The 72,089-nt window shown below is 35.5% G+C and overlaps 3 protein-coding genes across 4 annotated transcripts; 2 read left to right on the plus strand and 1 right to left on the minus strand.

Annotated features, from left to right (window-relative positions):
- Positions 1-1,938: 1,938 nt before the first annotated feature.
- Positions 1,939-15,798, plus strand: LOC121423212 (UDP-D-xylose:L-fucose alpha-1,3-D-xylosyltransferase MGP4-like). Its single transcript, XM_041618532.1, has 4 exons — positions 1,939-2,403; positions 3,773-4,044; positions 13,516-13,569; positions 13,953-15,798. The coding sequence occupies exons 2-4, from the start codon at positions 3,813-3,815 to the stop codon at positions 14,927-14,929; spliced, it is 1,263 nt and encodes a 420-aa protein (XP_041474466.1). The 5' UTR covers positions 1,939-2,403; positions 3,773-3,812; the 3' UTR covers positions 14,930-15,798.
- Positions 15,799-17,017: 1,219 nt separating this feature from the next.
- On the plus strand, positions 17,018-32,333 carry LOC121422931. Its single transcript, XM_041618171.1, has 3 exons — positions 17,018-17,614; positions 26,830-27,076; positions 31,476-32,333. Exons 2-3 carry the CDS (start codon positions 26,887-26,889, stop codon positions 32,246-32,248), a joined length of 963 nt encoding a protein of 320 aa, XP_041474105.1. The 5' UTR covers positions 17,018-17,614; positions 26,830-26,886; the 3' UTR covers positions 32,249-32,333.
- Positions 32,334-37,410: 5,077 nt separating this feature from the next.
- On the minus strand, positions 37,411-63,954 carry LOC121422932 (SUMO-conjugating enzyme UBC9-B-like). 2 transcript variants are annotated; one of them, XM_041618172.1, is made up of 8 exons: positions 63,701-63,954; positions 57,432-57,546; positions 56,268-56,331; positions 55,606-55,625; positions 52,250-52,322; positions 49,636-49,745; positions 46,727-46,806; positions 37,411-42,871 (listed from the first exon to the last, which is right to left on the minus strand). In XM_041618172.1, exons 2-8 carry the CDS (start codon positions 57,495-57,497, stop codon positions 42,718-42,720), a joined length of 567 nt encoding a protein of 188 aa, XP_041474106.1. In that variant the 5' UTR covers positions 57,498-57,546; positions 63,701-63,954; the 3' UTR covers positions 37,411-42,717. The 2 variants fall into 2 exon arrangements, with proteins under 2 accessions (XP_041474106.1, XP_041474107.1); XM_041618173.1 differs by having other exon boundaries at positions 57,432-57,563.
- Between the last annotated feature and the right edge of the window lie 8,135 nt (positions 63,955-72,089).

Genomic DNA, 72,089 nt, shown 5'->3' on the forward strand with positions numbered 1-72,089 from the left:
TTTCCTCTCTCTCTTTTTCCCTCTTCTTCCTTCCCCCTCTTCTTTTCCTCCTCTCCCTTCTCTCTTTTCCTTTTTCTTTTCCCCCTTTTTCCTCTCATTTCTTCCTTTCTTCTTTTCTTTTCTTTCCCCTCTTCCCCTCTTTTTCTCTTCTTTCCCTCTCTCTTTTTTTTAGCCGAAGGGGGGGCCAAGGCCCCCTCGGCCCCCCATGGATCCGTTCCAAAACGGTACTTTGTGTACACAGGAAGTATGCAGTTCATCATTTTCATATAGGCTATTGTTTGTGATATAGATTTGTGAAATTAAAAGCTTTCAAACAAAATGTTGTAAGTTAACACTTTATATCCAATTTTGAGTAAATTTAATCAGTAAACAGTGCGTCCCAGAAAAAACGAAACCGAGATTTATCGATGATTTATCATAACTTAACCATAAATACAATAGACAATGTCCTATCAATGTAAAACCTAGAATCTCTTGAAAAAGGGATACCAATAACTCATTTGGCGTGGGGTATCTGAATTTCAAAAAGGAAATCACATTCCTATAAAGTTCAATATCTGCTCTTTCATTTGATACTTTGATCACAGAAAATGGTCAAGAAGTAAAAAGTTCTGTTCCCTCGAAACAATGCTCGTATTTCCATAATTTCATTAAATAAGCGTGTTTTCACCGGTTTCCCACAGAAGCTATCGCACGGTTAACAAAAGACTTCATGAATGGCTGATCGTCAACAAAACGGAGTGTCGAGTGACTCGGAACGCTAGCCTGTAAAACCTCTTTATTTATGAAATTATTGAAATTCAAGCTTTATTTCAAATAAGCAGAACTTTCTTATTTCTTGACCATTTTCTGTAATTGAGGTATCAAATTAAAGAGCAGATATTTAATTTTTTAAATGTTGTTTTCATTTTTGAAACTCAGATACAGCCCGCCATGACTTTTTGGTATCCCCTCTTTAAATTGTTTTTGCTCACTCATGCGTGCATGAGAAATAATCTAAGTAATACCAGATGAAAGAGGAGATTCTAAGCATTAAATTGGTAGGTCATTTGTTTATTCTTATTATGATTAAGTTATGATAAATCTCGGTTTCGTTTTTTCTTGGACGCACTGTATAAACTTGTATACTAGTATATGCCTACATACTTTCTGATGTTTGTCTATTTATCAATATCAACTTGTAGCCCTACTTGAGGTCCATGCAGGGGCGCTCGTACATGGAAAGGATAGGGATGTACGGCCCCAAATTCTGTTGTGAAATGAGGGGGCTCGAAAATACTGATTTCCCTCTGAAAATTGGGTGCTTGCATGGGAGCTGGAATTTAACAAGAAATAAGGGTCTTCATGAGCTGACACTTGAAATATGAGGGGCTTAGGAACAGAGAGAACGGGTCTGTAAATAATTACGGAAAAAATCAAAATAATGTGCTTGGGAACTGGCAAGGCGTGGAAGCGGGGGATGTCATAAGGACTGCACTTACCCGTATTGCCATTATACCTAAGCCCCCCCCCCCCCGGACGCGCTTGAGGTTTACTTGCCCCTAAATATGCCAATTTTTAGAATAAAAAACTTTTCAAGAACCTTATATACATATGTTTGGCCACCCTATTGGTCTCAGAATGACTTTCAAACTTCGCCAACCCGAATCTTAAATAGTGACCCTTTGTCTAAGTATGTACTCCGTTGCGTAATACTTGCACTCTCCCTTCGGAAACTCATTGAGGACATAAAGACCACTCCCTTTCCAAAGTGCATGAGTGAAGGAAGTTGTATCACAAGTGCAAACATTCCCTTTTTTATCAATTAGGTCTATAAACGTTAGGATACTATGTTCCAATACAATCATGAAAGCATCGCATGTCTCAAAATTCCTCTTTAGGCTGGCATCTCCAAAGTAACAACAGGTAGAATTGTTTCATCTGATCTTTTTCTTCCAGTAAAATTAATGCTGTTTGATCTAAGCAACCCCCTATATAATCCTGAACACGTACGAGAGCAAGATAATTTTGTAACTTTCTACGACGCAAGAATGATAGTTATCATGGACTAGATTCTGGATATAGACACAAATTCTGATGCCATGGAATGAACTTCATTTTTCGCCTTCTTGTCTTTCACGATTTTTTAATGTCACGGTGAGAATTGGCCCCAGGTTGCATGGACATCTGGACATGGCATGAAAGATGACTCTGGTTGAAAGTTGACAGCAATATCAAGGTGAAATTTTTGGACAGTGTCTTCGATAAAAATGGAAAGCAAGAGTATTTATTAACTTATTATGTTAATGACACAGAAGTTTAGTCTGCTGCAGAGGTTGACGACGTGTTCGCTGTTTTAATCGGATTGCCTTAAATGCTTTCTACCGGTCACTGTACATTACCTTTTGTTATCCTATAATATTTGTGAGTATTTATATATTTCTGAAGTAGTTTTTTTATGGTTAAATACCGTTTTAATGTATGATTTACATGATTTAAATACTGCTAAGCCAATATTCAAAGCAATTTATTGCAAATGATGTGTTTATTTTTACTGAAATTCTTCAGGACATGAAACTATTAAGGCATGAAAAGATTGAAGGTTAAATAGGCATGATAGGAGGAAGATGTGTGGTGTGATAGGCCAACAGATAGTTGTGGACACACCATATACGACACTACTTTCTACCTTGCTTATACCTAACATTAAAATCAGTTTATTTGGTGTAGCAGAGGCAGGGATTTCTTAAATTTTTGGTCCTTCATCAGGGAGGGGGAGGGGGGCAGACCACCATCTCCCATAGGATGCTAAAAACCAAAATACATTCCTATTTCAATTAGTTAGATCATAATAGAAACAAAATCATTTGTATATGTGTTTGAAAAAAAAAATTAAAATTCACATACTGAGATGTCTTATCATACCGTTTATGGCATTGAGGTTCAGAGGGTAAAAAATATAAATTGTTTTTAATTGCTTGGTCGCCTTTGCAACCTCGCTCGCACACTGCATTTTTATTAATAAATGGTGTTGCATATAGTGTGCAGTTTAATTACTGAAAACGTGTATATATTCTTCCAGTTCAGTATTAACTGTTTATCATGGGCTTAAAATACACTTTCACTTGTATAATTCGCAATTTTTTCACCAGTCCACTGCAATGATTATACTGTATAGCTATAGAAATACTCAGCTTCACGCATGTGAAGGTATAAAGTGATCGCTAATTAGTCCTCGCATATTTTCGAGGATACAGTCTTTGACCAACATTGTCGCCCTAGCTTTAACGTTGCATTTACAATTTACAGAAAATCCAATATTTCATTTACAATATGTTTTTATCATATTAACCAAAGACAAACAGTGATCTTCTCCCATGCATGCCAGTCCCATAGACGGTAGACTCGCTCCCTCGCATCCCCCTCCTCCGGATAATAATATGACTTCACCTGTGCTATCGGTTAACTTTCATCACCGTGGCCGAGTTGTCTAAGGCACCGACTAGACATTTGGAAGTCCGGGTTCAATCCCCGCCCACGGCACCTGCCGATGAATTAGGCATGCTATGGACAGTGCTTTTTTATCATGCATTCAAATAAAATAAAATAATGAAAATGCTACATTCTTGGTAACTAGGTGAGCACTTGTTTGAAAAAAAAGATGAATAAAATGATATCAAATAAAAAAATATGAAATAAAATGTTAGGCATATGGCAAAACTGGTATTACAAATTAAGGCAATTCCCCTGTCAATTCAAATAAGTAATTGTTTTTATATTGTTTTTTAATCAGACAGAATTGGAAGCCGAGTTTGGAGGTTCACTAAACCGTCATGGTTTCATCGGGTAAACGAGGGGTGAGACGAAACCTCTTCTCAACTCGGAATTCTTCTTTAACATCCCCCTGGTCTACGAACAAGACACATACTGCCCTCTTTACAATGCTTGCTGCTTTTATTGGTGGTCAAATCCTTCTCACTGGAGTATTTCTTATGAGAGCAGCGCCCCCTTGTGACTGCCGATGCCAGTGGCGCCCGGACCTGGAGATGACGAAAGCTAAAGCAGGTTAGTTGAAATGATTACACTCGTAAAGAAATCAAGAAAGGGTAGGGGACAGTAGCGTAACTAGGATTTTACACAGGGGGGGGGGGGCAAAATCGTCCGCCAGAAAAAAAATTGACAAGCAAAAAAAAGGTCCTCAACAGGATATACAGGACATTTCACAGGGGGGGGGGGGGGCAAGGATAGGTCCCTTGCATGGGTTATAACTCGTCAGGGGGGGGGGGCAGTCTGCCCCCTACCCCCCCCCCCAGTAGGTACGCTAGTGGTAGGGGACTACTGCGTGCGGTCACTTTACTAATCCTTTATGCTACAAAATATACTACTTTGAATCTGTGTTTTTATAAAATAGGGTTAATTCATAACGTAAGTCAACTATCATTTAAAAGAGGGCACAGTATCATTGTTTGTATAGACCAACAGTGATGTGAAAGTTAACTGGTTTTTCACTCTAATAGTTGTTGCGAGAAACTTGCGATCAATTGCAAGTCTATTCTGGTCCCTAAATCAATCACAACACAGTAAAAACTGTGGTGTTAACCGGTGTACATAGAGGACCACACCAGTTATTTGACACCGGTGTTAAATATTGGTGGTGTTGGTTTTACACCTATAGGTGTTATTACAACACCTTTGGTTGTTACATTTACACTCTTTGGTGTTATGTTCAATCTTTAGGGTGTAATTTTAACACTCAGGGTGTGGTCCTCTATTAACACCAATTGGTGTCAGTTTTAACACCACAGTTTCTACAGTATAGTTAATTGCAAAATAGTGATTGATTGCTAATCTGCTCCTTGAACAAGTTCAATCTGATTTGCTACAGCTAACGCTGATCTATAGTTGTACAATTCCAACATTTTGCAATTGATTGCAATATTTTCTTGCAACACCCCTAACTGTTACTAGTAGAGTGGATAAGCTCCAAAAAACACAAGAATTGTGCAAAATTTGACTAAAGCATGAAACTTTCACAAGTATTAGTATATGCCGTAAGATTTATTTTAAAGATGGGAGGTAAATTTTAAAATGCCATTTTCGGCCGTTGCCATGGCAACGGAATAATTTCTAAAAAATGACATACATTCCCATGTAAATGGTAAATAAACATGATATAGATGAATAAAATGATAACTTTCAAGCTTCCAATTGAATATATATAAAATTTAGAAACATTCAAAATCAACAAGATAGTTCCAATTGGTCCGTTGCCATGGCAACGGCTTGTTTTTCCCCAGAAAAATAAAAATTTTGATTAAAAAAACGTTGTAGAATATGATTTATCTTTAATTTTCCCTAATTTTACAGTGTTAAACAAAGATATTTTGGTTGCTAGATGTATAAATCATATCTCAAGCCATTGCCATGGCAACCAAATAACAACTGATTTACAAAAATAACATGGTTGACAAGACAATGGGCAGGTGGAAAAATCAACTGGAATTGACTTTATATGTATGCTTTAGTTTTGACCCTCTCATTTGAACCAAAATACAGAAAGTGTTCTGCAGGAGTTCTTTATGAAGATAAAACTTTATGTTGCATTGGTAATGCTTGAATTAAATAAAAAGAAACAATGTTGCAAAGAACCCGTTGCCATGGCAACAGCTTATTTCTCTCTAGAAAGGTAAAAATATTGATAAAAATGTAAAATACATGTATGATCATCAGTCCATTTTCAATCATTTTTGAGGTACTAATCGGGATATGCTTTTGACTAAATTTATAAATATATAACATCTTAAGTCATTGCCATGGCAACCAGATAACATCTAATTAAAAAACAACAACAACAGGGATGACAAGGTTATGGAAAGGTGAAAAGTACAATGAAAATTAACTTATATGTACATGCATAAGGTTTGACCTACTCAATTAATTTAGGGGAAATAATACAGTGAGTGTTCTGCATGAACTAATTGGAATGATACAGATTGATGTTGCCTTGGTAATACTTGAATTAAATAAAAAGAAACAATGTTGCAAAGAACCCGTTGCCATGGCAACAGCTTATTTCCCTCTAGAAAGGTAAAAATATTGATAAAAATGTAGAATACATGTATGATCATCATTCCATTTTCAATAATTTTAAGGTACTAATCGAGATATGTTTGTGACTAAATTTATACATATATAAAACATCTTAAGTCATTGCCATGGCAACCAGATAACATTCAATTTAAAAAACAACAAAACAGGGATGACAAGGTTATGGATAGGTGAATAATACAATGGAAATAACTTTTATGCATAAGGTTTGACCTACTCAATTAATTTAGGGGAAATAATAAAGTGAGTGTTTTCCATGAACTAATTAGAATGTCCAACATTGATGTTGCCTTAGCAATACTTGAATTCCACGATAAATATCAATGTTGCAAATGACCTGTTGCCATAGAAACGGCTCATTTACACAAGAAAAGTACCAGTTTTGATTAGAAAAATGACTATAGACTCTGATTTTTCTTTCATTTCTCCTAATTTTGTGATAAGAATTGATATGTTTGCTGTTAACATACAAATAATATCTGAAGCCATTGTCATGGCTACCAAATTACATCTAATTTGAAAAAAAAAAACATGGCTGACAACACAATGGACAGGTGGAAAATACAATTAGAATTAGAATTATTCTGTATATGCTTAAGTTTTGAACCCCTCATTTGAACATAAAGTATAGAATGAGTTCTGCAGGAGTTCTTTAGAAAGATAAAAAAATCATGTTGCCTTGGTTACGCTTGAATTAAATTCTTTTTAAAATGTTGCAAAGGGCTCGTTGCCATGGCAACAGCTTATTTCCCTGTAGAAAGGTAAATATATTGATAAAAATGTAGAATACAGACATGTATGATCATCTTTCCATTTTCAATTATTTTAAGGTACTGATCAAGATATGTTTGTGACTAGATTTATAAATATAACATCTTAAGCCATTGCCATGGCAACCCGATAACATCTATTTTTTCAAAAACAACATGGATGACAAGGGTATGGAGACTATGGACAGGTGAAAAATTCACTTAATGTGCATGCATAAGGTTTGACCTCAATCTAGGGGAAACAATACAATGAGTGTTCTGCATGAACTAATTAGAATGATAAACATTGATGATGCCTTGGTAATACTTGAATTCAATGATAAATATCAACGTTGCAAATGATCTGTTGTCATAGCAACTGCTCATTTTCCCAAGAAAAGTACCAGTTTTGATTAGAAAAACTGTAGTGGTCTGATGTGTCCAAGACCTTGAGACGGCTTCCAAAAATGGAGTTTAAAACGGCTGTTGATATATAAATGGACATAGCTCACTTCATATCCGTCTGGGATAATTATATGATTTCGTGTCTAGACCATGGTTTCAATGGTCAAGTAATACATTATGACAAGTTACACGGACAGTCAGTTGTCCTGTATTAAAAGAAATCCAAGATGGCTTTGAAAATGAAGTCTAAAATTGCTGTTGCTGCATTAAAAAAACGTAGTTTCTTTAATATCCTGGAATAAGTTTATGCCATAGTGAAATGTGTCAAATTATACATAAGGACAAGTTACAAGAACAGTTTTCAAGTATGTCCAAAAATCTAAGGTGGCTTCCAAAAATGGAATATAGAATAGCCCCTGTGACTAACAAATGGACGTATTTTGTGTAATATCTGCCAAGTGCATATTATTTTGATATCTAAAGCATGGTTTTAAAAGTCAGTAAATACATCATGTACATTGGAACAAGTTACAAGGACACAAGGACAGTTAGTAATCCAGTATGTTCCAACATCCAAGATGGCTTCAAACAATCGAGAGTCTATTGAATTGGAGCCTGTTGCTTAAAAATTGACATAGTTCATTTAATCCACCAAGAAGGAAAATGATTTTGGTATTCACACTTTGGTTTCAAGTTTTAAAAGATACGTTTAGACTTGTTACAATGATATCCAGTTGTCCATTTTGCCTAAAAATCCAAGAGGGTTTTCCGAAATGGCATCCAAAATGACTTCTATCACTCAAAAATTATCAGAGTTCATAAAACCTGTAAGAAACAATTTTGGTGTCTACACTGTGGTATGAAGGGTCCATTATTACATTAGGACAAGTAACAAGGATGGTTAGTTTTCAATTTTGTCCAAAATCCAAGGTAGATTCTCACAAGTGGATATCATATCCACTTCAAAGTAACAGTCGCCATTTTAGAATCTATTTATGGAAGCCATCTTGGATTTTCAGGCAAATTGGACAATTATACATCATTGTAACCAGTCCCAACGTATCATTTGATCCTTGAAATCCTAGTGTAGACACCAAAACAACATCCCAATATGTATTTAATGTACTATGTCCACTTTTAAGTAACATTTAAAACCCCATTTTCAAACAATCTTTGAATTTTTGGACACAATATTGACGCCTGACCAGTCTGTTCAACTGGACACAATGTACAGTATTAGTTGACCCTTCAAACACTTCTGTAGACACCAAATCATATCCCCAATGTGTATTAGTAATGAACTATATGTCCATTTTGAAGTAACAACAGTCAATTTAGACCCCATTTTTGAGGCCATCTTGGATTTTTAACATATCAATCCATTGATTGTCCTTGTAACTTGTTCTAATGCATTAAAAAATGGTTTTATGATAATGGTTGAGACATCAAGATCATATTCCCCAGACAGATATTGAACAAACTATGTCCTAATTTATTATTTAACTCTTGTAACTATGGTTTAGACACCAGAATCACATTTCACAGGCGGATATAGAATGATCTACGTCAGATTTGATTAAAAACAGTCAATTTTAGACCCCATTTTTGTAAGTCACCTTGCGTTTTTTAACATACCAGACCAATGACTGTCCTTGTAACTTGTCTTAATGCATTACACGACCCTTTAAACTATGGTTTAGACAGCAACATAATATTCCCCAGACAGATATTGAACAACCAATGTTTATTTGTAAGTAACATTAGATATGGTTTTACAAAACTTTTTTTGTAAGCCATCTTGGAAATGTGGACATACTAGACCACTGACTGTCCATGTAGCTTGTCCTTATGTATTGACCCTTGAAATAACATATTCCCCAGACAGATATTGAGCAAACTATATCCTAATTTATTATTTGACTCTTGAAGCTATGGTTTCAACACCAAAATCATATCTCACAAGTGAATATAAAAGGAGCTATTCCATTTTCAAGTATCAGCAACCGTTTTAGAATAGTTTTTGGAAGCCATATTGGATTTTCGAACACACCTGACATTGTGTAACTTGTCCTAATATTGTTAGACTCTTGAAACCAATGATTTAAACACCAATATCATCATCTAGGCCAATATGAAATGGGCTATGTACGCTTTAGGTATCAGCAACCATTCTAGATTCAATTTTTCGAAGCCATCTTGGATTTTTGGACATTCCAAACCACTGGCTGTCCCTGTATTTGGCCAAATGTACTACTTGATCCTTATAAACAATGAATAGAAACCAAATTTAAGCCATTTTATCAAGTAATGGATAAATTGTGGATTTTTAGCTCACGGCAGCCAGTGAGGGCATCATCTTGGAACACCCTTGAGTGCTTAAATTATTTTTAACCTTTCAACCAGTAAGGGTATTTTTATCGTATTTGACCAGTCTACTTTTCATGTAAAATAACCAGTGAATAGATTAAACTTCGTGTTGAATAGATTCAAACGTTACTTTAAAAATTATTACAGTATTACAAAATTTTCTTCGTCAAAATCAGCAGTGTAATTTTGAGGGGGCCAGATATGACGTATCGAGCAAAATTTACTTTAAAATGTTCTCACCGAGCCAGCGACAGAGCAAAAAATTTCATTTTTATTTTTCATTTTGGGTACATTATTCGTAAAATAATATTTCATCCATCTCTCTTTCACTTTCTCTTTATTTTTTTAGTAATGATTTTTTGGGGGGAGAAGGGGTGCTAAATTACTGGGAATTTTCTTGATGGAAACTTTCCATGGGAATAATAAATTTGACTTTTGTGGGAAATTTTTAAATTTTTGGCAAATTTTCAGGAATTAAAAAAAAAATGATGGGTATTTTCAAAAAGTAACAATTTTCTGATATTTATATGCAGGAAATAGGCATATCCTGGCAGATGATGCTTAATAGTGCTTTGCTATCATATTTCAAGCCAAGTATGCTAAAACAGTCAGACAAGGCATGATTTTCAATGATCTCCATGTAAAAGATGATTTACTGTATTTACCTTGATTTGGAAATCAAGACCATGTCGACTCCTTACATAGACCTAAGATTTTGAGTTATCAACCCCTATAATCCCCTTATATGTTGATATGTTGAACAGCTTTAAAACACATATCACCCCAAGACGCTTTCTTCAAAATGGCCGCCTGCGAATACTTTGAACGAAATTGTCCAGCATCAAGTTTCGGGCATTTATTTGAGCCCACAAAACTCTGATACGAGTTTTGTTGGTCTTATTTCGATGCCATGTATAATGAAACAAGACTGTGCTTATCATTTAGCATTTTTATGTTCAGCACCCCCCTAAAAGGGGAAAAAATAAATAAATAAACATATTTTTATCGAAATTTGTACTTTTCTGGAGCCATTTGCAACATTGATATTCATCTTTATGTTCAGCATTACCAAAACATAAGTATTTTTGTCAACCTAATGGAACAATGCATAACACTTAATGTAACTCTTGTTCAAAATTTCTTGTAAAAGAGCAGGTCCAATCTTGTGCATATTAAGTTAATTTTATTGTATTTTCCGTCTGTCCATTATTTTGTCAGCTATAGTTTTTTTTTTGGTAAATTAAATGTTATGTTATTGCAATATTAATGCCTCAATATGTTATTCATAAACAACAAAAATGTACGCGTATCTTTGGCACCCTAACTTTAGTAAAAATAAAAATGAAATATAAGATTCTACTAGGTATTTTTTTAATCAAAGATGGTCTTTTCTGGAGGAAAAATGATCCGTTGCCATGGCAACCGAACACACATTTGCAAACATTGATATCATTAAGTTCAACCGTTACCAAGGCAGCATCAGTTTTATCATGCTATTGTACTCATGCAGAACACTCACTGTAATTTTTTTTCAAAACTTAATGACTGTTCAAACATTATGTAGATTAAGTAAAATTTTATTTTACCACCTGACCATTATCATTTCAACAGTGTAATTTTTTTGTATTTATAAATTACATCTTAATCCCAATGGCTGAAGATGTTATCTACATATTAACAACAAGCATATGCTTAGCACCCTAAAATTAGGTGAAATGAAAGAAAAATCAAATTTTACCATGTTTTTGTTTATCAAAGTTGCTTATACTTTTCAGCTCAGGGAGGAGGGGGAACATTTGAATTACTAATATTTATCATTAAATTCAAGTATTACCAAGGCGACATCAATTTATTATTCAAATGAACTCATGCAGAATGCTTAATAAGTTTTTTGTCCAAAATTAAATGACTGGCCAAACCTTTCACACATTGAGTTATATTATATTTTCCACCTGTCCATGATATTGTCGTCCAAATTAATATTTTTGTAAATTAGATATTATTTGGTTGTCATGTCAATAGCTTTAGATGTTATTTAAACATTTTACACCAAACATATCGATGTTTAACACACTAAGATTAGGGGAAATGCAAGAAAAATAAGATTCTATAGTCCTTTTTTAATAAAAATTGGTACTAAATGATCCGTTGCTATGGCAACAGGCCATTTGCAACATTGATTTTTATCCTTGAATTCAAGTATTACCAAGGCAACATCAATCTGAATCAATCCAATTACTTCATGCAGAACACTCACTGTATCATTTCCCCTAAATTATTGAGTATGGTCAAACCTTATGCATAAAAGTTATTTTCATTGTATTATTCACCTATCCATAACCTTGTCATCCCTGTTTTGTTGTTTTTTAAATTGAATGTTATCTGGTTGCCATGGCAATGACTTAAGATGTTTTATATATATATATAAATTTAGTCACAAACATATCTCGATTAGTACCTTAAAATTATTGAAAATGGAATGATGATCATACATGTATTCTACATTTTTATCATTTTTTCCTTTCTAGAGGGAAATAAGCTGTTGCCATGGCAACGGGTTCTTTGCAACATTGTTTCTTTTTATTTAATTCAAGTATTACCAAGGCAACATCAATCTGTATCATTCCAATTAGTTCATGCAGAACACTCACTGTAATATTTCCCCTAAATTAATTGAGTAGGTCAAACCTTATGCATGTACATATAAGTTAATTTTTATTGTACTTTTCACCTTTCCATAACCTTGTCATCACTGTTGTTGTTTTTAATTAGATGTTATCTGGTTGCCATGGCAATGACTTAAGATGTTATATTTATAAATCTAGTCACAAGCATATCCCGATTAGTACCTCAAAAATGATTGAAAATGGACTGATGATCATACATGTATTCTACATTTTTATCAATATTTTTACTTTTCTAGAGGGAAATAAGCTGTTGCCATGGCAACGGGATCTTTGCAACATTGTTTGTTTTAGTTTAATTCAAGCATTACCAATGCAACATAAATTTTTATCTTTATAAAGAACTCCTGCAGAACACTTTCTGTAGTTGTGGTTCAAATGAGGGGGTCAAAACTAAAGCATACAGATTAAGTCAATTCCAGTTGATTTTTCCACCTGCCCATTGTCTTGTCAACCATGTTATTTTTGTAAATCAGTTGTTATTTGGTTGCCATGGCAATGGCTTGAGATATGATTTATACATCTAGCAACCAAAATATCTTTGTTTAACACTGTAATATTAGGGGAAATTAAAGATAAATCATATTCTACAACGTTTTTTTAATCAAAATTTTATTTTTCTGGGGAAAAACAAGCCGTTGCCATGGCAACGTACCAAATGGAACTATCTTGTTGATTTTGAATGTTTCTAAATTTTATATATATTTAATTAGAAGCTTGAAAATTATCATTTTATTCATCTATATCATGTTTATTTACCATTTACATGGGAATGTATGTCATTTTTGAGAAATTATTCCGTTGCTATGGCAACGGCCGAAAATGGTATTTTTAAATTTACCTCCCATCTTTAAAATAAATCTTACGGCATATACTAATACTTGTGAAAGTTTCATGCTTTAGTCAAATTTTGCACAATTGTTCGGCTAATCCGCTCTACTATACTGTTATGACGAATCTTGAGCAAATAGTTTTATAAGAATAATGCTATGGTCAAACTATGTATTCATCAAGGCGATCAGTGTTCTGTGACGTCTTACTTAGGGTATAAAGTAATCAAAATCAAGACTCGCTCATGAGCAGGGGAAGCCAAAGTGTTTAAAATTTATGGCTCAGTTAAAAAAATATCAATAAGTCTTATTAGTAATAAATAGCATAAGTACTCTTTGTAACACCATGCACTTTTGTAAATAAAAAAATTCTCTGATTCTCCTCCATTCAAGCCCGAAGCATCGTTAGTGTTTCAACAGAAACATCAGGTCATCATATAGCTGCAGGTATGAATTTTTTTTATTTATACATAGCGTGACATTTTAGAAACGTGATTTTATCGACTAAATGAATTCAATGTTTGCTCGCATTAATATGTACCAATAATTTCCCTTCGGTATATCAGTGTTCGTTTACAATGTTGCAAGCTTCTTCCTTCGTCGCAGATGGCGTAGTTGCTGATGAAAGCTTCACCAGGGAAAGTTCTCACTCCGTCTTTGAATCAAATTCACAAGACATATAGTACATTGACATATCTAGCACCTACTTCGTTAATTTTTTGTATTTTGCTATAAGTTAATGTTGGGATGATAGCAAGGCGTTCCCAAATGATTGAGTTTTATTTCATAATGTATACTTTTCTATCTCCTTCATTTTAATCAATTATCAGGGATCTCGCGGCCAAACGACGCCATCAAACTTGGCGAAGAATCTATTCCCAATCAAAGGAAAGTGAAGATACCTACTGACCATGCAGTTATTCATGTTGATTCTGATCTTACGAACAAGACTAGTCATGTAGAAAAGCAAGATACCATGGATATGGAACCACTACAGGGATTCGGGATTCCTGATCCCTTTACCATCTTGACAACAACTAACACGGCCTTCAGCGACTTGACTGAGAATTGGTTGGAGAGCTTGCGACGGTTGGAACGTCCCTACAACATTACCCTAATCGCAGAGGACTATGGGGCTTACCAGTACCTCAATGGCCACAAGGACGTCATGGAGTCTTCAAAGCTACGGATCAACCTGAAATTCACGGACCAGAACGTGAGCCATTCTAAAGCTCTTGGGTTCTACACCAAGGAATACATCCAACTCGTCGGGAAACGTCCACATTACATCCTTGACATACTGCGTACGGGAGCTGGTGTCCTCTTTGCTGATGCTGATGCAGTATGGCTGAAAGACCCTGTTCCTCTCATCACCGATACCTACTCAAAGTATGATATATGGGTGGCACTTGGTGAAGGAGGACAAATTCCTTGCCCTTGTTTCATGTACATCAAGCCAAGTCCTAGATCCACAGCAATGGTCAAAGCTTGGCAAGCCAGGATAGAAGATCAACTCAATACAACATCTCCTGAAAATGACCAGGGAGCATTGGACTGGGTTATGCGTAATCATATCCGATATAAGAAGTTACGGGTTAAGAAACTAGACATGACTGCATTTCCGACTGGGCAGTCTATGTTCTTGAAAAAGGGCTGGTACGCAGCTCATAAGAATGAAATATATGTTGTGCACGCAAATAAGGTCGGCGGATATGCCAAGAAGAAATTCGTATTGAGATGGAAAAAGCTTTGGTTTCTTGGAAAAGATAAAAAGGAAAATGATACTCAACCAAAAATAGATATGTGATTAATTATTATTCAAATTATAGGTCTAGGTCTTAATTCAAATTATAGCTCTAGGTCTTAAAATTAAATATTAAGTCTAATTCATGCAAGTAGAAATAAGCCGTTCATGAAGGCACATTGATATTCTTTGAATTCAATTAGAACTGCTCATTCATGACGTCATAAACAGGCCTAGCTATCAAGAATCATATTCGGTATATTTCATAGTCTTCCTAGTCTTGTACGATTTCGTTTTTCTGCTTTCGCACAAAGGATACTTTGGAGACATTCCAAGGAATGGTGGATATAAACATGATAAATAGAGTTGCCATGGATAATGACACAAATTATTCAACTTGATAGGGTCCCTGACACATTAATGAGGCATTGCCAGAAACTCATGTTTAATTGCAAATCAAGCGTGAGTCAAAAATCAAATGTAATAGAGTGTTACTTGCAATAACGTCAAGATGTATTAGAAAAAAAAATGTATTTTCTAACAGGACCTGTGCTTCATTTGTTTTTTTCTTACTTTGTTCTTGAATGAATTGAAATTTTCTTATAATGCCTCCTGCAATCTGATCAGATAATATCCTACAGAAATTTCATGTAGGCTTATCTTCTAGCGATATGTTATATGCTACATTTTCCAGAACAATTACAGAATTTTAAAGAAAGATATTGGAGAGTTGAGTAGAGGCAATATTTAGGAGGGAAAGAAAAATGAATGTCGTTATGAAGAAATGGGGATGAAAACTTATTATGTTGCAATGAGAAAACACGGACAATGCTAAGATTAACAAATATACTCAACGAATATTGCATTCATGATAATTGGTACCATGTACACGGTAATTAGCAGCCAAAGAAACAGTGGCGTAGCTACGGGGGGGGGGGCACGTACCCCCCCGAGATTTGGTGTGCCCCCCAGGTGCCCCCCCCCCCCCCCAGAAAAAAATTGGCAGAGCCCAAAAAAGGGGAAAAAAGGAAAAGAAGAAGAGAGAAGAAAAAAAAGAAAGAGGAAAATAAGAGAAGGAAGACGAATGAATAAATTAATGCGAGGGGAAAACTAGTAAAAAAAATTATTTCATGTTGCTATATAAACTTGCCTGTTCAATGAGATTCATATCTTGCTCAATAGGCTGATATGGAGCAAGTTTTGAAGTCAATATACAAAACATATTTTAGCTCGGACATCGAGCTTTCATTATTTTTTACATTAACTAATTTAAGTGCTCTGTAAAATGTTCGTTTTATGGTCTACATATCAGCATTTTAAGCTCACGCTGCGTGATCACATTGTTTGATTTGCCAAGTTAATATTGTCTACGTGTATTCCATAATGTTCCATAAACAAATATATTCAGCCATGCCCAGATTCTAGGTCTAAATCTAAAACATCCGGGATAGCCTGCATGCATGTTCTTTAAATTATCCTGTGTTACATCAGAATATCAATAATTGCTTGCTCACGCTTCACGATCGCATTATTAATAATACCCAATTAACTATATATTTTTTAGGTCAAATATATCAATTTTCTTCCTCTCGCGCTTCGCGCTCGCATCAGTTGTTTAGTAACATACCTATCCCATTTATTAATACAAAAAGTGCTTAGAATGACCTTTTTTGGTCGGAATGTCAAAAAAGATTTGCTCGCGCTTCGCACTCGCTTTATTGAAATATATACCATCTTTGTGGGTAATTGTAAGCAGTCTTTAACCGGGTCCCTTTTCAATAATGCTAGAACAGAATTTCTGCTCGTGCTTGGCGTTCGCAGTAACCATCTAGTTACATACAAATCTTGTTCAGGATCACATATAACATTGCCCAGAATATTAAATTTTCAGGACAAAATACATGAAAGTAAAAAAAAATTCGCTCGCTCTTCGCGCTCACGCTTTTTATAAGGCTTATAAGATTATTTCATGTTTATGTTGTTTTATAAGAAAAAAATTAAGAAGTGACTGATCGGGGAATATAGGTAAAGATAATTTTGGGCCCCGTCCCCTATTGGCGAAAGTCGGATTCGCCCTTGTGACACATACACACACACTGGAAAAAATGGCCGGTTCCCCCCCCCCCCCCGGAAAAAAATCCTAGCTACGCCACTGCAAAGAAAGTGGTCGCAAATCAAAATGATTTTTAGTGCCTGTCCGAAAAAAAATTAGCTTTGAATTTTTTGTATGAACACAAAGCCTTGAACATTCTAGAAAGCGAAAACATACAATTAAACTCTTTTTAAAAGCTGATTGTACTGTTTCTATTATAATTTCTAGCTCGAAGAATGGTTGTTGTATGGCTGCACGTTGCACGCTGAGAATGATGTCTATCAGTGAGAATATGTGCATGCATGTGGTCCATGGATGCCCAATGAATCTATTGTGTGATATATTATAATAACCATTTCCCGTTTTCAGCTGCTGCTCTCTTATGCTCTCTCTAGCTTTCTCTCTCCTTTCAAAATAAAATCTCTCTCGTGAGCTAGGGAAGTGTTTAATGCCATATTCCAACTATGTTATTCCTGCAACTGCACACGCTTGATACGTGCAGGCTTGCATGAGTAAGGGCTCTCATAATTACCTATACTCATTAGCTTTGACGAGTATTTCAACTACGCGATATCGAGGCATCCAAAACAATTCGATGAGCACCTAGGGTAAGCAGAGGCACTGGACTGGTATATAAATTTTCATTCAAACAAAGAGTAAGTATGCATATACCTTCATATTGTGATTCCTCGACTGAATGAGTATGATTCAATATTCATATTAATTTCGTGAATATGTTAATGATATCCATAAGGCATATAGGCTATTCATGGTAGAAACCATGCATGCCCACATTCATGTGCGCATGACCTAAAATGTTTTGGATTATTAAAAACGCGACAGCTTTGTCATATTTTGATATGCAGCCAACTGGACTCAATCTGATGAAATGGCTGTTCTGAGTAAATAGATGCTATATCATGATTATTATGACTTAATCATTGTTCACTTATTCATGTTGACATGGAATATATACTAGGTTGAGCCCTGATATACTAAATAGTCTTTCCGTAGCTAAAACTTCACTTCATTTTTATTTATACATTGTAAAGCTCTTTGATATGGATTTCATGAAAATCGCAGTTATAGGCATATTATAATAAAGCTCATGATGGCCTTGAAAATAAGATTCATAATTGTAATATAAGTGTATTTTGGTGTATACTGAAATAAAGTGGGAGCGATGAGCATGGAATAATAATTTATGGTAAATGCTAATTAGTTTCTGTTAAAAATGCACGCTTATAGCTCCTATAGTTACTAGGAAACGCGTACCAAGTCCATGAATATTTTAGCACTCGTTCATAATATCAGTATAACCCGCCTAACCCCCAGTATGAAGCACGAAGTATAGTAGTGGATCATGGAGTGTTGAAGGACAAGTCCACCCTAACAAAAGGTTGAATCGAATAAAAAGAGAAAAATCCAACATGCATAACACTGAATATTTCATCAAAATCTGTTGTAAAATAAGACAGTTATGACATTATAGAATAATGACGTTCAACCATCATACTTACCACTCTGCTCCTTTATTTTATGATCTAAATATTCTCGATATTTTCAAACACTACCAATATTTGATAGGAGTATTTATGCACGATTTAATCAATAATCGGTTGCCACATAGTTTTATTGATTATTTTTCATTTATAGATCATCCTTAGAATACAAGAAATAGAGAAAAGAGAAATGTTAATCTTGAGAAAAATAATACCAATTTGGGAAAACAATCAATTTCATTTTCTGGTCCTACTTTATGGAATCTCCTGCCAAGTAATATTAGAAACACCCCCAGTCGTAAGACATTTAGCAAATCGTTAAAATTAATGCTACTGGGAGATTATAATTAATTTGGTATGGTAAAATACTGCCTGAAAACAAATAATTCTATGTAAAGATTTTGTGGATAATTAAGATGTTTTTTTTTCTTGTAAATAGTGTAAATAGTGAAAATATGTTCACTGAAAATGATAATTAGCATAATGTAATATGGCTCAGTCAAGTTTGTCAAATATGTAAAAAAAAATATGTATAATTCAAAAATTAACAACAACTGCTTTCCGTTTTGGAAAGCAGTTTTGAAACTGACAATATGCCACCCTGTATAAATAAAACTACAAATAAATAAATTAATAAAAACCAAAAGAAATAGTGAGTGAAGGACATCATCGACTGTCTCATTTTGGATGTCACTGAATTGTGCATATCACTGTTTTGTGAAAAATAAGCGAAACTTTAAAACGTCATGTATAACTTTTTTTATTTTAAATCCGATTTTGATGAAATTTTCAGTGTTATGCTTGTATTATTTCTCTCTTCTTATTTGAATCAACTTTTTGTTGGGGTGGACTTGTCCTTTAATGGTTTCAAGTAATACAAGTGATCTGAATCGCATGTTGGTTTCGCATCCAGTTCCTTTCATGAAAGATCAAATTGAAAATATCAAGTTATAGGCTTTATATTCATGTCACAACTACCAAACCAGTCACATGCTGACAGACAGACAGACAAAGAGAATACCATAATACAATCGGTCGGTTTGGAGTCCGTTTCGCGAGTGTGACTGATCCGAATGCAACATCAATCAAAATAGACATAAAAAACGATTTAAGCAGGGTATTTTTTTCTTCAAGAGGTCAAGGGGTTCAATTTTGACTCAACACCAGTTGATTCGAATGAAAACTGTAACATCAAACAAGTATGATGATGTATGGTGCAAAATAAAAAAAGTGTAAAAATAAAAAAATGAATCATTCTCGAGAACTAATCTCAGGTGACAACTCCCACCGGAGAACAATATCCCCCACTCCCTGGCAGACAACGCCCCCACCGAGAATGCCCCCACCCAGTGGCGTAACTACGGGGGGCACGTGCCCCCCCCCCAATCGGCTGGCCAAAAAAAAACGGGGAAAAGGAGAAAAGAGGGAAAAAAGGAAGAGAAACGTAATGGGGGAAAGAAGAAATTGTTGTTTATCATAGTGTTATATCATATTATGTTATATAACATAAGAAGCATTTTTTCACAACTTTATGAAACATTATTTGCTTAATTGTGTCTTCATTGTTCCTGGTGCTCGCATAGACTTTTTAACGAGATATATAGACCTGTACTAAAGCCTCCCGTTTTCAAATCAATATACAACAAAATAATATATTTCCTCGCAATTAGAGTTATTATTGTTTTAAGTAGTGATATATTCTTCTTTTTCATGACTACTGAAAGTTATTGCCCTATTTTAAGGTCTTAATATAAAACATTTCCTGTCCATGCTAACGTTCGCATTAGTGGATTGGTGAGATTTCTGCTCTTCATGAACTCCTAAAATCAGTCCTTATAATGTCAATTTTTCTGATCTGAATATCAAAAAATTTTAGCTCGCGCTTCGCGCTCGCATCATTTGGTTAGTGAAATACGTGGGGTCTTAGTGAATTCCTGCAAACAAGCCTTGGAATGCCCCTCTTCATGTCTGAATTTCCTAGATTTTCAGCTCGCGCTTCGCGCTCGCAGTATTTCATTAGTGAGATGCGTATAATAATCATGATTACAATGACTTCAAAAAGTGCTCCATGTGTTTTGATGTAATTCTAACAAAATCAGCAAGCGCTTGGCACTCGCATTAGATGACTATGGTGAGATATGTATACTCTGACTTAATGGATTCGTAACTATAGTCCTTAAAATATCCATGTTTGTGGTCAATATATACAAAAATTTCAGCTCGCGCTTCGCGCTCGCACCATTTGGTTAGTCAAATACGTAGGGTCTTAGAGAATTCCTACAAACAACCCTTAGAATGCCCCTCTTCAGGTCTATATTTCCTCAATTTTCAGCTCGCGCTTTTGCGCTTGCATGCAGTATTTGATTAGTAAGATGCGTATGATAATCATGATTACATGACTACAAAAGGTGCTTCATGACTGTGTTTAGATGTAATTCTAACAAAATCAGCAAAGGATGGCAATAGCATTAGATGACTATGGTGAGATATTTATACTCTTAATGGATTCTAAAATATAATCCTTAAAATTTCCTTGTTTAGGGTCAGTATACACAAAAAATTTTTGCTCGCGCTCCGCACTCGCATTGTTTGTTTAGCGAGACAGTTAAGTATCATGATTACAAAACAATTCGCTTATAATGTCAATTTTTAGCCCTCAATATCAAAAATTTTCAGCTCGCGCTTCGCGTTCGCATTATTTAATCAGTGAGAGATCCGTTTGATGGCACTGCATGTTTTAAAATATCTCTATTAGGTCAGTATACCTGACAACTGCGGGCGCTTCGCGCGCTCCCTAGGTGACCCGAAATTTTTGCTGGTGCTCCCCAATGCCGTGACCCACGGTACGCCACTGCCCCCACCCCTCCAGATATATACCTTTCCCAGCAATTTACTATGATTCGGTCAGAGACAACTCCAATTCCAATCGAAGGACTTCCCTTCATGATTAAATTACTACCCTAGGTGATGACTCCAGCATTATTAATTCACTGGGACGATTCTCCATCCAATTTCTCCTCGTATATACAAAATTTATCACACTGAATGGAACAGAGATGAACTTATTCATAGATTATTTTGAAACCAATATTATCCAGGTGTCGTATAGAAACAATAAAAGGCCAATCAGAAGGCAGAATCTTGTATATTTTGGGGTAAGAATTTTTGCACCTGCAGGAGACGGGATCCAAAATGACAAGCAAACAAAGAAATATCATCACTCCTTAATTGCTATTGGAACCAGTGAGGAAGGAGTCCATCGCGCTATAATGGACAAGACAGTGCACGCAAGCTGTGGAGTTTAAGCGTCCAACGCATAGAGATACCTACGAAAGGACAAAATTATATGATCGACATTGTGTTCCAAAAAGCTAATCTACATAACTACTTTTAAAATGTGGACCAATTTTGGAAGAGAAAAATCATAACCCGATGATGAGAATGGGTACCGAAGTACAAACCAAGGGTGGAAGGAGACCGATCCAATACAAAACATTTACCGACCTATCAAACCTTTTCTTTTAATCTAAGCTAATTCATAAACTGGTTGATAGGACTCATTATAGAAAATGAAATAAATGAGGTCGAGAAGATCACAGATTGACAGAATAGATACAGATACAGTACACTGTAAAAACTGTGGTGTTAAAACTGACACCAATCGGTGTTAATAGAGGACCACACCCTGAGGTGCTAAAATTACACCCCATGCAGAGATTAAACATAACACCAAAGATTATAAATGTAACAACAAAAGATGTTGTAATAACACCTATAGGGGTAAAACTAACACCACCAATTTAACACCGGTGTAAAATAACTGGTGTGGTCCTCTATGTACACCGGTTAACACCACAGTTTTTGCTGTGTACATACCAAAAGCTTGGGGCCATCTTCAGATTTAAAAGAAAATCATACAAAAAACTGAATTCTGCATGTATTGATACTGAATGTGCTAGCTATGGCTGTTCAGTCACATCACACATACATTTTTCAACCTGTTTTGACTGCTTTTCTGTCAAACCCCAGTCGGTTTCATAATTCAAATTTTATGCATACCTTTAAACTTTAAAGGTATGTATAAAATTTGAATGTAAATATTTATTTTGGACAACCAGAAAGCCTGTCAGATGCTTGTCCGACATAGCAATAAATGATATATGTCAACCTGTGGACTGTCAACGTCCCTGAAACGTCGAGATTTCTCTCCAGTTCCTGCTCTACAAGTTACAACTTCACTTAGCCAACTCTAGCCAGCCTTCTCTCATCTACCCAATCTTTTCTCTTCCTCCAACATGTCCAACTCAAACAGCCTTCTATACTCTAGTCTCTCACCCTGCCCACTTCTCAAACTTTCCGCTCTTCCTGGTTTACAATCCTAAAGATACTCTGCTTTCTTTTTCTCTTCCACCTCTATCCACACGGTGTCACCGATTGTTTATGCTACCAAGCAAACATCTGCTAGAATCAAGTTTGCATTGTTGCTATGTCAGACAAGCCTTTGACAAACTTTCAGGTTGTAAAAACAACCTTTACTTGAAATATATTCAAATTTTAATGCATACCTGTAAAGATCATATAGTATGCATAAGATATGAACACAGCAAAAACTGTGGTGTTAACCGGTGTACATAAAGGACCACACCAGTTATTTTACACCGGTGTCAAATTGGTGGTGTTAGTTTTACAACTATAGGTTTTATTACAACACCTATGGTTGTTACATTTACACTCTTTGGTGTTATGTTCAATCTCTAGGGTGTAATTTTAACACCTCAAGGTGTGGTCCTCTATTAACACCAATTGGTGTCAGTTTTAACACCACAGTTTTTACAGTGAATAAAGTGACTGGAGTTTGAGAGTAGTGCAATAAAAACCTGTTGGAAGCAGGCTTGTGTGATGTTGCATAGCCCATTCAGTATCAACCCATGCTTATTATGCAGAATGCAGTTTTATGTATGATTATCTTATAAATCTGAGGGTGGCTCCAAACTTTTGGCCTGTACTGTAGATGAATAGATAGATTAACACATTTATGTTTAGAGAGAGATAGAGATTTATCAATAAATGAAAAATTATCGACTAGTAAAATTCCAAAATGAGTAAAAAAAAAAAAAGATAAACCACTGCCTATTTTACTCACTCATCCAACTCAACATCAGCAAGTTGAATAAAGAAAAGGAAATTAATTAAAGAACAGTATATGCAGATCCTGGATATCCAGATAATTTCTTCACACCCGGATGTGTAAGTGGTATAGGTCAGGGGGGTTATATCCGTGAATGTTGTCGAGGTAATTCTGAATTCAAATTTCAGGACTATGATCAACATGATTTCCTGAGGAAGTTATAACCGGGATAACCACATTTTACAGTTAAGGTCACACGATGATATACTAAATATATTATCACTGATATCACTTTTTTATGCAGCTTTTTTTTAAGGGCGAAGTTGTGTTTAGGCAGCTGAAATTCATATAATTTGAATATTTCAAACTTCAAATATTAAAATGCATATAAGTACGCTGTAAATATGGTAAAAAAAAATGAAGCGCTTGTATGGTGACTGCACTGTATATAAGTGCTAAATTAGCACTTCATTTTTTTTTCTACAGTGTAACATATAACAACTTTTTTTTTCATTCATATAAACATTTACTTTCTTCCGCTTCCCCAAAATTTCACAAAATTCAGCTTGTCATAAAAAGATAGGCCTGGCTTGTTTACAGAAGACGTTATTGGATACAAACTTGAATCATGATCGATTCAAATTTCGCTCAGTAGGTTTTCTTCTCCGGTTAGAATTCTTTGCAAACATAAAATGTACGAAATTGTGAAAATTCATGATCTTGTACGCAAATGATTTTTTTCCTTTGACTTTTAATATTTTTTTTGTTCTTTCTTGGACCCTGTAATATAATGATAGTATAGTGATTAGTCCGATTTCTACGATTTATATGCATTGAAAATGATTGAATAGTTGATTATGATGAACTGGTTTAAATTTACCAGCATTGTGCGTGGATGATTTTATCTATTATTGAAATAAACCTCATGTTGAACGAGCTCTCTATTGGTAAAACATACCCAGTAATCCAAAGAAGCATAACAATATTTGAAAATTATAATTTTATATTACCGACAGGTTAAGAAATAAATTTCATGAATTTTGAAATTCCAAAATATAAAGTTAAAAGAAAATATTTTAAATAAGCAATAATGTTTTAATAATGTCGGTAGGATGGCATTTGGTTGCTTTCTTTGAAATGTTGTCACAGAAAAAATAATAAAAAGGGGGCCTATAAAACTCCCTGTGGTACCCTTCTTTCTCCATGATGAAAATCCTGGCGCCTTCTAAATCAGCAGGTTAATGTGAGTTTTAGTATTGATAGCTAATTGAAATATAATACAACGTTTCACAGTCTTGTAGTCACAGAATTAAAATAAACATCCCAGACTCTCTACGAGGGGGGGGGGGATTGATGATGCCCCCCCCCCTCATAATGGGGGCGTCGTGGTATAGTGGTTACGACTTTCGTCTTTCAATCTGAAGGACGTTGGTATGATTCCAAGCCATGCACAGCAAAAACTGTGGTGTTAACTGGTGTACATAGAGGACCACACCAGTTATTTTACACCGGTGTTAAATTGGTGGTGTTAGTTTTACACCTATAGGTTTTATTACAACGCCTATGGTTGTTACATTTACACTCTTTGGTGTTATGTTCAGTCTCTATAGGGTGTTATTTTAACACCTCATGGTGTGGTCCTCTATCAACACCAGTTGGTGTCAGTTTTAACACCACATTTTTTACAGTGTGGCGTGTTATCCTTCAGCAAGAAATTTACCCACAATGTGCTGCACTCAACCCAGGAGAGGTAAATGGGTAACGGCATGAAGTAATTCCTAAAAAGCTGTGCGCACCGGAATTGGTAGACTGGTTTAGCCGGTTTGATATAGGAGCGTCTTGAGCACCTAGAAAGGTGGATACGTGCGCTATACACTGAAATCCTATATTTTTATTATAAACATAATTACATGGTATGCGATGGCGAGAAAAAAAACGAAGTGGAAGTGCCAAAGTATATTTTTTGTATGTGGGGGGGGGGGGAGATGAGGGGGGGGGGGTGATAAGCCCAGGTTGATTCAAATAACTCCTCTAAGAAATAAAGGAAAGGTAATAGCTCCTAGTAGGCTAAGGGGCGGAATGATAAGTTTTATCATGTTTATTACAGCATGGTATTGTCCTGTTGCCAACAAATTATTATTCTTGTTTTCATTGCCTCTACTCAGTTCCTTACTATACTTCCCTATCTACCCCCCCCCTTCATTGCAATGACCACACCCTGATTCGAAATGGCAACATAAGAGAGACATAAAATATTCATTTTATTTCATTGTGGGATGAGGAAAGCAAAGCTAGTAAACAAACCATTAACTATTTCTCCACATAGGTTCATATAAGATTTGATAAAATCCCTAAAAAGTGTTAAAACACATAATTTTCATGGCTTTGTTATTCAAAGATCACCAAATGTCCTCTAGTTCTGAGAATAAGATGATATGTTTTTCAGCTCATTTTCTCGGTATACACAGGGGGCCTGAAACTCAGACTACTCTGAAACTTAGCTGCAGCAACAGTGATGATAGGTATTCTTGGGCAACTATAAGTCCCCATAAAATGATAAAAGGATTAATGATATACTCGGCTTATCTGAAGCAGTATGCTCTTAATTCGTGTTCATGTGATGAAAAATTCTCAGATACGTGCATCATTTATTTCATATTTTATTTCTATATTTCTATGTATGACGTCATTGTAGACACGGGTGAGGGAGAACTCCCCGATAATGACCAGGGGCCGATTGCACGAAAGAGTCTTTGCAAGAACCGTTTTTCATGTCGCCCATTTTTTACGATGCGCCATGTGAAACGCATTTTAAATAAATTATCTGCAAACATATGTTATTCGTCCGTCTTTGTCTTGTCAAAGTCTTTGTTTATAAAATGTTATATAATTTATCATGAAATTGTATAAAAATTGATTGAAAAGCTAGCTAACGAATTGTATTTGTTCATTATAAATTTCAAAAATATCCAACTTATAGCACATTATAAAAGACAGACGACACGAAAGACGATCCTTGCCAAGACCCTTTCGTGCAATCGGCCCCTGAACTTAGTGGTGTGTGGTATCATGTGGTCTGATTTGGGATTTAACACCCTCATGGGGCAAACTGGTGTTTAGATTAACTCATCTATATTCAGTAGTTGTAGGCCTAATAACTTTCGCATATATTGTTAACATTTTCATTCTCTCTTCGCCCATGCATTATTCTTCCTGCTCTTTGACTACACTCGACCTGAAGCAAGACGTAACAACTATAGCTCCATGATCGTCATCATCTCAAACAAGACTCTTCATCATGTCGGGACATGGTCGTGATACTCGTGAGCATCCATCGACATCATCGTCGACATCATCGTCATCCTCATCAGCGAGGTCGTCTGGTAAATGTCCTCTAACTCATTTCTTACTCTGTTCGCTCACGGTGGCTCAAGTCGGTCTGCTCTCTCTATTCCTCGTCTGGACAATCAAGACTTGTTATAGTCGATGTAAGTTTATCATTTTTATAGCCGACATGGTAAAATATCCGAGACATAAAATGTTGGTGATTAATGTTTTGGAATTGATAAATATGTGTGCACCGATCAATGATTCCCGTTCTTTACAGAGTGGTGTATATCAAAGTGAATCTTTTTCACGAAAGTGAAATATTGTGTGAATCATGTGGCTCAGTGGTAGAGCGCCCGCCTCATGGACAGGAGGTCGTGAGTTCGATCCTCGGCCGAGTCATACCAAAGACTTATAAAAATGGGACCTTCTGCCTTCTTGCTTGGCGCTCAGCATTTAGAATGGAGAAGGGTAATAATAACATATTACGTTATGAAAGGCCCGCTGGAAGAACAGCTTACAGCTGAGAGTGGCTACCCTGGGTAAATAAGAGTTATTATTATTTATTATTATTATTATTATGTTGATTTGTTCTCTGATGACAAACATTTTGTTTATGATTATGTTCTTGGTATAGTTACCATGGTTACATACATCCCTGTGCATATCACGAGTTTTGTTGATAATTTATAGGCCTAATCACTGACCATTTAGTGATCCTCTTAATCGATGTACATGCGTTCTCCTTCTTATAATATAATAACCATATTGCTTTCAAAGTCAAAGGGAACTTTCATGTTGGCAAACACCTGCTACTCAGTCACATTTGCTCTACGGCGGCCGTACGGCGAGTCGTAAACAGCAATTTTATCATTAGTTTTTATTCAAGCCACCTTATGTACACTCTAAAAAATGAAGTGCTCATTCAGCTCTTAAAGAGCGTGTATAGTGACTGCACTTCGGAGTGCTGATTTGTCTAGTTCAAATTTGAACAAGAAAAATCAGCACTCCGAAGTGCAGTCAATATACACGCCCTTTAAGAGCTGAATGAGCACTTCATTTTTTAGTCAAGCCACCTTATGTAGCTGATACACAAAAACGGCTGTTTTCGACTCGCCGTAAGGCCGCCGTGTGGCAAGTGTGACTGAGGTATTAGCCAAGTGATCGGAAGCATCACACAGCACAAGGTGAACGAGTGACTGATACCATTATACTAATGCTATTATGGCTATAGTCCAGCAATGATATTTATTTCTCGCTTTACCACCTCAGTGTATTCAGGCATATATCCAGTAGAACAAATAAATTCGTTAAACATGCTGAGCAAGGTATTCAAATAGATTTTCATGCTAGGATTTGTCAACGACACTGAGCCCCTGGACTGAGCCTAACTATGTATTTTTCTCACTCGCTGCGCTCGCTTGTACTTATTTGTCATATTTATTCGAGCCATATCCATTACGAAACAGCAATTATATACAGCAGAAAGTGTAGTTGGAACCATTTACTCACACACTGTAAAAAATGAAGTGCTAATTTAGCACTTACAGTGCTTAGTGTCTGCACTACGAGTGCTGATTTTCTAGTTTAAATTTGAACAAAAACAACACTCGTAGTGCAGTCACTATACAAGCACTGTAAGTGCCAAATTAGCACTTCATTTTTTTTACAGTGCATGGTTTAATTGAACAGCAAACGGGTGTAGACAGCAAAATGATAAGAGTTAAAGTATGGTATCGGAAATAAAAATGAATCTGTGAGCGAGATGGAGCGAATATAATGGAGCTTGAGCGAAATGATGATTCTATACCAACCACCGAGCTTTGGGCAGAAAAGGGCACTTTATTCATGAAACCAAGCTCCAAACATAGTCATATTTGGTATTAAGGGGGCGGTTCCATGAACAAGATCGTGTATTGTGTGGCTTATGGAGTTTTTTTTTAAGTGTATTACCATATTTTCTCGAAAATAGAAATAAGTCTTAGGTCATACCCCCAGTGATATGTGGACGTGTTTCGGCAGTCTTGCAAAGATTATTAATTTTCACGAAAGCATGAGGCACGACACAATCAACTATACTCTGACGGATACTGTTTGAAAATTAATTTCTTGCGTGTGCCCGCCAGGGTGTGGGAGGGGAGATGTTGTCGGTACCATCAAAACTTTTGTTGGTAAATTTAAGTCGAATTGGGACCCCTGGGGTTAGCATTAAAGGGACGGAAGTTCACCCTGACAACGAGTTTATTATAAAAAAGTTAGCGGGGAAAAATATTGGCGGAGGTTTAAGGAAAATCCATTGAAGAATAACAAAAAGTTATTAGAATTTCAGTTATTCAATTTGTGAGGTCATGTGCGAGCATCTTTCCTGCATTACCGCATAGTAATCAATGAAATGTCATTTTCTCAGAAAATTGATTTTTTTTTTATTGTTCTTTTCGTATATCAATAATGCACAAATCATTTCACACGCGGTGCTAAAAAGAAGATAAAAAATAAGTCAATACGAATCATTAAAAATGAAGATAGTATGGGGCAGCTGCTCGTTCATTACGTCATAAATAAAAAAAAAGATAAAATAAACTATTTATCTTTTTAATATCTTATGGATTTTCATCAAACCTTCACCAATATTTTCATTATTTTTCTGCCATTTTTACAACAAACTTTTCGTCAGGATGAATTGCCCTTTTAATGACAGTAATCCCACCTAATAATAGTTTGTGCTAAACGTTTGGACTTTTACCAACATGGAGATATATGTATATATATATATATATATATATATATATATATATATATATATATATATATATATATATATATATATATAATATAAATATATATATATATATATATATATATGTGTGTGTGTGTGTGTGTGTGTGTGTGTGCGTGTGTGTATCTATAATATATACACCATACAAGGAAGGAAAACACCGACCGACTTAAAACTGTAGATGCAAATAAGTGTCACTATCATAATATAGGATGTGATTGATAATATGTAGATTTAGGTGGATAATCGGTGCAAGGATCGAACATCGCTTTTTTCGATGTAAAACATTATCCACTTTTTTAAGAATTCAGCTGAAGTTTCCCAAATCACATGAATCATGAGTATAATTATCATTTATTTTATTTGACCAATATAAAAAAAGCACAGATACATGTACATCAGAGAAACGATTACAGTATACAGACTTGCAACAGTGGCATCCGCCCCCATGCCACTCCCTCGAAATGAATCAAATAAATAGTTTCTCTTACATAAAATATAACACATTGAAAAATGATAATGAAAAGGAAGGGGGACATAGAGACGTATTGGGAATATAAAGAACAAATATTACAACCGCAAAAAATGTAGAAATATAACTAAACAGCACTGAACAGTAATTCATTATTGAGTTACATCTGTTCATGAAAGACTAGCCTTGATGTTCTGTATGTTTATGCAAAAAAAACCCAATAAAAGTGAAATATCAAAAACTTCAGTCGAATACGGGTTTCATCTTGATCAAGAATAGGGATAAGGAAGGCAAATATACAAGGCATGTAACATAAGAGTATGATTTATATTTAAAAGTTATATCAAGGAAGCAATCTAATCAAAGTGAAAAGACAAACGGTAATATTATGTTTCTAAAAAATTTTGTTGAAACAGATCGGGTGAAACTGAAATAAAGAAAATGAAAAAAAGTAGTTGAATTACCAAAATAGAATGGAATCAAAATCGAAAACCTTAGAAACAATGTCAGGATATCAAATTCAATACAGCATATAACGCTATACAACTTATAAATGCACAGTGAAAAGAGTGAGAGATGAAGAGATAGAATAAAATATAACACTATACAAGCATTAATGTTTTTTTTAGAGAAAAGCTTAGCTCAACACATTATTACATTTATTTGTTTATTTATCTATTCATTTATTTCTCCATCAATTTATTCATCTATTTATTCATGTTTTCTTTATAAAAAGCAGGGTAGTCCCACAATTCACATAATTATTATACAGGAGAATAATAATACAATGTAGAAAGGAGAAGAGAGAAAAAACATGAGAGCGAAAGGAGGGGGGGGGGGGCAAGAAATAGAAAAGATCTCCAACAGAATCATTTATCAAGAGTTGTTTTTTATCCTGATTTTAAAATTTAACTGCACAACATGCTAATTTTTCATCTTTGTTTGTAGATTTTGTATATTATTATTTTGTTTCTGTCATAAATGATAAAATGTAATAGGTATTTTTGTTTACTTTCGGTATTTTTGTTTTCAGGTGACCCCCAAAGCCTTAGCATAATGCTTGAGACTCGGTATAAGGATCATCTAAATTCATTTGAATATATTTTGTATAAAGATCTTTTTGATATGTGTCATAATTTGTATACGTCTTGACTGTCGAATTTTAAATGAAATCAAGAGCGATCGATCAATTAACACTCTATCATGACGAAATCTTTCACTGTAATTGGATAAGATGATAACACAAAACTATTCTGCAATTCAATCCATTCTGTAACTATTTAATCTTGTTTGTCTTCTCATTTTTTTCCAGATCAGCGCGTTATCATTCTATACCCTGTCGAGTCAAACCCGCATCTCCATTCGAATATTATTACCAGTAAAAAGGCCATCGTACATCTCCATGGAAACCAGAGTAACAACACGAGTCATCTTATAAACGACATTCACGATGAGAGAACTGCTTTTACTAATAAAAGCATACACAGAGACTTATCTATCCATAACAGAGATTTTACTATCGTTGGTACGACACACTCTAGGGTACTAGCATTGACACTTAAATGGCTAGAAAGTTTGATGAGGTTGAATAAAAGCTATGACGTCACTTTGCTCGTAGAGGACCAACGTGCCTATAAAAATCTGTCTCAAATTATAAATAGATCGAAAAACTTAGAGAAAACGCGTTTAGTAGCACGACGACGGCTAAAGGAGCCTCAAGTTAAGAATTCATCACTGTTGTCTGATAGTGACGTCATATTGAAGATTCTCACTTCGGGTAAAGACGTACTGTATACTTCAACAGATTCAAATTGGTTGAAAGATCCTATGCCTGGTATATGGGAGAGTTGTTACCAGTGCCATGTTTGTATCCAACGCGGCAAGAGCGAGCTTCAGGGTTTTATATTTTTGAAATCATCGCCAAACGTCATATCCGGTATTAAAGCACTGGAAACGAAAGTGGCCAGGAGGAAAGCGAAGAGTTTACGATCATCGACGGCGTCAGCAGACATCTACCTACAGACGCTAAAGACTGGCTTTCACAGATTTTCGACATCCCTTGGCTTAAATATATGCTACTTGTGATTTGGAAAACATATTAAGATAAGCAAAAGGACTGACTAGATCAGAACCCCGAGAACCTCTGACGCGCAGTGACGTCATCATCAGACTTAAAGGGAAATCCAACCCAAATAAAAACTTGTTTTTATAAGGAAAAGAAAAATCAGACAAGTTGATAGGTGAAAGTTTGAACAATATTGGACAAACAAAAAGAAAGATATGAATTTTTAAAAGTTGTAAATATTGGTAATCACTATACCCATGGAGATTTCAAATTGGCCGCATATGGGATGTCATAGTGATGTAAGGCAAGGACTACTCTTCCATGTACTCCAATACATATTATGGCTAAAATGTAATTTTTCCCAAAAGTTTTATTTCAAATTATATTTTTCTTTCATGAGGACATAAAACAATATATTACATGGGTTATATTTAGATTACTGCCCCAGGGGAATGGGTACTTAGGAGAAAACCACAAATCCCTGATAATAAAGTACATGGCCTATGGGAAAGTTGTCCCTGCCCCTTGTCATAATTTACTTACCCAGTTGCCAATTTGAAATCTACATAGTATTAGTGATCTCAATTTTAAAGCAGCTATAACTTTCTTATTGCCTGTCCAATTTCTTTCAAACTTTCACCATTCTGTTTAATTTATTTTTCTCCTTCCCAACACAACATTTTATGGCCAAGGCTGGATTCCCCTTTAAAATCCACGAGCGAACGAAAAAAAAGTCAATATATGAACATTTAATTTTGCAATAAGGTTTTGATATTAATGATATTAATTGAGAAAGCGATATCATACACTGTTAGAAAATTTATCCTTAAAATAAAAGAAGTTCCTGCAGCAGAGTCTCGAGATCACCTGTAATCTTACCAGATTGCGCAATCTTACAGGAAATTGGTATTTGGTGTATGGAATCTTACAAATTTCCTTAAATAAAATACCCTTTTCCCCATTTTAAATTGCAGACAAATTCATGTTTTATGAATTTACAGAATGATTCTGTTATTGCTTTCTGCAAAATCTTCTTTTTCTGAAAAATCAAGCTTTTTTTACAGTCTATCTCACCCTTTTTCATTTACATGGTAACATCTTATCTTCCATTTTTTTCAGTGATGATAGTAGCAGATTCAGTTTTTGCAAATATAGGGGGGTGGGGATCGTCATCCACATCCACTCGTAGGGCCAAAAAGTTGGGGTGTGGTAAAGTATAAAGACTTAATTCGAGTAGTTTTAAATGTATTCTTATAAACATGATATGTATGTATAAGACTAAGTAAACTATTTAAATGCGAGCGCGAATCGCGAGTGATAACTTTACTTTATTTATTTATCGATTTATTTTTTTTGTTCATTTATTTTTTTTAGATATATTGTCTTTTTTTTTACATATACGTGTATAATTATGGCACATTCTTAACACTTTTTGTTATCGTGCACAAGATGTCGGCGACAAGTGTGAGCCAAATTTTTTTTTTTTTTTTTTGGGGGGGGTACATAATATATTTAAACTTTTCTGTGACATTTTAAGGCCGAATCATAGCATACCAACCAATTTTCCAGGGATGCTTCAGCATCCACGGCAATCCAGCTTCCCAAGACCACATAATTTTTTCTCCCAGACAAAACCGACTCCAGACTTGCATATACAGGTTTTAGATTATTTGTAACAATGTCTGTTTGGAGTAAGTATCGTTGGTGTGACTGTATCACAATGTTTATGAGCTTCACAATCAGCACGAATGTAAAAATAGTGTCAGGATCTTGACGTCACTTGTGAGTTACTAGCTCCATGGTTTATCTATAAACCAACTTTTATAGCATGCACTTTGGTACAAATGAAACAAGTCGTCACGAGATCTCCGGGAAAGGAACATCCAATCCGGAAAGGAGGATGAGCCATGATTTATGGGTGTTTTTTCATGAGGAAAACGTGTTGTTTTGGTTGATGTATAAATCATCCATGTGCCTTGCACAGGGGCGACACCTATACGAGGGTAAAGGCAGGGGCGGTGATTTACCCCATATGAAATTTAAATAGTGAACAAAAGAAAGAAAACAAGTGGAATGCCTCTGGCCGTCTCACCTGCATCACGCGATTCAACATAGCAGCAGTGCTGACTTTGAAAACTACTATAACTCGCACAAGATGTTCAGTGATACTTGGTTACTCTTATTTCCACGTTTTATGAACTAGACCAATACACTTACAGAGATATATAGGATGGTAATTCAACATATACCCCCAATGTTGCCAAAATTCATTGACCTCACATGACCTTTGACCTTGATCATGTGACCTGAAACTTGCACAGGATATTCAGTGATACTTGATTACTCTTATGTCCAAGTTTCGAAAGTCAGATCAATAAACTTGCAAAGTTATGATGGTAATTCAACAGATACCCCCATTATGGCCAAAGTTCATTGACCTTTGACCTTGGTCATGTGACCTAAAATGCACACAGGATGTTCAGTGATACTTGATTACTCTTATGTCCAAGTTTTATGAACTAGACCAACATACTTTCAAAGTTATGATGGTAATTCAACAAATACCCCCAATTCAGCCAAAGTTTATTGACCCTAAATGACCTTTGACCTTGATCATGTGACCTGAAACTTGCACAGGATGTTGAGTGATACTTGATTACTATTATGTCCAAGTTTCATGAATCAGATCCAAAAACTTTTAAAGTTTTGATTGTAATTCAATAGATACCCCCCGAATCGGCCAAAGTTTATTGACCCCAAATGACCTTTGACCTTGGTCATGTGACGTGAAACTCATGCAGGATGTTTGGTGATACTTGATCAACCTTATGTCCAAGTTTAATGACCTAGGTCCATATATTTCCTAAGTTATGATGACATTTCAAAAACTTAACCTCAGGTTAAGATTTTGATGTTGATTCCCCCAACATGGTCTAAGTTCATTGACCCTAAATGACCTTTGACCTTGGTCATGTGACATGAAACTCTAATAGGATGTTCAGTAATACTTGATTAACCTTATGGCCAAGTTTCATGAACTAGGTCCATATACTTTCTAAGTTATGATGTCATTTCAAAAACTTAACCTCAGGTTAAGATTTGATGTTGACGCCGCCACCGCCGTCGCCGGAAAAGCGGCGCCTATAGTCTCACTCTGCTATTCAGGTGAGACAAAAACGAAGAAAGAAGGTAGAAGAAATCTGGGTCATGATCTTTATATTACCCTGTTATTCAACAGAGAAAATAAAGAGATATCTTTTGGCTTCAGGACATCTTGCCACCCCCCACCCCTCTCATCAAAATCCCAGTGCCGACCCTCGTATTGTGCAGTAAAGAATGGGAGGGGGAGTGGCTTTGTACCTCAGAAAACTGATTCATAGTTAGAAGAGGACATATATTCTTGTACATACAAGATACTTGTTAATCACATCGCTACCATGTAACATAAGTACTTGCGTTAACGTATTAATTTTTCTTTTAGGTTTTGACATTTACTTGAACGAAAGTGGTTGAAATTGTTTTCCACTTACTGTTGTCAATTTTACTTGGTCTTATATCCAAATGGGGAGCTGTCTTGACACGACCCTTAGTGATGTATTTAACAGCTGCATCTAATTCATTCCACTGATATTTTATATACGTGCATTTAAAAAAAAATCATTACATTTTTTTTAATTGAATTATTTTCATTCTAGCTGGTATTTTTAATTGAATAAAATTGAACTTAAAATTATTAAGTAATTGGTACACGAATATTCACTTGGTTTACAAACAGTTGGTCTGCTTCTTAGTCTAACACCACATGGGGTTATTTTGAAGTTGGAATCGATTTTAAGGGATGGTCCGGGCTGAAAATATTTATATCTATATAAATAAGAGTAAAATTCACTGAGTACAATGCTGAAATTTTCATCAAAATCGGACACCAACGAAGTTATTGAATTCTAAAATTTATCAATAGTTTGTGAAAACAGTTATGCACACCATCATGAATATTCATTAGGTGGGCTGATGATGCCCACCTTCCATTTTCTTATGTTATTACATGAAATCATAATTGATTCATATTTTCATACATGTGTAAACGTGTCTCCATTTTGATGAAGTTGAGGCAATCAATAACTTATGCACTTAATCAGTTGTCAATCCTATTCTTTTAGTTCTTGATATATTTTTTTAAATAAACCTCATTTAATATAACAAAATACAAAAGAACAAGTGGGGATATGACATCATCAGCCCATCTAAAGAATATTCACGAAGACATGCCTGGAACTATTTTACAGAAATAATGCAAATCTTTAAAATTCAACAACTTCGTTATTTGTTATCCGATTTTGGTGAAATTTTCAGCAATTTGCTCTGTGAATTTTACTCCATTTATTTAGATTTAAATATCTCCAACCTGGACCATCCCTTTAAACCCTGGTTTAAAGTTGTGGTTTAACTATGGATAGCCAGTTGTGACATAAATATCTAACAACAGTTCAATGTATCATCTAATTTGACTCTGAAATCATTCTTAAATGTCTCAGATATATTAATATATTAGGGAAGATGACGGTAAAACATGAGAAACATGCAATGTAAACAAATTTTTGACATGCTTGGCTTCCCATAACTTTAGCACAAAAATAGAACATGGTCTAAATCAAACCCGACCTCAGAATAAGGGCTATTTGGTTTCATTGCCATTTGGTAGCCACTACACTAGATCCAATACCCAGTTAGTCTAATTATCATTTAGTAGTCTGATGCACAATTGGTCTAATTCCCATTTTGCACTTCGTCTGATGAAAATTTGAAAGTTCATCAAAATTTCATCTTACCATAAAGATCATGTGGATATTAGATGAAATATATATAATAATAATAGGCATTTATATAGCGCCATCTATCTAGAAATATTCTATTCTGAGGCGCGTTGTTATTATTATAATTACCCCAGCTATATAGCCTAACTGGAAATTAGACAAAATGGTAAATAGCCATTAGAACAGAAATGTTTAGTCGACAAACTAGGATTAAAGCAAATGGATTCACACCAAATGGAAATTAGATCAAGCATCAACAAACCTTAAAAAGATAGATTTAATCAGGCCAAATGATTAGTAGTCATACTATTACTGAAAGAAAGTAAAAATTATGACATCCATTTCTTGTTGGTGTTTTTACACATTGGTTGCTCGTTACAGCAAATTTATTACAAAAACCAAATAATATCACAAAATCCACGGACAAAAAACGGAACTGATTTCATCAAACATGTTTGAAATAACACAAAACCAAGATATGTGATTGAATTATCAGTGCAAAATGGTGGGACAGCATTGATGCATTTCCAAAGGTGCCTGTAACAATATAGAAATTCACAAAACATGAATGATTTGACGAGATATGAAATCTTATATAGGGATAAATTATACTAGGAAATGCAAGGTAAAAATTTTCAACGAGTATGATTTGGCAAGTTAATTAACCATGACACAATACCATGTTGTAAGACAAGAGTCAGTGATTTTGACAATTTTTCATAAGTTACTGCAAATCCTTCAAACACTCCCTAGAACTTTGATCAATTGTTTCGGTACTCGTGTAGATGACACCTGTTTTTTGTTTGCAGTCCAGAGGGAAAAATATAAATCTTAGGTCATAGTATAACTGTTCCATTCATAATTAGGAAACAGCTGTACTAAATAATGCTAATGTAACATCAAAACCGACACCAAACTGACCTATGGTATATCAGTGGAAACAACGTAAATAGATTTGGTCATGCCGGGTGTCAGTATTGCTGATGTGACCCAAGGCATTATAAATATATTCTTCCCTCTACACCTAAATCATATATATACTATCATTTCATCAATGCTTTGCAGAGACCTAAACCAATCTCATATATAATGGAAATATTAGGGTACAAAATCAACAATAAAAAAAATTCATTCTTAATAATATCATTCATGAAGTCCAATAATGCATGTTTTACTCCCAATGCTATTTATTTTGACTTTTTTTCCTTCAAATAAAATCTTGGTATTTATAATGAAATGACAAGTTTCTGTGTTTTTTTTTTATTATTAAAACCTAAGGTTTTCACTTAATTGTTCAATGCATAACCAAATCAACATCAATCTCATATACACAAAATGTTTCATAAAAATGTTGATATCTCCATCAGAATCACTGTTTATAAAAACAATTGATAACATTTAGGTACAATTGATAGAAAATGTGCACCCAACGGGTCTAGGATTCCTCTTTTTACAATTTGTTATGAATTGCGAGTTGCAAGCTACTGTAATCTACCCTAATACATGCAACCTGAAGAGAAAATTTGTCAGAGAATTTTTGTTGACGTTTTATGAGACAGTCTGAATTTCCCATAAACTCTCTCATCAACATTAGGCTTTATATGGGCCTCAAAGAAACCCAAAATAAAATGACTAGGAGTACAAAAAAAATTCTCTCTTTCTACAAATTGAAATGAAATATTACAACCGTTTTTCATACGTATTCATATCAATTCTACCCGTTATAGAGCCTACAACTATTATAACATTATTACTAAATCTAAAGTGTCTAGCAAGTCTAGGATATTTACATTCTTGTAAAATAGCTCTGAGCAACTGCTACTGAACGGTATTTACATCAACTTCATCTTCAGTTGCTCCAATGTGAAAATAATTCAAAGTTGTTACTAAGAAAAAAGGTTTATTTGAATAGAAGCAGGAAATACAAGTATAAACACGGACAGGAACAGGTCAGTCACAGAAATCTGATCAGAAATAAAATATCAACGAATGTGTATTTCCTGAACAGCTTTGTTGAATGGTTAACACAGGGTATCAAGAAAGCTGTGCAACAGTTGCATCAAGACCGCGAAGCCATGGTTTCTTCATAACTTTTCAAGCATTTCAAAAATACTTATTCATATTCAGTTAATATTAACATGTATCATAGATACCCCCCCCCCCAAAAAAAAGTCATCCCGACGTTCTTACTTTTAATAAGATTTCTATAAAGTTTAATTGCCTGAGCAGCCCGATCCTCAATTTTGTTTTGCTTCTATTCAAATAAAACTTGCTCTAAAGCTGCACTTCTTTACTAATCTTCCATTATGCTAGGCATCTGTATTTTCAGATAGAGAGGATGTGAAAGTCAAGGAATATGTGATGCCACATACCTATAACATCAAAGAATTACATTGTGCACACAAAAATCACATACATTTTCTATAAATAGAACATTGTGCCTCTGACTTGGTTTATTAGGATAAGAAGTAAAAAAGAACATAAGGGATGAAGTGATCACAGACAGAAAGTACAGGTGTGCCTAATGAGAACCTGGTGGATGTTTCATAAAGCTGTTCGTAAGAGCGACTTAAAGATCGACTGGTGATCCTTTCTCATGGCGAATGGTGTATTCATTAGCGATGGTTTTGCGTGTAAGAAAGGATCATCAGTCATTCTCAAAGTCGCTCTTAACTTACAAACAGCTTTATGAAACGGCCTCCGGGTTCAATAGTCCACAAATGGGTGGCTAAACACTGGGAGGGAGGGGAGGAAAGTGTGTAAATGAAAGTGAAAGCGAGAGAAAATGAGAGATACAGGTAAATAAATAACAATTTACAATCTCTCCATACAAAACATGTTTTCTGAGATCGAGGTCAGAACAGTAGAAAGAAGACCGTGATAGAAACAGAAATAGTTTATACCGGTATAAGGCCAATATGAAACTGACCTCCTACCTAGATGGCTCAAAATGATCTATTTAGGTCATATTTGATAACTCAAAACAAATCTTACCTTAAGCAGTAATATAAAGAATAAAAAATAACAGAACAAATGACCAAGAAAAATACCGCATGTATTTTTCCTGCTTACAAAGTAATACATTTGCCCATGACAAGAGAGCAAGGTTAGTTATACAGTAGTTAGAACTGAGTGCATACAGGTTGGTATAAACAGTGACAGAAGGATAGACAAAGAAAGAGACAGAGAGATAGAGGAGAAAAAGAGAGCTACGACATCAGCAGAGTAAGAAAGAAACCCAGCTATCCCATAAATATTCATGTGCATGCATCCTCCATTTGGTTTCAGAAGATGATATAATACAAAAACATATACTTTATACACCATAAACATTTGAGAAATATTTCCATGTGCATGCATATCAACCAGTGTAGAAGAATAAATCTGATAGAGACGTGTAATTTAGTCTTCACTGAATTCACTGAAAGGTTTACACTCTTATTACACCGTTAATATCAACAAAGGCCTGAAATCACAAAGAGAGGATTTTCTTTCAAGCACAAGCACTGTTTATATCATGCTCTCCATACTCTTGCCAAGAGCACTTTGTGCTTCTTTTACACAATAGTATGCCTTAATATGCTTTTACCATCAATGATGATTCAATTTGTGAATTTAGGCCAAACGGGTGTAACAGATGCATACAGAGAGGTAACCGCTTTCAACAAACAAAAAGAATGCCTTTCTTTTGAACATATCTGTACATCTGGCATTGCAGACAAAATACATTCCTCTTTAGCTGCACTATCATTCGTAAAATATATATACGTATAAAAGCTTGATAATTAAACATGGTCCTTTCGTGGTTTCTGCTTCTATGCCGTCAGATGCCAAAATGTTGCTGAAATGTAACCAACTGTCACGGTAGCAAGCATTTCCCCCATCAATACATGATTTACTATCCTGTAATCAAGGATCTCACACTCGGCAACATTATAGTTACATACATACATACACAAAGAAATGGACAGAAAACATTTAGAGGGACAAGTCCAAACATATCATCTCCCTTTGATTACATGTTCAAGACTTACGCAATGTGTACACATGTAAGGTAGATAACTAGTTATTTCCTGATTGTGAAACAGGAATAAAAATATGAAAGTTGAATAGTTTTATAAGTAAAATACTTAAACAAACTGAAAACATAAGATGCTCAGAAGTGCAGACTCTGCAGTTGATTGACTTTCATTTTAAGGGTTTCATCCAATAGATTGAATTGGTGTCTGATTAAAATTACTTAGCAAGGCCCCACATAGAAGTTGTCAGTGAAACATTCTAGCAAATTGTAGTCTTATGTAAAATATGCAACACAAACACATTTTGTTTTGCATTTATAATACTACTAATAATAATTTTGAAAATGTGATACCAGAAAAATTATTCCCAGAGAGTGCAAAACAGATTTAGAATGTAGGTAAAGTACAAGTAGTTGGTCATCACTTAGCCTGCAGCAATTTTTTACAATAAACCTAATGGCCCAAATTCACAAAGATAGTTTTGAACCCATCATTTGTGAAGACTTCCTGTTGTTACTGATGCAGGCTTTTGTCACATTGCACTAAATTGACGCTTGTTGCCATGGTTCATACCATGGTTGAGCAAGCTATTTAAAACAATGCGTACACTGTTTTGAGCAATGGATTCATTAGTTCAAAACATTGGACTCATTAATAAATAGCATGCTCAACCACGGCAACAGGCATCAATTTGGTGCACTGTGAAAAAGCATTCACTAGTATTGGACATTTTTAATATACGCGGTCAATAAAACAAAATTTATACAGAAAATCTGCATAAACCACGGGTTTAACCAGTTATTTTCAACACTATCTTTGGGCCAATGTGTTAAAAAGTACAACTTGATTGTACCATTGGGCAAGAATGATGAGAAAAGCGGTTTCCTCAAGACCAGCGACGTGCAGAGCTGATATGTCGAAACCTTGTTTCTCAACATTCAAAAGTGGCAACCTTCTTTGACCTCAAAACAATTCTCTACTGGAATGATGAGACTGTTTTCAGACAGTAGGAGTTTGGCACCATTGCTATTATTCTAAAATACAGCTTTTTCTGAACTGCCTTAACATTGCTAATATTTGAGATTCAAGAATTCGACTGACCATCGACAGTATGGCAACACATTGTAAAGCTATCTTTTCTTAATTTTTGCTGACCTCTCTGAAAAAGCCAATGATCCCTGTTACAAAGATTTTGTATCAATAAGATGCACTGCATTCTAATAAAGTCACAAGAGCTGGAATATATGATTTTGCTTAAATCATCATTGTGACATCACCTTCATGAAATGCGTTTCCACGCTGCGGATATCATTAAAGGCAACAACAGCAGCAACATGAGTTGCAGCGGCAATAGGACGTATCCCTTCTTAAATTGACTACACTCTACAAAAAAAAAAACAATTCATGGGTTTAAAGTGAAGAAAACATTTAGGTATGACTTTCACAGTGCAGCTAGATTCTCACAAGTTCATCCATGTTTCCCATCTGTACTTCATTGAGTAGCTGCTCCAACATGATCAAACAACAGCAGCCGCCCAACAGATTCTTTTTTTTTAAAGTCCACATACGCATGATTTGGCTTTTCTCTTTGGGTTAGAAGGGAGAGTTCATCTTGCGTGTTATTGGTTGGTATGCTCCCAAACGGTTTGAAGGGCCCTACTTATCTTGCCTACTGTTTGATTGGTGATGGTGGTGATGGTGGTGGTGATGATGATGCTGCTGCACTTGCTGTTGTAGAGGGGGATCTTTGACTGGAGCGCATTTCTTGGCTTGTTCTTTCACCTTCTTCTCATATTGCATTGGGTTTTGTCTGAACAGGACGAGAGAAGAGAATAACGGTACAAGATAAAATATTCAAAATGCATATGGTATTTTGAAGTCGATTCTACTATTCTACAGGGATCATTTATATTACAATATTTAAGGGAATTCATTTTAAAAGAACACACAAATATCAACAGACCAATTGCAAGGCCATTGAGAAATACGAAAAGGACACCTAAGACCATGGCCTTGGATAGATATATCCCACATAGATTGAATCCTGTATAGTGATTGGTTCAAATAGCATCATGTGACCAAATATATTTCAACTATGACATTGCGTGACGTCAGAACTCGATATATTTTTTCGCTATACCAATATTCTGACGTCATTATTTCAGTAAACTGGATATTTAGCTAAACTGTCAGGTGCACCGGGCAAGTCCTGTGATGCGTCGGCGCAGGCACTTATCTGCGTTCCGCTGAGCATGGAGGCTCGGAGAAAAGTAGGTAATTCAACACAAGTAACTGGACTTTGCAAGCTCAGCACATAGATTTTGGTTATAAGTTATTAAAAGTAGGATATAAAACAAATATATCAGGCGTTTCATTTGAAAGCATAGTGGAAATTATTAATCCTCGGTTGGACTGGCAAAACTACTATCGCCCCTCGGGAAAAATAGTAATTGCCAGACCAACCTCGGATAAATAATTCCACTATACTTTCTCAAGGCCTGATATATTTAATGTATCCCCTTTTAGAAAAAGACCCAGCATTACAAAAAAGTAAAAGTTGCAAAATGTGATTTCAAGTTGGACCCTGTCAAAAGTGCTTTGATTAGAATGATATTCAATTTTTGGTTACTTTTTGACAATTGCCTACATGAAGTTTTACTGCTCCAATTAAAAAAAACTGCTTATTTGAGAATTCTTATTGGACCTATTTTCTTATCAATTTGTCATCAGTTCTTTATTTCAAAGGACCATTCCACTATCAAGATCTCAAACCCCGATCAATACCGATCAGTAGATCGGTGGAGAGTGCAATAGGAATCAGTTGAAATGGGGAGCAGCCTAATAACAACGTTGTGAAGACAGAGTAACAGCAGACATTTCATTTAGATCGACATGATCGCCTAAAAGTTTTTGAACATGTTCAAAATTGATGCCGATTGTGGTGGCAGCGGGAAAACCGTAAACGACAGTGCGCAACGCCGTGGACGAGCATAATCGGGTCTTTCCTAAAGCAGCGTGTGGACATAATGAATCCCTCATTCCTTTGGAAAATTTTCATTACTGCAAATTATTTTTCGCTGAGGCCCAGTAAAATGGTTCATTTCTCCCTGATCCTGCCCGATTCAAGATTCAAGATTCAAGATAATTTATTGTCATGCATAAGAACACACAAATTTGCATTCGGGCATAAAGTTACAAACATGAATACAATCTGAAGGTTTGTCAAATCGTAGCCAAATTGGCTAAGTGGAACAGGGGCTTTAAAGATTAACAAGTGGAATGCCTCTGGCCGTCTCACCTGCATCACGCGGTTCAACATAGCAGCAGTGCTGACTTTGAAAACTACTATAACTCGCACAAGATGTTCAGTGATACATGGTTACTCTTATGTCCACTTTTTATGAACTAGACCAAGACACTTTACAGAGATAGGATGGTCATTCAACAAAAAAACCCAACATGGCCAAAGTTCATTGGCCTTACATGACCTTTGACCTTGATCATGTGACTTGAAACTCGCACAGGATGTTCAGTGATACTTGATTACTCTTATGTCCAAGATTCATGAATCAGATCCATAAACTTTCAAAGTTATGATGGTAATTCAACAGTTACACCCAATTTGGCCAAAGTTCACTGACCTTTGACCTTGGTCATGTGACCTGAAATGCGCACAGGATGTTCAGTGATACTTGATTACTCTAATGTCCAAGTTTAACAAACTAGACCAATAAATTTTCAAAGTTATGATGGTAATTCAACAGATACCCCCAAATCGGCCAAAGTTCATTGACCCTAAATGACCTTTGACCTTAATCATGAGACCTGAAACTTGCACAAAATGTTCAGTGATGCTTGATTACTATCATGTCCATGTTTCATGAATCAGATCCATAAACTTTCAAAGTTATGATGGGAATTCAACAGATACCTCCAATTCGGCCAAAGTTCATTGACCCTATGACCTTTGACCTTGGTCATGTGACATAAAACTCACGCAGGATGTTCAGTGATAATTGATTAACCTTATGTCCAAGTTTCATGAACTAGGTCCATATACTTTCTAAGTTATGATGACATTTCAAAAACTTAACCTCAGGTTAAGATTTCGATGTTGATTCCTCCAACATGGTCTAAGTTCATTGACCCTAAATGACCTTTGACCTTGGTCATGTGACATGAAACTCTAATGGATGTTCAGTAATACTTGATTAACCTTATGACCAAGTTTCATGAACTAGGTCCATATACTTTCTAAGTTATGATGTCATTTCAAAAACTTAACCTCAGGTTAAGATTTGATGTTGACGCCGCCGCCGTCGGAAAAGCGGCGCCTATAGTCTCACTCTGCTTCGCAGGTGAGACAAAAACACTTCTCTCACTATTCTCTTATATTTTTGAAACTGTGTAGACCAGTGGTGGATCTAGCCAGGAAATGTGTATAGGGGTCATATTGACTGTGCACAATAGTGGGGGTCTTTCAAGGTATATTGTATCTAATCCTGATAGATCCTGGTGTAGTCTCACCTTGCACATAAACTTGCACGTAAACAATGAACAGGATGCGCCTAATTATATCAACTGAGGGGGTAATTTGATGACTTCTAGGAAAGTTATATCGAGTTCTAATCATCCTTTTGTCACCTTTGCACAATATTGGATGAGTCATTAGCGCTTCCACAGACTGACTGACTTACTTTTTCATCCATTATGTGTCAGAAGTGCTCTTCTATTGTAATAATCAACATTTTTTTTTCACTTTGTGAAGTTGGTTAGGAGTTTAGGATCTAGTGCAGGGTGCTACATAAGCACTTGCCCGATTGCCCAGGGCAAGTTAAAGTTAGAGTCGGGCAAGTGTTTTGAAGTAAAGACCAAAACTACTTGCCCGAATTGGGCAAGCAAAATTCTCACAGTAGAATGACCCAAATTAGGGTCGATATGATATATATTGACCCTAATTTTGGTCATGGCAGGCAAGATAAAATCACTTAGGAAAAAGAAATGCAATAACAAGGTAGATCAGTTCATGTCAAAAGAAAAGAAAAGGTCAATGGTTTATAAAATCGCAAAACTATCTTTTGAAGAGGTAAAAAAAAATTCAAGGATTTTTCAAGCAAGTGAAATAAATTTTTGGGCAAGTATATTCCAACTATTTAAAAATTTACTTGCCGGAGTGGGCAAGTGTTTCTAAAAACATATGTAGCACCCTGTAGTGGCGATCGTTTATTTACATTTTAGAGCTGTCAAATGTTTCAACCAATCCGAGCATATTCAAAGACATTACAGTTGCGTAAACGTCATCAGTTTTCAAATATTAGTGCAATAATGTGAGCTATTGATTTCAAGCTATCAGATTTATGTTTATTTGTTGCATCATAGTCCATCGACATTTCACAAAAAACAGAAAGCTAAGCTTTGTTGCTGATCTGTTATTGCTACTGTTATTGCTGAGTTTTATTGCATTATTGCTGAAAGTGCTTGTTGAGCATTGTTGCCTAGTTTTGTTGATGAGCATCGTTGACAAGCGTTGTTGCTGAGCGCTGCTGCTGGGAATTGTTGCCGAGTGTTGCTGCCGAGTGTTGTTACTGAGATCTGTTGACAAGTTTTCTTGATGACCACTGTCTTTCCTAGTTTGAACATGTTAGAAAGACATAAGAATACTTACGAATATATTGTGTATGCTTCTGCCTGGGCTGGATCATTGATGTTAGGGTCATTTAGTAAATCCTGAATTCCTAGCAAAATCTAAGATAGTAATAAAAAACAAAACAAAAAAACAAATAGAGTGAACATTTGCCACATGGCAGTAATAATTCTTATCAAAAATTATATTTTTAAGTTGATATGCTTTGAAAATAAGTTAGGACATGGTTTTACTTTCAAAGGAAGATGTTTAATCAATAGCACATCAAAAATGAGCTTTCTATCTTCAAATCATTGCATATTTTCTTAAATGTCTATCTGGGCAATGTTAATGCCTTGTAATTGTGATACCAAAAGATTTTGCCAGATTATATTATATGGTATATCTTCATTGGTGAAAAAAAATCAGAAATCAGCTATTAGCTAATCCAGTTTAAGACCATTTTCTGAATGCTCCCCACAGACAGAATATGAAATTATCAATGATAATAGATTAGTGCGCACATCTGCCAAGTTGGATAAATCTTATCTGATGTATTACCGCATTCCATCTACCTGTCATATTAACAGTGGCAGTACGATAAATGTTAATTGTCATCACAAAGGCATATTTTTGTTTAATAGGCACGCAATCATACAGAAAGCACTTGTTTACCATCCAGGGAGATTCCACAAAGTACATCCCTGACATAGCTTCTGCTAGCGGCTTCGAATATGGTTCATAAATAAGTGTTTGATACCGCAAAAATGGACATACCGAAGCTTTTAGACATGCACTCATCGGAGTAAACTAGCATGAATGACTATTCATGGGAATGAGTTACGCTGTAATTCAATCTACTTAAAACTTCTTGCTCAGATTGTATCCATGAATTGGTTTTTGAGCCCTTTAACTACTACAACATTTGCTCACATTGTCAGTAAGGTATACTGTTGGATAACTGTAAGCGCCAACTCCTGCAGATATATTCAAACTAAAGCCCAGTGCACACTGCACAATCAGATATGACATTTTCTTTTAAAATCACATTTTTCATTACATGTTTAAAGAAGAATGAAACCATTGGAACAAGATAGCTTGTGTCAATACAGAAAAATCAAAGAAACAGATCAACGAAAGTTTGAGAAAAATCGGACAAATAATGAGAAAGTTATGATCATTTGACTATTGCGATCACTAATGCTATGGAGATAGCAAATTGGCAATGCGACAAAGATGTGTGATGTCACTTGTGAACAACTCTCCCCATTACTTTAGTATATATTTCACTAGAAGTGCCTCTTTTATCACAACTAATCATAAATTATGTGTTCTGTCTACATGAGGGCATGTAATCCATATTTTTAAGAATACATCATGGATAAAGAGTCTGTATCATCATAAGAAAAAGCAAAAATAGACATTTTGAGGGTATTTTATAGTCCACCAAAGGGAAAGTTGTTCATCAGTGACATCACACATCCTTGTCGCATTGCCAATGTGAGGATCTCCATAGCATTAGTGATTGCAATATTCAAATGCTCATAACTTTCTCACTATTTGTCCAATTTTTCTCAAACTTTCTTTATTCTTATTCTTTGATTTTTCTGTTTCTACACAAGCCTATTTGTTCCAAAGGTTTCATTCCCCTTTAACCCTAAATAGACTGGGCTATTTCGACGCCTAAGAAGACTGGGGGGGGGGGCTGATTCAGCCCCCCCTTATGATCTCGGCCGTTGATCGCGCGATCGCGACGAAAATTGGCACACGCGTTACCCATGGCATTATCTACAAAACTATAACATCAAATTCTGCAAAAATCTCATGTTTCATTAATTATGCTAATTTATGCGTAAAATCATAAGTTTGCTGTAATTAATAAAATAATGCCCCTGAAATGCTAATTTTTGTTTCACATACTCTAGATAGGCATCTGATCAAATTTATTGAAAAAAATTTCAACATCACATTTAATTTCTTATGTATTCTATTGTTTTCTAAATTTCTTATGTATTTCTTTGTTTTTCGACTTTTTGTTTTTTATTGTTTTTTCAATGGAAATTGTCAGGGACTTTATTTGGACCATAAAAAAGATAAAATTAATTGATTTTAAGCAGTAAAAGGAAAAATAATGATACATTTATGAATTTTGGTTCAAAATACTATTTGCATTGGATTTGTACACAAATTCACGTTTTTGAGTAATTTTGAGTGTGCATGCACTTACGAAATGTTGCGTAATTTCCGAACCGCGTACCCGGGGGTCACAATTTTGGTCTCAAAAGTTGCGCGAGACTTGAAAGTAAAAAGTCAGTGAGCGACGCGGTCAAAAAATTTTGCACGGCGGATTTATCGCGAAAAATGTCGAGGGGGGGGCTGAATCAGCCCCCCCCAGTCTTTTTAGGGCCAAGTTCCAATAAAAACGTGAGATTCAATCATCTATTAATTTTCAGTTCAGCATAAAGCTAGGAATACTGAAATCGGAAAATCTGCTTTGCTGCAAGCCCCTGTGGTTGGAATAAAATACAAATCGGCTTCAAGTCACAATGATGATGATGTCATTATAAGTTCAAGGCTAATCACTTTATACAGATGGGTATTGGTATCATATCACCCCATGCTCTGGCCTCAGGCAGTATAATAAGAGCCATTCCATCTAAATATAGTATTACTCCATCTTAAGCTCAAGCTACTGCTTCCAGTGCTGTGCATTCAAGAAAACATTTCTGACAGGTACATATTTACCTTGCCTGGGTTGAGTGCATCACAGTATGAATAAATCTATTGCGGAAGGAAAACACACCATTGCTAGGATTTGAACCCACACCCCTCTGACTGAAAGAGTCAGAACAACTAGACCAAGATGCTTTCAACAAGTATAATCTACTTTATTATGCGGTAATGTGGATGTATTTCAAATCCCTCTCTGGCCACTGGAATGGATGTATTACCTGTTTGATTGTTACAGCTGGTCTCCAATCTTTATCCTCATCCAGAAGAGAAAGGCACACTGTGCCTGATGGGTATACATTGGGATGAAACAATGGAGGGTCAAATTTACCTGCAAGGCAACAGACAGCAAAAGAACAGTTATCACTCACATCTAGGATTGAAATGGAAGAGGATATTAATTGTGGTTTGACGACACTTGATGTATAGGTCTAATTGCATATACTTACATTTTTTGAGATAATTCACAATACAATATTAATTTAATTAACAAATACACTCCTGTCAGGTCCCTACGTTCATCCAACTCTGGTTCCCTAGTTGTTCCCAAATCTGCTTAAACATGGGGGGCACAGGCTTTTGCTCACGCTGGCCCTGTTCACTGACATGACCTTCCCCTGGTGATATGTGACTGCACTTCCATTGAAACATTTCAAAGCTACCTTCAGACGCGTCTGTTCAATGCTTCCTATTCCTAATTGTTCCTTAATTTATCTCTGTATTTGTACTACTCTCTCTCTCTCTCTTTCTTTTACTGCGCCTTGGGCACTCTGCAGACTGGATTTGGCGCATTAAATTAGTATTATTATTATCAACCATGTGATAGCCAACCTCTAATAAGATCATTTTCCGAAACAAAAAAATCAGCATACCTCTGATCGGTAGCCTGATCCATGCTCGCACCCAGTGTAATAATTGAAATTTCTTTTGAGAGGGCTGTTTATATAGAAGTCCATCTAGTGTGCTCTCAGAATTGAGTGAACATTCACATTGACACATAGGCAGAAATATTATTTGAAGGTGTTTTTTTATAATCATTTAAGGTAACTATTTAAAGAGTATCGCCCTTACCCCATCTGCCCATGCGCACCATTTGTCAATGCTCTCAACAACAATATTCAAACCACAGTTTGCTCATATCAATGAGTCACTAAAGCCTTCAAAATACTATATCTTTACCGGATTCATCAAAATGAGTAATGGAGGGAGGGGGGGGGGGGGGGGTAAGGGCGAGGGCTGGAATATTGAGATTTGTATTGTTTCTCAAAGGTTATTTTGCAATAATTTTTGTGTGTATGTGTCAGTCACTGTCAGATATAGAATTTTTCACATTGAGATAATATATCTAAAGTAAAGACTTTGTGCCGACCGTATTCAACACATGTTGTGTTCAACTGATGATGCACATACATGGACATTACTATGGGAAAATATTTCAAATTCAATTTGATTAAAATAGACCTTGATTCCAAGAAATCAAACCTCTTTTTGTCTTCACTAGGAATGGCCTATCCATAAACCAGCATGAATGCACATGTACAACACAATGAACAGGATTTGAAAGTAAATGAATACATGAATGGTAGTATTTGGATCTATGCCAACCTCTAGAAATATAAGAGTAATTACAACCCATTGCGGCAATATATAGTAACAACCACCTTCTAAGAGACAGAGATATAATAGTGGGTTAAAGAGACAGTTGATTTTCTAAGAAAGATTTTAAATGAATTAAATTAAGTTTTCAAAATTTGTTCCAGAAAGAACATCAAATGAAACTCACAGGAATAAGTTGCTTTCTCACATTTCCTCATAGTTACTTTGGCAATAGCTGAGAAGTTTGGGCTGAATACTCTTCAAGGAGCTGTGTGTGATCCAGCACCCATAGTTCAGCAAGTAGGGCAAATGCATCAAGGGTAAACTTGTAAGTTTACCCTTTTTAAAATCAGTTCAATAATCCCCAGATATCACACTACACACCAAATGTATTTTGCTTTATGAAATAAATAAAATTTGCATGATATGGGACCCAATACAGAAGATCTGCAATTAAATTACATCATTTATCAAATGCAACTTGATTTTTTAAAAAATACGAAGCACATATTTTTCAATTTCTTTAGTTTCTGCTGAAGGTTCCAAAACTGGATTTTATCTTTAAAAACAGAGAATGAATCGCTAGTATGTGTGTGATGAAATAGAGTCATTGACAATGATTGATAGAGAATGGCCTTTCAATAATCTAAATCAAACTTCAAATTCCCCACTATCTCCTGAATCATTAAATGGAATAGATACTATTTATAGGATAATAAAGTCCCATTACTGGGAAGTTATACATTTCAATTCATGATAAAGACTAGTGATGGGGGTATTTTTTTATATTGTTGCAAATAAAGCTGATCTTGATCTGGAATAGTGATCTATTATTGCCATCATTCACTATTTTGGTTCTAATTTCACAGCAATCACAAATCATATACTTGTCAATAAAGTGAACCTTTTTTTCCAAAATCAAACTGCAGAATCAACCCTTGTATGTCTAAAGTTAAATCAATTTTTTTTTATTTGAAAACACCACAATTTTTCATGGGAACTAGGAATTTAAAAGAGACAAAGTATTAATGTTAGGTTGGATAAATATGGACAAGACATACACTTTATGGATTACCCAACTCAGGCTTTATGAATATTACACTGAAGTTCTAGACCTTCCGATTTCGTCTATTTAATGTTTTTTTAATGGAATACCAGATGTGACCAGTTAGACAACATCAGAAAGAAAACCTTCAGACAAGACAAAGCCCCATCACAATGTGTCATGAATGTACTTACATTTGGGTGGTGTCGTAGGGTAATCATCCTTGAAGATCATTCTAAGCTTGTACAGCCCATCTTCCCATATTGTCTGTAAATCACAAATAGAAAAGGAAATCGTTGTTCCTGTCATGCTACTGGTCTAAAATATGAGAGCAAATGCACGGTTAACGTAAATAAAATATATTCATGAGTACAAAAATTATTCACCTGCCACAAATTCATGCCATGTGGTGTAAACGGTTGCTTTCAATACATATATTTTTTTTTCTGAATAATGAATGACATATTTGGGTATTCCATTAACGCTAGATACAAAGATTCATCAGCCCCCATGATTATCAAAGAGTGTCAAACAATGTTCACATACCATCTTTTCTTGAAACTAAGGCTAGGTATGAAAACATAGATAACAAGAGTGTCGCTAAGGCGAGCACATAATACGCCTCCCTCTAAGGCAGGAAATGGAGTTTTTTGTCAGGCAAGAAAAGTGGATGGTGGAGACTTCACCTGTGACCTTCAGACCTTAAAATCAATAGAAATGCTGGGACTATGCTAGTATCCTACATGTACACACCAAATTATATGAGCCTAGGTTAGGTTCAACTAAAGTTAGAGTATTTACAAGGACTTCAGAAGGGTAAGATGAAAATATGTCACTGTGATCTTCACCTCATAATCAATAGAATTGCTGTGATCCATGCTAATATCATACACACCAAATTATACGAGCCTAGCTTAACTTACAGTGAAGTTATCGCGTTTACAAGGAAACGTTAACGGAAAGACGGATGGACGGATACCGAGCGTGATACCACAATACGTCCGTTCTACAACGGGCGTATAAAAAATATGGGGGGGGGTGGGGGGGCTTGGTTAGGATTGATAATTTCATGCCCTTTTCCCTTGACCCTAGTGAGATGGATTGTAGTAAAGCAAATGAGTTTTATGACCTAAACTTATGATGGAACATTATCATATCAAAGTAAGTTTCTTGTTTGAAACAAATTTAAACCTCTACTTTTAAGATATTGTCTATTCATTGAAATTTCAATGTCACAATTTTTATGTTATCATAATACCTTTGAATCCTAATCGTAATTTGTCTCAATGAGCACCACAGTCCAGGTATTGTCAATGTCAACAGTGTTCAGTTTAGTACTGACTTAATAATGAACTCAATTTTACATGATGACTCACACGACTCTTTTTTTATTTTTCATGAAGGTCGCCTTCCAGTGAAAACAACATTTTAGCCACATACACACCATGTATGAGGCCATTTACCATGCTCTTCTAAAATCAGAACATGTATGCTTTTTCTTAAAGGTATTGTTTCACTTTGTGTGCAGCCGATTTAAAAAATTCTCAAACCAAGATGAAACATGTGTACAAGTGCATGTATTAGAACTAATAAACCCCGAAAACAACCATTATTGAGAATTAAATGCTAAAACTACAAGGCAAACCCAGATTTTGTAAATAGGCGTCTTATAGACATCTAAATAGTACACATAAGTGTATGGGATGAAATTAAGATGGTGTTTCTGGTCACTTTATATTTCAATTTTTGAAGCACTAAATAATTATTTTCAAATGCAATTTTTTCTGGGCTTCAATTTTGTAACATATCACAGACACAGGTGACAAGTGTGACCTTCTAGCTCAGATTTTTTAAAAGTCGAACCAATGTTAACCAATCACTTTAACAACACATTTTATTTAATATCTTAATGTCATAAGGGTTTGTAACCTGCCTTTTGGACATTATAATATAAGGGTCTTTTGAACAATTAAGAAAATTATCTCTTTATTTCCTTTTCAATTGATCCCTGACCAAAATGAATTTTCCTGCAGACTCTAATAAATAACCCTAGACCTATCTGCAAATGAGCCCTGTAAATTCACACAAGTTTTTCTAAGTATTACATTCTTTGGAAAAGGGAACTACAAGTATCCTTTCTCTTAACCACGCGAAAAGCCACACAATGGTGTTTGTAACTATTTATGAACATAGAAATGTAATATTCACTCAATAGAATGTTTGTCTGTACCACGCATCCTGTTCAATTACCTTTTTTAATCAGTAAAGAATTGCCTTTCATTACTAACATAGACAGCTTAACTTTAAAAATATATATCCATTCATCACTGCATTCACAAGATTACCTTTTTAAAGCCTTTTGAAAATTTGCAAATTGCATGCACAGACCCGATTTAATTTTGTTCTCATATAAATATATAAAAAAAATCTACATGTATCTATTTTTATATAATTAAAATCATTAAAGGGGAATGAAACCTTTGGATCAAGTGGGCTTGTGTGGAAAGGGAAAAATCAAAGAATGAGATCAAAGAAAGTTTGAGAAACATCGGACAAATAATGAGAAAGTTATGATCATTTGAATATTGCGATCACTAATGCTATGGAGATCCTCCCATTGGCAATGCGACAAAAATGTGTGAAATCACATGTGAACAACTTTCCCTGTGATGGACTATAAAATACCCCTATAATGTCTTTTTTGCTCTTTTCCATGTCAATACAAACTCTTTATCTATAATGTATTCCATGAAAATTTGTATTACATGCCCTCCTAAAGAATGAATACATGATCTACTGATAGATATGATAAAAGAGGCAGTTTAACTGAAATATACAGAAATAGAAAAGTAATGGGAAAGTTGTTCACATGTGACCTCACACATCTTTGTCGCATTGTAAACTGGAGGATCTATATTATGATAACGATTCAAACTTCCAATGCTCATTACTTTCTTATTATTTATTCAATTTTTCTTAAACTTTTGTTGATCTGTCTCTTTGATTTTTATGTTTTAACTCAAGCTATCTTGTTTCAAAGGTATCATTTTTCTTTAATGTTAATCAAACACAAGGTTCAACCATTTAGCTATCAAAATTAAAATATTGGGACAAACAGAAAATTAACAAGTTGGTTTTTGCGAACCACAAGTCTCCCCTGATTTTGCAATCAATAAAATATGCAAGATGATCTTTAGACCCCTAGATGACCTTCGACCTTATCATCCTCATGAACACATGTGGTATAACATGCACCCAAGGATCATTTGAAACAAGCATAATGATAGCAATTGATGCAGAAATGAATGAGAGCAAGTTGATCAAAAATGTAAACATTTTTGTAACAGAACAGACTAATAGACCAACTGGAAAAACGATCACAACTTTGTTCAGGTGAGTCAATAAGGGCAGGATGCCACATGGGTTACCAGCCATGCACAACGGTGAGTACCAGTATGTAAAACTGGTTATCAATACATATGTTTTCTATTATCACTGTTAGTTTAACTTCAACTTTTAACACTGAATTTCCTTTCATGAATTTACTTACCGAATTCTTTCCTGGAATTGCTGTTATTTTGAAGGAAGAATTTGAAAGCACAGAGAGACAAGAAGAGAGAGAGAGAGGGGGGGGGGGGGGACAAGGATTAATGAGAGTCAGTTGCACAATTCAGATATAATTGTATGCTACAAATATGTGAGGACAAGAATAACTAATTTTCTTCATACAGGAGTCAAGGAGATATTTTTCTTGATGCTTTTATCCTTTCCAAATTAGAGTTTGTTTTAGCTCAAACAAAAGTATATTGGGGCTCTTTGCTACTAACAAGAATGGTGTATCATAAAGCTAACTGTAAGTTATGCGTGACTTATGTAATAGGAGAGTCTCCATTAATAGATCTCTTTCCTCATCCATTCCCATCATACATGCATTAGGCATGTTATTTGGTATTAATTAAAAGTATTAGGAACTGCCTAAAAGAGCTGGAAATATTTGTTCTCACAGAGTAAATTGTGTGATGTAATCCACCGTTAGCAAGGTCAACCATATTTATAAATTTACATCGTAAATACAATCAAAGTACAAAATACATTGTAGATTTAGATTCAAAAGACCCCTTACTTTATCATTGAAATATCAAAGAGAGTAACTGCATGTAGTCTCTCCAATCACTGCTGACTTAACTTAAAAAAAAAATATGATTTGCTTACCACATTCCCAGTTCATGAGGTTTAATGTACCATCTGCATTCTTAGTTGGCTTGGCAACAAAACCCTGTAGAAGTAATGTAAATAATTTATAAACATGGTTTTACTTTACTAATTCAATATTGCAAATTATGAAGGATACTCGAACTGTTGAATTAAAGCCGTTTTCCTGACGTATTTAGTGTTATGATCAGGGGCGTTTGACCCCCTCATACATGTACAAATTGGTCAACAAGGGTACAAGGGCTCATCACAATAAGGACGTCCATATAAAAAATAAGAGTATAGTGCTTATTGTCAGTGTTAATGACATTACAAAAATGCATAACAGAACAGCTATCATCTCAGGTTCCCCCACTCGATTGGCAAAAAACTTGACAGAGTTTTATCCAACCATATTGCATACATACATTGTATATAGGATATGTTCATTTACCCTAATGACATTTGACCCTGATTATGTGACTCAAGACTTGCAAAACAATCATTCTTACTTGATTACCCTTTATGTTTCATGAACTACATGTACATGTTCATTATGCAAGTTGATGCAAGTTCAACAAATACCCCCAACATGGCCAAAGTTCAAATACAATGACCTTACATACGACCTTTGATCTTGATCATGTGACCTGAAATGCACAAAGGGTGTTCAGGGATACTTGATTGCTCTTTTTTTCAAGTTTCATGAAATAGAACCATAACATTTTAAAGTTATGACAGTTCCACACATACCCCTAACATGGTCTAAGTTCATTGACTCTAAATGACCTTTGACCTTGGTCATGTGACATGAAACTCATGCAGGATGTTCAGTAATACTTGATTACCCTTATGTTCAAGTTTCATGACCTATGTCCATATACTTTCTGAGTTTATAATGAAATTTCAAAAACTGAACCTTGGTAAAGATTTCAATGTTGACGACGCCATAGCCATAGGAAAAGCGATGCCTATATTCTCACTCTGCTATGCAGGCGAGACAAAAACAAACATTTCATTGAGACTTTATATTCCTTCAGTTTCATGTACTGGCAGTTGACTATCTATCTTTTGCTATCACTGATTATGTGTGGAGTTCAATTCCTTGGGGGACGTCTAGGAATTAAGAAAGCAAAACAAAAACAATAAATGCATAGAGTCTGGTGTCTTTTAGAGTGTACTTACAAATGGATGGTCTTTTCTCCAGGCTTTTCTCTCTTCCGACAGTCTTGTAATTGCGATACCGGACATCTTGCTGATCTAACTTCTGATATGTTTTCTTTTCTGGATCCCTCACGTTCTAAAAAGAATTGATATCTTTATCAAGTAGAAAGGTGGAAAAATGCATAAGATCAATTCAGCAAAGTGATTTCTAAGGCCCCAGTCCACAGAAGGGAGATATTTGAAAGACCCAAAATTGGCAAGGTCTTTCAGCAGTCTCCAAGATCACTGAAATTTGTCATCTCTGTGGAATGGCTCTAAAAGACCCAAAAAGAATACCAAAAAGGTGATTGATAATTATTGTCTTACTGGGCTCAGTCTACCCTAGTCCTATAGAGATCCTTTATGCAACAAGTGATCTTTCAGAATTCTTTCTGTGGAAATTTCCTGGTCTTTCATGATCTTTCAATCATCTTTGTACGATCTCTCATGAGTCTCTAAGCAATCTCTGCAAAAATCTTGAGACTGTCAAAAGACCATGGAAAGACTAATAAGAACATTGAAAATTCATCAAGAGACCGCAGAAGGACCATCAAAAGACCATTTTCCTGAAAGACTGTTTTGAACCGTTTCAAAAAGTTTTGGAGATCATGGAGACCACAAAGATCACTGAAAGATCAAACAAGAATTATGAAAGACCTTTGTCTGCTGAGAGATCTTTGAAAGTTGATTGAAAGGTGTCAACCTAGTTGGAGCTTGTAAGGTACAGCATAACCAATTCATTGGGTGATTTTAAGTACGGTGTTGAAATCTGGTGTCACCAACACCAGCCACAACACCGTACTTGAAATCAGGCTGGTGTTGGGATTGACCTCGAAAAATATGACGTATTTCCGGCAGTTCGTGTTGAAATATGGTGTTGAATATCGTCTGCTGAACCCAGCACTGCGTCTGGTGTTGACGATCTACTTGCAATTTCCCCATTCACCAACACCAACCCCCAAGGATTGGGAAAATCATGATTTCAAGTTCGGTGTTGGTGTTGGCAATCTTAAGCTCTTGAACAGGCGGCGAACACGATGAAAAATTACCGTAAAATTAGCTTTTACAGTTAAGATGAGTACAAATCAATTGAGATTTATATATTTTGATGAAGAATAATGTTCACTCTTTCGAATTCTTGAATTAAAGCATTGGTATTCTGTACGATGAGAATTTAATGCATTTCTCTCCGATTTCATTTTCGTCGTCGACACTTCTCGCGTGAAGCTGAGATGATTTAGCAGCGCAGCGCAGAGGCGTGACGTCATGTGCTAACGATGAACGCAACCGGTATCGTTCCTCTGAACCCAGCTCGGTGTTGGAGCTCGGTTCAGCGGACTTTTTACGCTCTCAACACCAACACTGAACACCGTACTTGAAATCCCCCATTGTCATGTTCATCTGTGTATTAAAAGAACGCATACATGTACACATGTACAAATGGCTACCTGACACATTTTATCTGACGGGTAAGGTACAGAAAAATCTGCTATCTTAATAAAGTCAGGCCTTTGTACACCAAAATACCCAGTATAATTTCAAAAGAGAATGAAACCCTTGGAACAGATTAGTTTATGAAGAGAAAGTAAATGAGCATTTGAATATTACCCAAGCTGGTGATCACCCCATTCAGATCTATATCAAATTTTCATAATTTTGATAGAGACCGAATCATACAAACGGGTGGGCTGCCACAAGGAAGATCTTTTGCTCGCGAACGTTACTTAGAATTCATGCATGCACCCACCAGTACCAGTTTGAGATTTTGTGAGCAATTTTCAATATGAGAGAACGGATGCCGCACTATTTTCCATATTTTTCGGGTCGAGCTCCTGAATACTTGATAGAGACTACGTCCCATGGGCAAACAATGGTAGAATTGAGTGCAGCCATGATTTCCAATTTCTTTTTAATTTTGCCTTTTTGGGGTTGTTTTGATGGAGAGTTAGATATATCTATGTAGATCTAACTTAAGGACGCAATGATGATGACTTTTAAAATAATGAAATATACTTCTTCATCTTTGACTTGACACTCTTCCCATACGGCTTAGCCGTGAACCAGAATAGCCTGGTGGTTGAGTCGCTGCCCGGAAAGCAGTAGATGGCAGGTTCGAATCCCACTTATTCCAATTTTTTCTGACTTATGATTTATGATTTTCATACAGATCGAGCATACTGATCTTATGATTTTCATTACAGATCGAGCATACTGATCTTAAACAAATAGGAGTAATGCCGAAAATTTGTTAAACAAATCATAATTTCCTCCTATAAAAGCCTCTTAATTTATTATGTATTGTCCACGGCGGACGGCATTTGAATAGTAATGAGTCAGAAAGAAGAGGATCGAGGGTACTTGAATTCCAGTTCATCGTGACTTAGCCGTGAACCAGAATAGCCTGGTGGTTGAGTCGCTGCCCGGAAAGCAGTAGATGGCAGGTTTGCATCCCACTGGTTCCAATTTTTTCTGACTTATGATTTATGATTTTCAAACAGATCGAGCATACTGATCTTATGATTTTCATTACAGATCGAGCATACTGATCTTAAACAAATAGGAGTAATGCCAAAAATTTGTTAAACAAATTATAATTTCCTCCTATAAAAGCCTCTTAATTTATTAAATTTTGTTTCTAAAAAGAATAGTTGTGAAATTGTTGAACTTTCTTTTGCTTTAATCTTTAAACAAAAAATAAGTCATTTCTACTTTCATTCTTAAAATGAAAATTAAAAAAAAAATCAAAAGAAAAAATTCAAAAAAATATTGATGACGACAGAATCAGGACAGTAACAGAATTACAAAGATCAGAATATTTTTTTTCATGATTATTTCATGTAGCTATGATCATGATTGATTATGATGTCATTGCCAATGCAGCTTCTCAAATTGGAAAGTGTTGATCGGGAATGTCGAAACAGTAGACAAACAACCTCCACTCAACTGTTATCATACCGGTAAAATTCACATTCCAAAGAATATGAGTGTTTTAGAAAGTTCCTATTTTCTGAAAAGTGGTAAAATCTGGTCAATGAATTACTTTAAAAAGATAAAATATCAGTCCATTCTTGGTCCAGAAAGATAGACGCTATGTGACTTCAAACATATTTCCAACACGAAAATTGAGTACATGGGACTGTACTGTGTATTTTAGTGTTGTGAAATCACTCGGCGTTGATCGTCAGAACTAAGACGGAACTGATAATTTATCATTTCATTTTCAGTAATTGACCAGATTAAACCCCTTTTAAGAAAACATTGATAACGGAAAAACGTTTCAAGTTCGGAATACGAATTTTACCTGTATAATAGCAACCAAGAGCAGGTTGTTTTGACTTCCTTTTTCAACTTTCCTTACCAACCATTTCCGGAACATCGATCAGGGAACATACGTTGATTTAGTTTGAATTTTTATCTTTTCTGTTTTTTCACCCTCATTCCTTCATCTCTTATTTATCTTTTATATTAATATGGAAACTTCAGAAGGTGGAATATATATACTTTACCATTACTTTGTCAGTCACAAGGAATTAATTTATGTCTTGTCTTTTTCTTTTTTTAAATTCAAAACAATTAAATGTATGTCCGATTACAGCAATACGTAATTCAACTACACTTTTTAACTGAGTTATGCTTAAAATGTCCCCACATTTTATAAGGAAAAAAATATATTCATGTTTATAAAAAAAATTGAAAACGATAAAAATTTAATCAAACACGAGACCGAAACTGTCATACTTTGACATTTACGAGGAATGAATTTATGTCTGGTTCTTTTTCTTTATTAAATACAAAATGATTAGGTCCGATTACGATCACGATCGATTACGGCAATACGTAATTACACCACACTTTTATACCGAGTTTAGCTTCAAAATGTCCCCTCATTTTATCAAGAAAAATATATTTATGTTAATAAAATATTCTTAAGTTGATAACAGTTCAATCAAAGACGAGATGGGAGCTATCATAGTGGATTTTAAAAATATATTGAGTGGAATTCTCTTTGTGCACAATCACAAACCCTCAAGGACCCGATATTAGTCGTAAGAAGTGCTCATTTTTATTTTCAGACCAATTGAAAAAGGTAAAAAAAAAATCAGTTTCCAATTAAATAAAATTTCCCACGTCACCAAGTTCAGCAATCCTGTATTTTAGGGGTCTAAATTATTTTAGGTTGCTAACTTCAGGCAACAGCTCCACGACCGTTGTTAATGGTAGTTCAGTAGTGCGTACGTACGTGCCACTCATTCAATGAACAAGGTTATGATATAACCTTGTTCTCACTTATATCTCCATGTGTGGCAAAATAAGGGTGGCAATGTTTGGCTTATTTTCTCTTTTTATTTGGGGCAAATGCTTGAATTTTTTACACTGAAAGTTTCCATTACACCTATTATTCATACAACTTGACTCTTATTTAAATTTGATTCTTTTAATTATTTTTTTCTTAATTAAAAATAGAGATCAAAAAATGAAAATTTTCTTGCCATATTACTTTCCACCAATAGAGGGCGTACAAAAAATATGCCCCAAATTCCAGTTTTTGAGCGATCTGGTGAATACAAAAATTATTCCCAAGTTACTAATGAAAAATAAATTCCAACTGTATGGAAATTAGTAATTTTGGTCACAAAAGTGATATTTTAATGATTTTTTAAAGTGTGTGCTCTGTACCACATTGGCATATCATAGTCCTACCTGTAGATTCCCCACAGGCAGGGTGGTAGCAGTGAACAAGTGGTACGTGCCGGGTATGGCGGGCCATTAATGCCATTATTATAGGACTACTAGTATACAGCTACACGCCTATGTAGTAGATGTAAAGTTGTATTATAATGGGGTATCATGCGATATATAGGGGCCGGGGGGGGGGGGGGGTGGTATAGAATAACGGTAGACCCCTATACCTAATCCGTCGGGGTGTCACGTGACCCGGGACTAGTCATGGCCGTTGCATGGGGGTATACATTGAAGGGGGGTATGCATTGAAGAAATATAATGGCGCGGCCATGACTAGTCTCGGGTCACGTGATACCCCAACGGCTTTAGGTAGATCTATAACGTTGATCGTTATTCTATTTCTATACCACCCCCCCCCCCGGCCCTATCGCATGATACCCCATGGCATTGGCAAATACAACTTTACATCTACTAGTACTACATAGGCGTGTAGCCCGGGGCATGTAGCTGTATACTAGTAGTCCTCTAATAATGGCATCAACAATTTAACAGCCCGCCATACCCGACACGTACGTACGCACTGTCTGAACTACCATTAGTACAGCGGTCGTGGAGCTGTTGCCTGAACTTGAAGTTATACCTATGGACGCTTTTGAACACAGTCTAAGACTCTATATTCAGTTCCAAAGTCCGTCTCCTTTTTAGGTTGGCCGAGTCATGTCCTGGTGGGTCAGCATCAAACTTGAACTTCACAGGTTCACATCTCCAATACTTATCCAATCCATTCTCGAAGTGTGGACACTGGGTGCATTTACTAATTAATTACTTATGCTATTCCAAGGTTTCCTCATTCTTATGTAAAACTAAAAGGAATTCTTACGTTTCTCAGTTACTGACCTCGGAATGTACAATTTTTTATCATGACCCCTGGTAGGCCCCTGCACCTGTCCCAAATCTGGCACTACTTCCTGGTCATACCTGTGAAATAACTTGTATGTTTCGATCATGTCTCCTCTAATAAGCTAATGTTAAATGTAGGAAGTTTTACTTGAATCAATCTTTGTTCATATTGTACATTTTCTATTGCTTGAATATGTTTCTTTAAGTATGGACTCCATACTGCATGAGCATACTCCAAATGAGGCCCAATCAATGCTTTGTATAGCCTAAGAAGTTCTCCTTGTGAAGATAAACAAATGTTCTCCTAATATTAAGCCTATAAATATATTGGCTTTATTTATCTTCATGACTTTGACTTTGAGTTTGAGTCTGACTGAACTTTGAGTTTGAAATTACAACCTAAAAATTTAGAACCCTAAAATACAGGATTGTCCCAAGTTCTGATTATAAAAAAAGAAGACATGATGAATCATTGAATGATAATGAAAATTGAAAAGGAAAAGATGCAGCAATGGCAGTGCCACAGCACTGCACGTCTACAGCACTGCTGCATGCATGCTGTGCAGTCTGCGACTGCTGGTCTATGCCAGTGGCAGTGCCAGTGCATTGTCAGAAAGACAGAATGTCATTCAAATTTGTGTTGAAAGACTAAGTTACGATTTACTCACCCTGACGTTAAAAGGTTGCAATTCACGACAAAGGTCGTGGGCATGTAAACTGTTATTCGGCGAGATAAAAAGAAATCCGTGTATCGTAGACGACTCGGCAAAAAGATGAGATCTCATTCATTCACAAAAGCAACGGAGATCCTGGCCTCAAGCGCAGATACGGTCTACGCACAGCATGCAAACTACACACGGTAAATATATGTGCAATATACAAGTAGACCGCGCAGACATGCAATAGTACGTACAAAAATGAAAAATAAAAAATGAACGTGAAATGAGCGAAGGTCACGTGATTTGACTAAACCAAGATTGATTAACGAAAGAGGGCGCAATAGCTTTCGATCTTTCGGGCATTTGGGAAGAGGGAGGCGAAGGCCCATGGAAAGAAAAAATAGAAAAATAGTAAATAAAGAAGGAAAATGGGAAATAATGGAGAAAAAATAACAAGCACTGGTGTACAGCTGAAAGGGGGGGTGCTTTGGAGGCTCTTGCCCCCCCAAAAAAAATACGACTAAGAAAGGAAAAGAGGAAAAGAAAGAAAAAGAGAGTTTGGCGATATATACTATTTTCTGAAAATTATGACAAAATCTACTATAAAATTTGATTTTTTAGAATAAAAATGTCAAATCTTTGCTTGCACTCGTGTCACTCACAGCCTTTCATAAATCTTACGGCCAAATCATGGTTTTGAGAACCACTCGTCGATTTGTAATCCGCGCACTTGTGTACAAAGTGAATAGAGGTGGAAATAGCATATATGCCACATCTTGCCAAGGTAAGAGAGCAAAGAAAAGAATATAGAAGAGTAATAAACAAAAGAGGGAAGAAAAGAAAGGGGCAGGGGACAAAGGGAAATTACCTCAGGCGCCACTTGATCGGAGTGGGGTCTGCAAAAAATAAGAGGAAAAAAGAACAAGATCAAGAGGGAGAGAAAAGAGGGCGAGGAGAATAAAAAAGAAAGTATCCTTAGAGATTTTGTGTGTTGTAAATGAAAATACTTCACAACATTCAAGGGTGGCATGGGAAGGATGTGCAGTAAAATTAAACAACAAAAATATATCAACTAACAAGGTGCGCAAACTATCATTTTTGGACTGCTGGAGTTGCATTTTCCCCCCAAGTAACAAAATACATTTCTGAGAGGTTTGATAAGTTCATGAAGCTGTTTGACACTACTCAACAAATTTTCCCAGAGCACCATACCTATCTAGGCTGGGGTATTTTGGGAGTTCATAAAGCGGGGGGGGGGGGGAGGCCTTCTAGGCCCCCCTCCCCTTGAGATCTTGGCCATCGACTGCGCGATCGCGCCAAAAATTGGCACGCGGGTTGCCTGGGACATACTCTACAAAATTGAACAGTAATTTATTTCATGAGAATTGCTACTAAGTGATTATGCTAATTAATGCATAATTAGTATGCGAAATCACACTTTTTCCTCTAACTCCCTATATAATGCTAAAAAAGTACTAATTTTTGGTATAGAAACTCTTTGTGGTGTTCTTAGCAAGTGCACATGAAAAAAAATGTGATATCAAATAGTTTTCTTATGTATTATATTGTTTTTTGCAATTTCTTATGTATTTCTTTGTTTTTTTTACCTTTTGTTTTTCATTTTTTTTCAATGAAATTTGTTGGGGACTCTTCTGAGATCATAAAAAGCACAAAATAAATACATTTAGACCAGCAAAACTAAAAAAATAATCATACATTTATGAATTTTGGTTGAAAACACAATTTGCATTGACTTCGTACACAAAACCACATTTTTTAGCAAGTTTTGGTCTGACAGTTTAAACACCTTTATGGCGTCTTTTGGAGGATTCCTACCAAGTACCAAGACATGCACTTACATAATGTTGAGTAATTTCAGAACCAGGTACCTGGGTGATGCAAAATTGGTCTCAAAAGTTGCGCAAGACTTGAAAGTAAAAAGTCGGCGAGCGACGGGGTCAAAAAATTTCATGCGGCAAAAATATCGCGCGATTCGTTGAGGGGAGGCCTCCGAGGCCCCCCGGCCTAGATAGGGTTAAGATTCTGATAAAGAGTAATGAGTAAGACATTCTGTATTATTTACATTATTTTTAATGAATCCTCTTGCTTGCACTGATACAATATGGCAAAAAAAAATAAAATCATCAAAATAGAAATGACAATTAAAATCTTTTTGACAGAACACATTTTTGACACAGATGAAAACCATCCCATATTCTAAAAATAATCCCTAACAAATGAATATTATGGTAGTACAATCAATTGCCATTAACTTCCTTTACATCATTTGCCAATTGTAATCATAGTTATTTTTCATGTATAAAAATAATAATCACAACAATCATCATTTTTTAATACTCCATGAATTGAACAAACCTGTTTTATCCAACAATGATCATAGCAACATTGCTTTTCAGCTAATCAAAATCAAGAAAATTGTCGGATCTATCAGATGAAAAATGTTGACGAAATGCTCCCAAGGATGATTATTTTAAGTGCTGTATTATTACCCTGGTCATCAAGCTCTGACTTAATTGCCTTCACATATTCATGGCCATAAGCAGAAATTACTTTCATTAGTATTTTTTTTTTTGGGGGGGGGGGTCAGGACGTGTAAACTTTTTTTTGCAGGAAAACAAATTTGAAAATGAGGAAGAGATGCATTTTGTGAATTGAAATTGAAGAATTTTGTGCATAATTTTTTTTATAATCAGTAAAAAATGCAAGTTTTCAAATTTTTTTTACCCCCCCTCAGCATATGGCCATGCACATATTGAAGCTGTGCGCCTACTTCCTCGGGGAAGACTCGAACAAGAGAGAACAAACACAAATTATCAAGAACACTATACACTTTCCTTATCCTACTAGGTCACCATTCAACACCTGGGTGGAGAGAAGCAAATTGTCAAAATGACATCTTGCCAAATAATGCTCATGCTCAGGTGGGATTGGAACAAATCCTGAAGAATTAGAAAAAAAACTTACTTTGGTAATTAATCATTAAAGAGGAATCCAGCCTTGGCCATAAAATGTTGTGTTGGGAAGGAGAAAAATTAATAAAACAGAATGGTGAAAGTTTGAAAGAAATTGGACAAGCAATAAGAAAGTTATAGCTGCTTAAAAATTGAGATCACTAATACTATGTAGATTTCAAATTGGCAACTGGGTAAGTAAATTATGACTAGGGGCAAGGACAACTTTCCCATAGGCCATGTACTTTATTATCAGGGATTTGTGGTTTTCTCATAAGTACCCATTCACCTGGGGCAGTAATCTAAATATAACCCATGTAGTATATTGTTTTATGTCCTCATGAAAGAAAAATATAATTTAAAATAAAACTTTTGGGAAAAATGACATTTTAGCCATAAAATGTATTGGAGTACATGGAAGAGTAGTCCTTGCCTTACATCACTATGACATCCCATATGCGGCCCATTTGAAATCTCCATGGGTATAGTGATTACCAATATTTACAACTTTTAAAAATTCATAACTTTCTTGTTGTTTGTCTAATATTGTTCAAACTTTCACCTATCAACTTGTCTGATTTTCCTTATAAAAACAAGTTTTTATTTGGGTTGGATTCCCCTTTAATTATACTGCTCATATGCATACTGTATAGATATATTTCAAATACTGTGTGATTTTCAATCATGGAAACATATAATACTACCCCTTGGCCTGCAATATTACTAAGTAAATATACATGTATAATCAGAATAATCAGTAACTTTCATTAATTTTCATTCTACAAAAATGGCAATAAACAAAATAAACAAACCCTTCAGTGTACCGTCATATAAAAAGTGGAAATAGATATTTATCCATTCTGAATCTAGGAGAAAATGAAAGAGTGAGCGGGTGGTGTGTAAAAATGGTGTGTGTGTGACAGAGTGAGAGAGAGGGAGAGAGAAAAAGGGGGCTTTGGATGGATGAGGATAGAGAAGTAGCAATGGTTGAAATCACAAAGTTCATATTTTTTTCAACTTTTTCAAATAATGAATTCAAAAAAACTCAAAGCCAAACTTATTCAAGCTTTTTCAAATGATACTTTCACTGTTCTGTACCCTTTTGAATAAAAGTTGATTAATTGCATTTTATAATAAATGCAATTATAAATATAATCGATCAGTGGCGGACCGTGACCGGGATGAGACAAAGATTGGAGGGGCACTGTATTGTTTGTGAACAATGTTGTGCCCCTCCAATGTTTTGTCTCCTCCAGTCACGGTCCGTCACTGTAATAAACCATATTTTGACAAGATATAATCTACAAATTTCATAATAAATACAAATTTTACAACTAATTTCACAGCCACAAGCTTGACTCCACTGGTTGCAAATAAGAAATCAAATGAAAAAGGGACCAGCCCTAGTTTTCATCTTCATTAGTTTAAAAAAAACATCTTATCATATATCAGCATCACATTCATCCTATCACAATGACCATACATGAAACATAATTACAACTGTGCAGGTAACACATAAAACCCTATAAAAAATCAATAATCAAGTAGTATTTTTTGTAGTCAAGTAGCAACCAGTTTGGGGCTGATAGTGCTTTCAAACTTTGTCATGTATTCATCATTTTAGTTTTTTATTCATGAAATCATTATGAACACAAGTCAGAACACATTTATTGACAACGTTGGATTACCTAAATTTATATTTTGGATCTTTTTTTTTTAAAGATTTAACAATACCAAGTGAATAACATCATACCAACACAATGGCATACTGTTCTCCTGAAAAGAAATACAATGTATAAGAATAATTACCCTGACATGTGATACTCCTAATGTGCAAATATAATTCCTCAAGTATTCACATACTGTATTCATAATCACGAGAGTGAATGAGTTTTATAGGTAAAGTGCATGCAATTATGCTCAGTAATCAAGTATAGTACTGAACCATTATTTCACATGCATTCACAGAAAACATGTGATTTGTGTATATGATAGAGTTGTATAAAAAAGGAGTATAAAGAACAAGACTAATGCTGCCTAATCAAAAAGCCAATCAATCAACAGGCCTTGTATCATCAAGTGTGGAGATTGTGTACAAGGAAAAAATATACTGTCAGAGCTCAAACCCAGCAACCCCTTTGCTCTAATTATAGCCAATTATGTTCTCAACTGGTCATGTTCCCACCTTTTGTACATATACTACAATATTCATTTCTCATTCGAGCAGGGATATCTTTAGTATGGATTACCCCTACTCATTCGAAATAGGATAATTGTATGTCCCACTTGTTCATGCTTTTAAGAAAATAACCTATATGATCTCAATCCCAAAACCAATATCTGAAGTAACAAATATGAAAACCTGATCATAAGACAGGCATCTCTGCAATGAATAAATGATTCAATATTAGTTACAATCATTCTTGACTTGACACAGTGAAAGACACACATAATGAGTGCTAGTTGACATATGGTTGAGGCGTAGTTTTGCTCAACTGGATTTTCTTTCTTGCTAGAGCTATGCATCTGCGACCAGACAGTCTTAAATAAATACATTACATATATACGCATACCTGGAATTAAAGATGATGGTAGTATATTAATTTCCATCTTCATTGATAATAGATGCTGAAAACATAATTAACACAAAGCAGTGGTTCCCAACATATCTGTATATTTTGACAACATGGCTATATGTACTCTATATAGTATTACAGTGTGCCAAGTAATACTAGTATACAGCACCCATGACTTCCATTAACAACTAGTACTTTTTCTACCCCCCCCCCCATAACCTGGATGGATGTAATCAACTGCTATCATCTCTGTGATGATATTCCAAGGGGGGGGGGTACTCTACTCTCTCATCATCCGACACTCTATATCTTGGTTTTAACTTGCATGTTGCCATTATATTGGTAATAAAATCAATCATTCCTCAATCTTAAAGGGGGAGTGAACTGTGTATGGTCTCTCAATGACTGTGTGTTAAAATACATAGTCCTAAAATATACGTTTTCAGATATCTACTAATACTACAGATAATAAATTGAACTATAATTGTATTTGTATAGAGAAACTAAAATGTTTGGAGAGGAAGGGTAATTGTTCTACTATAACTACTGCGGTATAAATGTATTGATCAGTTAATTAGCATGTTATCATTCAAGTGGGTCTATATTACTAGACTACACTAGCATGATGGGTCAGGAAACTGGCCAGGTTATAAGTAATTCTCACAGAACCAAATTAAGTCTGGTTTTAAAGGTCAAGTCCACCCCAGAAAAATGCTGATTTGATTGATTGATTCATTTATTGATTCCACTTTTAAAACAAATATCAAAATATACGTAACAAATGATTTGAATTGATAGAGAAAAATAAAACAAACATAATGCTGCAAATTTCATCGAAATTGGATGTAAAACAAGAAAGTTATGACATTTTTACTGTTTCGCTTATTTTTCATAAAACAGTTAAATGCACAACTCAGCAATATGCAAATGGGAGAGTCTATGATGTCCATCACTCACTATTTCTTTTGTTTTTATTGTTTGAATAATACAATATTTCAATTTTTACAGATTTGACAATAAGGACCAACTTAAAGGCGCTGTCACACCTTGGCGTTTTAGACAGCGTACATGTATGTCCGACGTATGAGGAATTTGGCGAATACGCTGGCGTACGTCGAATACGTTACGGGTAAGTTTTGCATACGTTGAGAATACGCTAAAACACGCTGGTATACGCCGTCATGCGGCGAGGTCGTCGAAAAATTTTGTGCAAGCACAAAATTTTTCGACGTATGCCAACGTATGGCTCATACGTCCCGCATACGCGGGTCATAAGTTGTAGGCAAGTTACGCGATCGTTGATACACGTTGACACGCGTTACTCGTAAGTTACTCATAAGTCGATGTACGTCGAGATAATGTCCAGCGTACCCTAAAACTTAATTCTAACCTATAACGTGCTTTGAACGTATGTGTAACTTAACTCCAACGTATATTGACGCATGAAGACGTGCTCGGACGACCACAAAACAATACTGAACGTGTTTATAACTTACAGGTACCGCGCGCGGCAGCGTATCGCTGACGAACACGTGTCATAGCCTATAAAAAGGCTGCCCTCGACTATTCAAATCATAACCGCACGATACATCACCGTATCAACACCACCGCCATGCCGAAGAAAACTCCTGTGAACCCCAGCTTTGTATACCAATTCCTATAAACGTTGTCAATATGCCATTATACGGTAGCTGTAAGTTATAAACACGTTCAGTAAGTTTTGTTGTCATCCGGAGCACGTCTTCATACGTCAATATACGTTGGAGTTAAGTTACACATACGTTCAAAGCACGTTACTCATAGGTTAGAAGTAAGTTTTAGGGTACGCTGGACATTATCTCGACGTACATCGACTTATGAGTAACTTACGAGTAACGTGTGTCAACGTGTATCAACGATCGCGTAACTTGCCTACAACTTATGGCCCGCGTACATGGCGTATGCGGGACGTATGAGCCATACGCTGGCATACGTCGAAAAATTTTGTGCTTGCACAAAATTTTTCGACGACCTCGCCGTATGACGACGTATACCAGCGTGTTTTAGCGTACTCTCAACGTATGCAAAACTTACCCGTAACGTATTCGACGTACGCCAGCGTATTCGCCAAATTCCTCATACGTCGGGCATACGCTGTCTAAAACGCCAAGGTGTGACAGCGCCTTACGTTAGGCTATCGTAGGGCATAAGTTGTGTACGCCAGCAATACGCTAAGCATTCGTTGGAATACGTTACTTATAAGTTAACGAAGCGTTCGATATAAGTTACTAATACGTTATGTGTACGTCCAACTCGTTATGAATACGCTAAGTATACGCCCAGAGTTGAAAAAAACAACAACAAAGTTCAGCGTATGCCGACGTTTTAGAGAAATTTTGATACGTCGGGCATACGCTGTCTAAAACGCCAAGGTGTGACAGCGCCTTAACATAACCATAGAGCTAATAGCTCTATGACATAACCATAAACTGTTAAAATGATGGTAATTCCACATGTTCAGGGAGAAATAAAACTTCTTTTCACTTGACGAGGAGAAAATTAGAATATTTCATATAATAAAATACAAAAGAAATAGTGAGTGGGTGACGTCATCAGTCTGCCAATTTGCATCCCGACCAGGATGTGCATATTACTGTTTTGTGAAATCAAGCGAGACTTTAAAATGTCATAACTTTCTTATTTTACATCCAATTTTGATGAAATTTTCAGTGTTTTGCTTGTTGGATTTTTCTTTTTTTTTTTCAAATCAACATTTTGTTGGGGTGGACTTGTCCTTTAACTTTAAATGTAAAAGTGTATATTTTCAGAATACCCTGCTGTCAATGTATTTACCCTGTGAAGATTACTCTG

This window comes from Lytechinus variegatus, chromosome 10 (genome assembly GCF_018143015.1).
Source record: "Lytechinus variegatus isolate NC3 chromosome 10, Lvar_3.0, whole genome shotgun sequence".
Classification (NCBI taxonomy): domain Eukaryota; kingdom Metazoa; phylum Echinodermata; class Echinoidea; order Temnopleuroida; family Toxopneustidae; genus Lytechinus; species Lytechinus variegatus.

Excerpts from the sequence above, each read along its gene's own strand:
- LOC121423212 (XM_041618532.1), top strand. The coding sequence starts at position 3,813 with ATGGTTTCATCGGGTAAACGAGGGGTGAGACGAAACCTCTTCTCAACT. Across the intron at positions 4,045-13,515 it reads GATGACGAAAGCTAAAGCAG|CCCGAAGCATCGTTAGTGTT; the intron begins GTTAGTTGAAAT and ends CCTCCATTCAAG. Across the intron at positions 13,570-13,952 it reads AGGTCATCATATAGCTGCAG|GGATCTCGCGGCCAAACGAC; the intron begins GTATGAATTTTT and ends ATCAATTATCAG.
- LOC121422931 (XM_041618171.1), top strand. The coding sequence starts at position 26,887 with ATGTCGGGACATGGTCGTGATACTCGTGAGCATCCATCGACATCATCG. Across the intron at positions 27,077-31,475 it reads CAAGACTTGTTATAGTCGAT|ATCAGCGCGTTATCATTCTA; the intron begins GTAAGTTTATCA and ends ATTTTTTTCCAG.
- LOC121422932 (XM_041618172.1), bottom strand. The coding sequence starts at position 57,497 with ATGTCCGGTATCGCAATTACAAGACTGTCGGAAGAGAGAAAAGCCTGG. Across the intron at positions 49,746-52,249 it reads CCCTACGACACCACCCAAAT|GTAAATTTGACCCTCCATTG; the intron begins GTAAGTACATTC and ends GTTGCCTTGCAG. Across the intron at positions 46,807-49,635 it reads CAGCTGTAACAATCAAACAG|ATTTTGCTAGGAATTCAGGA; the intron begins GTAATACATCCA and ends TTACTATCTTAG.